The sequence below is a fragment of the Aquarana catesbeiana genome, linkage group LG01, assembly GCF_042186555.1.
Source record: "Aquarana catesbeiana isolate 2022-GZ linkage group LG01, ASM4218655v1, whole genome shotgun sequence".
Taxonomy (NCBI): Eukaryota; Metazoa; Chordata; class Amphibia; order Anura; family Ranidae; genus Aquarana; species Aquarana catesbeiana.
The window spans coordinates 261,941,323-262,013,411 of NC_133324.1; the positions used below are offsets into that span (position 1 = coordinate 261,941,323).

The following is a 72,089-nucleotide window of genomic DNA, read 5'->3' on the forward strand; positions in this document are numbered from 1 at the left end:
TAGGAAAGCAGTTTTAACATCTAGGTGTTTGCCTTGCATGCCCTTCCTAGCTGCAACGCTAAGAAGCGCTCTGATGGTGGAGTGTTTTACGATGGGAGCGAATATTTCATCGTAATCTTCACCAAATTTCTGAGCGTAACCCTTGGCAACTAATCTGGCTTTGTATTTGGGAATATTCCCTTCTGCATCTGACTTTACTTTGAAAATCCACTTACTTCCTATAGTTTTGCGGTTTGGAGGGAGCTCTATGAGTGTCCAGGTTTTATTTTCTTGAAGTGACTTTCATTCTTCTTCTGCTGCCTTACTCCATTTATTGGCTTCATGTTTTGGCAGTTTTCTATGTCTTCCCAGGTTGTTGGTTCAAGTATGCCATGTGTTTTGACAGTATATGACAGCTTGCGGGGTGGTATCCCCTTTGTAGTCTGAGTGAATCTTCTGATTTCAGGTAGTTCAGCAAGATCTGATGGGGAACTTGATTTAGGCATTGTGTGTTCCACCTCTTGTTCTAACTCCTGCATAGGTTCGCTTTGATCATGCTTTTCTTCTGGTTTGCTTGGTATATTCACTTCACAGCTTTCAGGGATCTGTGTTTCTGGTGATGGACTCTCATCAAAATAAACACTATGGCCTATTGTCACTTTGTCAGTCTTGTAGGATGGGTGTAGGATTCTGTAACCCTTAGTTTGCTCAGTGTAGCCTACTAGAATGCCCTCCATGGCCCTGTTCTCCAGCTTTGATCACTTTTCACTTGGAATCTAGGCATGTGCTTTACATCCAAATACTCTGATGTGCCCTATGCTAGGCTTTGATCCATGCCAGATTTCAAATGGAGTACTTTTAATGGATCTTGAGGGTAGTCTGTTCTGTAGGTAGATTGCAGTCATAACTACTTCTCCCCAGTACTTGTGAGGTAGGTTGGCATTCAACAACATGCATCTGGCCATTTCTATAAGAGTGTGATTTTTCCTTTCTGCTACACCGTTTTGTTCCAGAGTGTATGGTGCGGTTGTCTGGTGTACTATTCCTTGTCTCTTCAGATATGAAGCCACTTCTTTGCTTATGTATTCTCCTCCATTGTCTGTGTGTATTATTCCTGGTTTGCATTGGAATTTGTTGCTAGACATGGCAATGAACACTTGAAGTTTCTCTGATGTTTCATTCTTGTGGTTCATCAGATAGTAGTTGTGTACCTGGAATAATTATCAATGAAGGTCAGTAGAGATCTGTTCCTGCCTGATGAGGGAGTTTTCATTGGACCACATATGTCACTGTGTATGAGCTGCAGGGAGTGGGTGGTTTTTCCTTGAGATGCCTGTGGAAGGGAAGCACGTGTGGCTTTTGCTTCAGTTCAGCACTTGCATTCCATGAGCACTTTGTAAGGCGCTGTTGTTAAATCTTCAGATAAACCTCTTTTTATAATGTCCTGTATAGCTTCTGGACTTCTGTGTCCCAGTCGCCTGTGCCATAAGTGAATACATTTGCTGTGTAGGTCATTAGAAACTATATTGGCTTGCTGGTCTGTGGTGATGAGCCTGTATAGGTGACCATCCTGTTTTCCTTTTGTGAGGAATTACTTAACTGTGAGACTTTTCACTGATAGAAGGCTGTCTTCTAGTTCTGGAACATACAGAACTTTCTTTACAAGGATACTGTGGTGACTTCCTTGTGGTGTAATGCAGTTCAGGAAGCCCTGGCCTTTACATTCTGAAGTGATGCTTTTCCCGTTTGCTAGGAAAACTTTGTCTTTTGCACTGTAATCAATGTTTGTGAAGAAGGTCTCATCGCTATTCAAGTGGCTTGTCGCTCCTGAGTCTATGCACCAGCCCTGTGGCTTGCCGCTCTGTGTCACTTTAAAGGTACCACTCCATGAAGTGTCCACAGTTTCCTTTGTGGCTGCTTTGACTCTTTCTTGTGTGGATAGCTCTAGCTTTCACTTCTCGGCTTTCCAGCTAGAACAGCAGTGGCGACCGGTGGTAATTTTTTTTGGGGGGGTGGCAAACAGTACCCCCCGTCGGTCAGTGGGCGGGTCTGGTGCATTTACCCCATCTATGCAGTGCTTCACCGGCTGCTTACCTTGCTCGGCGGCAGCGACAGCTTTCCCTTCCTCTGCTCTCCACGGACATCGGCGGATTCCGTTTCCTCCTTCCCCTTGGAGGCCAATAGGGAGTCTTCTCTTTTACGCCAATCGAAAAACGGGTCTCAGACCTGCTTCTGATTGGCCAGATTGAGGATCAGTGTTACAACAGCGAATATTCATTCGCTGTTGTAACACCTGGGTGGGCTCATGCCGCAATGCTCTGCGCTCAGAGCCCACCCTATTTTGAAGCCTATTAGAGCCTATGACTCTAATCAGGTGCTTTAAAAAAACACCCCCGCTGCTGCAATTCAGGTGCCCGCCATTCTGAAAGGGGCCAGGCGCATGAATAGGGGGTGGCCGCGGATAGATTCATGCTATGCACGAATCTATCCATTATTCGTATAGGGGGTGGCGTGGATAGAGGGGGCGGCGCCCGGGTGCCCCTAATGGACGGGCCGCCACTGAAGAACAGTCTTTTTTTAAGTGACCAGTCTTTTTCCAGCGAAAACAGGCTCTGCTTTCTTTATTGTGCTTTTGTATATCTTAAGAGCTTTGTCATCATGGTGCGCATTTTCTTTCCTTCTGTCATATTCATAGATTAATTTGCCTTTGACATATTCCAGTGTCAGCTCCTACTTGGATCTGGTTTCCAAAGCGTTATTAAGAGCAGCATATGTCTCTGGAAGGCTGCAGAGGAGCAGGGCAACAATATGATTATCTTTGATGTCCTCTCCGATGGCACGCAGCTGCTCTATGATCTCTAGCATAGCATTCACGTGGTCACACATTTGCTGGCCTTCTTGTAGTCTCATCTTGTATAACTTTCTTAGCAAAAACAGTTTGCTGCATAGACTTGAACGCTCATGCAGTTTTTGTAATGAAGTCCACATACCTTTGGCTGTTTTCTCTGTTCTTATGTGGATAAGCTGGTCATCTTCCACTAGTAAGCGTATAATTGCTTTTTCCTGTCTATCCTTCCTGTCCCAATCCTCTGTCTCTCCGTTTGTTGGTCTGTCTGCATTCAGCACTTGCCACAAGTCATCCTTGGTGAGAAACATTTCCAGTTTAAACTTCCACGCTGGTAATTGGCATTGTTCAGCTTTGCAATTGCAAACTTCACATTTTAACCACTTGCCATTTTTCAGTAGCTTGTATACATTATTCACTGACTTTCTGTACTCACTGAATATTCTTTCCAGTGCCTCTGAGTGCTGCTGGGTGCCTGGGCCCATAACCTATTGTCAGAGTATTGAAATCATGCGCTAGAAGCTTCTTGGATACAGCAAACAGCTTTATTGGAGAATGTTAGATTATATCTTACAGCATGGAACAGGAACATACAAGTACATGGACTGAGATAGACAATACATCCTGTTATATCAGAGAATACATGAACTATACACTATAATACTACAGTGCCACCTGCTGCACAGATAGGTATAATGTATTAAGTATTGTCAGTTTATAAAAGCAACTTTACATTACATGTTGTTCTTCCAACAACGACTACAATAGGAGCACAAGGAAAAAACACATCTGCGTGCATTTTTGGTAGGGTTTGCTTAACAACCAGTCTCCTCCTATCCAAACAATGCATAAAGCATGAAAACGCATCAAAATGTGCTACAAAAAATGCATAATTATGCAGCAGCACCTAGGCTAAATCAATGTACGAAATGAAATCCTTATATGTCCTTAAAAATGTAAATATTACTTAGCTGGGCAAATTAGCCATATACTGATGCTGCTACATTTGCTACAAAAGGGTTAATTTAAGTCTCATGCCCTAGCCATTAATTTTTTTGCATTTACTACTGTAAATATTGTCCCACTTGCTTCAGAATCCCAAAGCAAGCAAAATAAAATGCACATTAGTAAAACACAGTGCTGTCCTTGAAATAATTGGAACTGTCATCTAGGATTGTGATAAAGAAATGCATATCAATTTACATGATGAAAAAGATAAACCCTCTGTCCATTGAGGCAGATAACCTTTGGGGGCTCATGCACACAATGCCAGGGGCGGTCTGACAACACTCAGGGCCCCCCGGACCAAATAAAGCAAGGGCCTCCTGTCAGGGCCCGCCCCTATATTTTGCACAAATGAATAAAAGCAAATACAATACAGTGTTAAGTAAAGTATATAAATGCACTCAAACACAGAGATACTCCCCTAAGGAGTTTTCATTTCCCTGGGATCCTCCCACAATCCCTTCACATTTAACAATAAACAAAATACAGGAAATGAAGCGAGCACCTCTAATAGGACCTGGAGGGGGGTCTCTCTCTAACAGAAGCCCTCTCAGTGGCCATTAGAGAGGCTGTTAGAAAGTTTCCTCTCTAGGCCCCAATAGAGACTACAACAGAGTCTAATGGGACCTGGAGGGGTGGTCTCTCTCTAACAGTGTATATTAGACAGTCTGTTAAAAAGCGTTCCCTCCAGGCTCCATTAGAGACTACAACAGAGCAAAATGGGATCTGGAGGGGGCTGGCAGGCTCCCTGGTGTAGTTGTGTGTCTGTGTGGGTAGCTGGCTGGCACCCTGGCCCTGCTGTGGATGGGTCACCATTGGTGACTGGCTTCTGTGGGTGGCTGGCTGGCACCCTGGCCCTGTCGTGGGTGGGTCACTGTGGGTGGCTGTCTCCTGTGGGTGGCTGGCTGGCACCCTGCTGTGGTTGGCTGGCTCCCTGGTGTGGGTGGGTCACCATGGGTGACTGGCGTCCTGCTGTGGCTGGCTGGCTCCCTGGTGTGGGTGGGTCACTGTGGGTGGCTGGCTGGCACCCAGGTCCTGGTGTGGGTGGGTCAACGTGGGTGGCTGGCTGGCACCCTGGCCCTGCTATAGGTGGGTTGCTGGATCCTGTGGGTGGCTGGCTGGCACCCTGCTGTGGCTGGATGGCTTCCCAGTGTGGGTGGGTCACCGTGGATGGGTGGCTGGCACCCTGGCCCTGCTGTGGATGGGTCACCATGGCTGGCTGGCACCCTGGTGGGTGGGTCACCGTGGATGGGTGGCTGGCACCCTGGCCCTACTGTGGGTGGATCACCATGGGTGGCTGGCAACCTGGCCCTGCTGTGGGTCACTGTGGGTGACCGGCTGGCACCCTGGCCCTGCTGTGGGTCACAGGTGGGTGGCCGGCTGACACTCTGGCCCTGCTGTGGGTGGCTGGCTGGCACCCTGGCCCTGCTTTGGGTAGCTAGCTGGCACCCTGGCCCTGCTGTGGGTCACTGAGGGTGATTGGCTGGCACCCTGCCCTGGTCCTGCTGTGGCTGGCTGGTGTTTCCTCTCCTCTTCCGCTGTTCCGGATGGGCACTGTTTGCCGAGGCCAGGGATGTGGGGGGGGGGCGGCGGCCTATCTGGGTACTAGGACGTTTGCAGCAGGTGAGCGGGCCCAGTGCACGGAGCAACGCATAAAGATGTTGCATGGGCATGCCATGCGCCTTCATGCATTGGGCCTGCTTACCTGCTGCAAAACTTTCTTGGCTGGCTTCTTCTACCCATTAAAAAAAGCTGCCTGCAAGCTCCATGGCCAGGCAATAGAGAGAGAGAGGATGGAGCCATGGCTGTGTCTTGGGGAGGAAGCGGGGCCAGCGCTGTGTTGTCCGGGGGAGGAGAAGAAGGGGAGGAGACTTAAATATTCTCACTGCACCTGGAGCCGCAAATCACTGTCCCATCACCCCCCACTGGAGTGCTCCGCGGAGCCGTACCCGCACACCCGGAGGAGGCATCCTGACTTCTGATAAGCAGTGGAGAGTAGGGTCCCGGGAAAGAGGCCTTGCCAGGGTTGGATGGAGCTGATAGCTCCCCTAGGGGTGTGGATGGGGAGGTAGGAGAGAAGAGGTATCCGGGCCACTCTTCCCCAGGGCTGTGAATCAGGGCGGGGGGGCTCCAGCTGCAGGGAGAGACACAGCTACTATGTCACAACCCCTTTCTGCAGCCAGCGACCACTTGCATGAGAGAGATCCAGGCCCCCCATCCCTGCTCCTCCAGCATCCAGCCTCCCACATCCACAGCGACTGGCCTTTTTATCCACCTCCTGTCCCATGCTCTTCACTCCCTTCCTCCTGATTATCTGTGCCACAAACAGTAATGACAGCTCAGTCCTCTGCCATTTTCCCCAACCTGGGACTGACAGCCCCTGACCCCTCCCCCCACCCTGCCCTCATCCCCGCATATGCAGGGCTCCACTGCAGGGCGGGTGAGTTTAGATTGGTCCCATCCCAGTCCAGCCATGGTGGGCCGGGTGCTCCACATCCTGCGCTGGCACTGCCTGCTGATCGGCTTCTCTGCTGCTGTCTCCTGCCAGCAGCTCTTCCCCTATGGGGCCATCCGGGGGGAGCTACTGTTGCCTGATGGGGGTGAAGAGACCTCTTAGGTGGTGATAAGGGGGTACCACCTGTCCATGGCTTGGGCCAGCAAGGTTAAAGCGGTTGTATACCCGCTGACATTTTTTTTTTTTTTTTTACCCCTGTAAGGCAAAAGGCATAATGAGCTAGTATGCACCGCATACTAGCTCATTATGAAATACTTACCGGCTTAGAACGAGGCGTCGGTATCTTACCTGGTCCACGCCGAGGGAGCTGTCATGTTGCCTCGGCGTGTTTTCCGGGTATCACGGCTCCAGCGCTGTGAGTGGCTGAAACCGCGATGTCGTCACTCTCACGCATGCGCGTGGGAGATTTCTTCCCTGGCAAGGTCCGGCAGCTGCCGGGCCTTCAGCCGAGAATCCCCTGTGCGCATGCACCGCTGCAGTCAGCGGCTCATAGCAAGGGGAATATCTCCTAAACCATACAGGTAAGCCTTATTATAGGCTTACCTGTAGGTAATAGTTAACAAATAGACTATACAACCACTTTAATTTTAGATGTGGTCAGGGAGGGTGACCAGCGCCGGGGGGGGGGGGTCAATTACTGGAACTAATCCCCTTAATGGTTCTCTCTGCAGCATTTGAAAGCCGGCTTCTTCTCCTCTCCCTCTAGCTTTTAGCTGCTGCAGAGACCACCATACAGGGGATTGGTTTCAGTAATTGCCCCCCCGCCGCAACAATCACGCTCCCTGTAAAAAAACATGTTTCCCCCTGCTGCCCAGACCACCATACAGGGGATTGGTTCCAGTAATTGCCCCCACCCCCCATGCCACAGCGATCACGCTCACTGTAAAAAAACATGTTTCTCCCTGCTGCCTAGGCCTCCCTACCCCGCAGTGCTGCAAGCATTTCTCCTTTCCTTTCCGCCGGCAGCTGCAAGCACACAATAGCATACCTCCCAACTTTCTGAAATGGGAATGAGGGACACCTATTAGCAAAAGTATGTAGGCATAGGACACGCCCCCTGCCACGCCGCCTTGAAGGAGAATTTTACAAAAAAATTGTCCTTTTTTTTCCCACTACTATTCCTTTATATTGGTTTTTGAGATTTACAAATGCAGCAATCTAGAAATTGGTTGAAGCACTGTGAAACACTTTTTGATACATACAGTGCATCCGGAAAGTATTCACAGCGCTTCACTTTTTCCACATTTTGTTATGTTACAGTCTTATTCCAAAATGGATTAAATTCATTATGTTCTTCAAAATTCTACAAACAATACCCAATAATGGCAACGTGAAAGAAGTTTGTTTGAAATCTTTTCAAATTTATTAAAAATAAAAAGATGAAAAAAATCCCATGTACAGAAGTATTCACAGCCTTTGCTCAATACTTTGTTGAAGCACCTTTGGCTCCAATTACAGCCTCAAGTCTTTTTGAGTATGATGCTACAAGCTTGGCACACCTTTTTTTGGGCAGTTTCTCCCATTCTTCTTAGCAAGACCTCTCAAGCTCCATCAGGTTGGATGAGGAGCGTCGGTGCACAGCCATTTTCAGATCTCTCCAGAGATGTTCAATCGGGTTTAAGTCTGGGATCTGGCTGGGTCACTCAGGGACATTCACACAGTTGTCTCATAGCCACTCCTTTGTTATCTTGGCTGTGTGCTTAGTGCCGGTTCACACAGGGGCGACTTGTCAGGCGACCTAGCCGCCTGACAAGTCGCCTCCCGTTCTGTACAATGGAACCGTTCTAATAGGAGCGACTCAAGTCACTCCGACTTAGAAAAAGGTTCCTGTACTACTTTGGGGGCGACTTGCATAGACTTCTATACAGAAGTCGTTTTGCAAGTCGCCTCGGTGAGGCGACCTGCAAGTTGTGCCGCCCCTGTGTGAACCGGGGCTTAGGGTCCTTGTCCTATTGGAAGATGAACCTTAGCCGCAGTCCGAGGCCCAGAGCGCTCTGGAGCAGGTTTTCATCAAGGATGTCCCTGTACATTGCTGCATTCATTTTTCCCTCAATCCTGACTAGTCTCCAAGTTCCTGCCACTGAAAAACATCCCTACAGCATGATGCTGCCACTACCATGCTTCACTGTAGGGATGGTATTGGCCAGGTGATCAGCGGTGCTTGCTTTCTTCCAGACATGACGCTTGCCATTCAGGCCAAAGAGTTCAACCTTTGTTTCATCTGACCAGAGAGTTTTGTTTCTCACAGTCTGATGCCCCGTACACACGGTCGGACTTTGTTCGGACATTCCGACAACAAAATCCTAGGATTTTTTCCGACTGATGTTGGCTCAAACTTGTCTTGTCTACACACGGTCGCACAAAGTTGTCAGAAAATCCTATCGTTCTAAACGCGGTGACGTAAAACACGTACGTCGGGACTATAAACGGGGCAGTGGCCAATAGCTTTCATCTCTTTATTTATTCTGAGCATGCGTGGCACTTTGTCCATCGGATTTGTGTACACACGATCGGAATTTCCGACAACGGATTTTGTTGTCGGAAAATTTTATCTCCTGCTCTCAAACTTTGTGTGTCAGAAAATCCGATGGAAAATGTCCGATGGAGCCCACACACGGTCGGAATTTCCGACAACACGCTCCGATCGGACATTTTCCATCGGAAAATCCGAGCGTGTGTACGGGGCATGAGAGTCCTTCAGGTGCATTTTGGCAAACTTCAGATGGGCTGTCATGTGCCTTTTACTGAGGTGTGACTTCTGTCTGGCCACTCTATTTGTGTCTGTTTGTACAGCCAGCGATCACCTGCAGTGATTTGTGTCTGTTCCCAGAGCCAGCAATTACCCGCAGCATTTTTTTTGTCTGCTTGCAGAGTCAGTGATTACCCACAGCGATTTGTGTCTCTTTGCACAGCCAATGATCACCCGCAGCGATTTGTGTGTTTGTACAGCCAGTGATCACCCGCAGCGATTTGCATGTTCGTACAGCCAGTGATCACCTGCAGCGATTTGCATGTTCGTACAGCCAGTGATCACCTGCAGCGATTTGCATGTTCGTACAGCAAGTGTTCACCCGCAGCGATTTACATGTTCGTACAGCCAGTGATCACCTGCAGCGATTTGCATGTTCGTACAGCCAGTGTTCACCCGCAGCGATTTGCATGTTCGTACAGCCAGTGATCACCTGCAGCTTTTTTCATGTTTCTACAGCCAGTGATCACCTGCAGCAATTTTCAAGTTTGTACAGTCAGCGATCACCCTCAGCGATTTCCATGTTTGTACAGCCAGTGATCACCCTCAGTGATTTGCATGTTCATACAGCCAGTGATCACCCGCAGTAATTTGCATGTTTGTACAGCCAGCGATCACCCGCAGCGATTTGCATGTTCGTACAGCCAGTGATCATCCGCAGCGATTTGCATGTTCGTACAGCCAGTGATCACTCGCAGCGATTTGCATGTTCGTACAGCCAGTGATCACCCGCAGCGATTTTCATGTTCGTACAGCCAGTGATCATCCGCAGCGATTTGCATGTTCATACAGCCAGTGATCACCCGCAGCGATTTGCATGTTCATACAGCCAGTGATCACCCGCAGCGATTTGCATGTTCGTACAGCCAGTGATCACCTGCAGCGATTTGCATGTTCGTACAGCCAGTGATCATCCGCAGCGATTTGCATGTTCGTACAGCCAGTGATCATCCGCAGCGATTTGCATGTTCGTACAGCCAGTGATCACCCGCAGCGATTTGCATGTTCGTACAGCCAGTGATCACCCGCAGCGATTTTCATGTTCGTACAGCCAGTGATCATCCGCAGCGATTTGCATGTTCGTACAGCCAGTGATCACCCGCAGCGATTTGCATGTTCGTACAGCCAGTGATCACTCGCAGCGATTTGCATGTTTGTACAGCCAGTGATCACCCGCAGCGATTTTCATGTTCGTACAGCCAGTGATCATCCGCAGCGATTTGCATGTTCATACAGCCAGTGATCATCCGCAGCGATTTGCATGTTCGTACAGCCAGTGATCACCCGCAGCGATTTGCATGTTCATACAGCCAGTGATCATCCGCAGCGATTTGCATGTTCGTACAGCCAGTGATCACCCGCAGCGATTTGCATGTTCGTACAGCCAGTGATCACCCGCAGCGATTTGCATGTTCGTACAGCCAGTGATCACCCGCAGCGATTTGCATGTTCATACAGCCAGTGATCACCTACAGCGATTTGCATGTTCGAACAACCAGCGATAACCTACAGCGATGACTGCTGGATGCACTTTTGCTGACCTGCCTTCCAAATGCAGGAAAACAACACACAGGGAGATCCTACAAGTTTGCAGATGAGAGGCTACAGTCCTCCTCTGCAGACTCGTGGCCAAGTGAACCCAGCAAGGCTCGGGAAGAGCCAGCCGCCATGTTCCTGCAGTGAGAAGCCCTGCATTCCACTGACACCCAGCCCGCTAGATTTTTCTTTCTCTTTCTACAACTTTAAAGCGTTTAAAGTAAGCCCCTTCCCGCCCAGCCCGCCGCAGTCTAGGCTGCAGTGACGTCTTCGCCCGCCCATGTGACGCTGGTCCCGCCCACAGCGCGCGCCCTAGTATTTGAATCCCGCTTCCGCCATTTTCTCTCGCTGCCTCATACAGAGACGCTTCTAGAAGGTGAGAATTGATCGGAGGGAGGCCGCGCTTTACAATCCGTCGTGTATCCCGGCCATCGTTCGCAGTACAGCGCTCCCTGTACCCGTGTGCTCAGCCCTTTAGTCGTGTAGCAGTTTGGCGTTGTTCTGGGCGGGAGATAGCCCCCTCGGGTGAGTAGAAGGGGAATCGGGCGGGCGGCGGCGCTGAGTCCCCTGACAGGGGGCGGGGGAGGCGGCTTGGCGCGCTTTTTCCATTGCCCGGCTCTGTGGGCCCGCGGCCACCGGTGAGGCCCCGTATAGAGTGTGTGTAGTCCGGTCATGGCTTATGTGGGAATTCTCTGTGCCGGACACCTCGTCCTCCTCTCCGGCCCGTGACTAGGCACTCCACCCGCCGCGGCCTGTACTCAGCGGAGAGGCCCTGCCAGGCGGGGGCGCCCTACTGAGTCTAACTACCGGAGAGGACCGGGGTGTGTGGGGGGGTAGAGGCAGGAAGCGGTGCTCCGCCATTAGGCCTTTCAGTTCCCCCATGTGGCTGCCTATGGCGGGAGAGGCGTGTGTACGAGGCCTGGGGCGGGCTGTGTATGGGGCCCATAGACTTCCTTTATACTCTGCGTGGTAGGCCTCTTCTCATGCCGAGATCATTGTACTGCTCATAGCTTTACAGCCGTGTGTCATCACGTGTTAGGTTTTTCGGCAGGCCTTCCTTTACGGTGACTAAACTTCTTGTCATCTGTGCTGGAATAAGATTCCCTCTCGAGTCTACCATCCCTATTGTCATTGGAGGGTAGCACGTGTCTGCAGCCCCCCCATTACTGCACCAATGCTCGGGGTTGTGACACCCCCCTCTCCCATCAATGCTTTGGTTTTGTGATTTCTCCCCCCCCACCCATATCACTGCTCAGTGTTTGGGGTTGTGATCTCCCTACCACCCCCCCATTACTGCTCCAATGATTGGGGTTGTGATCTCCCTACTACCCCCCCATTACTGCTCCAATGATTGGGGTTGTGATCTCCCTACTACCCCCCCATTACTGCTCCAATGATTGGGGTTGTGATCTCCCTACCACCCCCCCATTACTGCTCCAATGATTGGGGTTGTGATCACCCTACTACCACCCCCCCATTACTGCTCCAATGATTGGGGTTGTGATCACCCTACTACCACCCCCCCATTACTGCTCCAATGATTGGGGTTGTGATCACCCTACTACCACCCCCCCATTACTGCTCCAATGATTGGGGTTGTGATCACCCTACCACCACCCCCCATTACTGCTCCAATGATTGGGGTTGTGATCACCCTACCACCACCCCCCATTACTGCTCCAATGATTGGGGTTGTGATCACCCTACCACCACCCCCCATTACTGCTCCAATGATTGAGGTTGTGATCTCCCTACCACCACCCCCCATTACTGCTCCAATGATTGGGGTTGTGATCACCCTACCACCACCCCCCATTACTGCTCCAATGATTGGGGTTGTGATCACCCTACCACCACCCCCATTACTGCTCCAATGCTTGGGGTTGTGATCTCCCTACCACCCCCCAATTACGGCTCAAATCTTGGGCTTGTGACCCCCCCCCCCCCCCCAATCAATGCTTGGACTTGTCATCTACCCCACCTCTTTCCTATCAGTGCATGAGGTTGTGATCTCCCTACCACCCCTACCTCTCCCATCACTGTCCATTGCTTGGAGTTGTGATCTCCCGGCCCCTTTTTTTAAATTACAGAAAACTACCAAGATATTGAAAGCACTTTAAAAATTAATTTGTGGTGTATCAGATATTCTGATCTTTAATGTGGTTTAAAAAGCCATTATTTTTTCTTTTTATCCTTTAACTGATCTGTTAAATAGTACTGCACACAGCGGTCCCGGTCCTCTTCTAGAATCTTGTCTCCTTAAAAGTGCTCCCTCAGCAAGCCCTGTGTGCATCCATAGACGCACACAGCTTATCTGTTTCCTCTTCCTCATCAGACTTTGAGCTAGGCAGCATCACTAGAACCTAGGATGCTTCATCAGGGAGATCACCGGCAGGAGGAAGGACTTTCTGCTATATAGATTTTTAGTGAGATTTCATTTACAAGACTGTCCTGTTCCAGACACCTCACTTCTAGATATTGAGTAGAACAAGTTCAGTGATGTGTAACTAATGGTGAGTAGTTTGAGGGATAAAAGCTGCTTTCACATGGATTAATTTTTTTTCAAGCACTTTTGCTTTTAAAGCTTAAGAAATTGTCCCTTTAAATGTGTTCACACTGAGGCGGTGTGCTTCCGTTGTGATGAGATTTCCTGCTTGTGTTTTTGGAGCATGTTTGAGTTAAATGCACCAGAAAGCACCTTCTCATTGAAAGCAATAGAAAAGTGGCAAAAACACACCTGCAATGTGCAGTTTATCACATGTTCTTTAAAAACTGCTGCAAAAGCAAATAATCAGTGTAAAAGTAGCCTTAAAGTGGAGTTCCACCTAAAAATGGAACTTCCGCTTTAAGTATCGGTGACCACCTGACATTCCACATTTGGCATGTCCTTTTTTTTTTTTTTTTTGGGGGGGGGGGTGTTCCCTGTTTTTACAGGCACCCAGTTCCTCCCCTGGCAGCGCCCAAAGGAAGATCACCTCTCCCCCACGTCAAAGGTCCCAGAAGATTGCCCGGCCATTCACAGCGTGCAGCCCCACCCGGGCACCCACAGTTAGCATGCTGGTGAGAGGAGCAGGGACTGGTGAGTGTCTAAAAAAAAAAAAAAGTCAGCAGCCACACTTTGTAGCTGCTGACTTTTAAATGGGTGGAACTCCGCTTTAAACATATTCAGAGCGACTTCAGGAAAAAAAAGTTCTGGCCCCCATCCCCCAAAAATTAAGTCAGTAGCTTCAAACACTGTAGCTGCTGACTTTTACTATTAGGAAACTTGCCCGTCCAGGCATTCAGTGGTGTCCTCACCTGAGCTGTTTCTTGGATCGGCTCTCAGGTGCTGGCGCCTCAATCTTGATGCAATTTGTGCAAGACTTGTGCAAGTCTTCCTGTGACTTTGGATGCAAGTTGCATGACATTTCCCAATGAAACCATTTATATCTGTGCGACTTCAACAGTAAATCAAACATCCTTGGGATATACAGATCTACATTCAGATAAAAAATAGATCAAACTCCATGAACTTTTTTCTTTCCTTTCTACCATCACATTTCTATGGCTCCTGCTATGCTGTATCCTGTAAAAGCAGGGAGAAGAGATGTAGCCAGGCACAGCGCTGGATTGTAAGAGGAGGCAGGTAATGGGGAGGGGGGGGGGCGCGACAATAGGGAATGGTTTCTCACCTTAAAGTGGAAGGAAAGCATAACAACTTGACTAAACTTACTCAGCCAAATTCTAGGCCTAATCTATCTAGCCATGTAAAGAGAAAAATCGCTGTTTACCTATTCTGCAGCCAGGCTGAGCTCTCAAAGCTTCAGTGTGTAGGAGGCAGCCGACAACGGAAGCCCAATAGGAAGTCTATGGGTGACATCTCTTCCCAGGCATTTCCTGGGGGGGGGGGGGGCACTGGAGACGATAGCAGCTTCACAACAGGTAAGTGTAGGCCCCCCCCCCCCAAGGGCTAGATTAGTTCTAGAATGTGGCTGGTTAGGTTTTGCTTTACTTCCATTTTAACACAGGGAATGCACTAAGGCAGCCTTTCTCGATCTGTTCAACATAACTCTTAAAATAACTTTCTGGTCTCAGGGAACCCCTTCTAAAATTACTAGATCTACAATTCGTAATACATGAGTGTGATGGTCAGTGGGAAGAATGCTCCTTATAGGTTGCTAAAAAGATCAATGGTGTCAGTGGGAACTCAACAGAGGCAAAAATTGCTCAAGGAACCCCGTTTGACCCTGCATTAAGGTATGCAACATTTGTAATTTTAGAGATGCTTTAAAGTGGAGCTTTACATAAGTTTTATGTAAAGTCTTCATTTTAGGCTGCATTCGCACCTGAGTTTTGTAGCTTGAAGATGCCCAGCAAATCCCATTAGTTTCAGTGGCCTCTGTTCACATCTGAGAGTGAGCAGGGGCCATTGAAATGAATGGTATTTTGCTTGTTGAGTATCTTTGCGCTTTAAACTACAAAGTGCTCAGGTGTGAATGCAGCCGAGTAGGCCTATTTTTTTTTTTTTTTTTCTTTGTGCTGCTATTCTTGCTCCTAGGTGGTACTGAAGTGCCCAGTGCCTTCAGATGCCCTTTAAAGCGGAGCTCCACCTTAAACAAAAATATTAAAAGCCAGCAGCTACAAATACTGCAGCTGCTGACTTTTAATAAATGGACACTTGCCTGTCCCTGGGTCCAGCGATGTCGGCAACCGATCTCTCGGCTGCCCCTGCCGCCATCCTCGGTCAGGGAATCGGGAAGTAAGGCGTTGCGGCTTCACTGCCCAGTTCCCTACTGCGCATGCATGAGTCGCGCTGCACGTCTACACCGGTCCCCGTTGTGGTGTTGGAACTGTGTGTTTCCCACAACACAACGGGGGGTGGGGCAGACATTTGCGGCTAGGTGCGGCTAGCTATGCCCGGAAGTGGGTGCAGATACCTGTATTATACAGATATCTGCACCCCCCTGAAAGGTGCCAATTGAGGCACCGGAGGGGGGGAATTCGATGAGCAGAAGTTCCACTTTAGGGTGGAACTCCGCTTTAACATACCTCAGGAGGCTGTGGAAGCGCATTAGGACAGCTGGCGGCAGAGCTTAGTTGGGGCCTGGGCTGCTGGAATCTGAGAGGGGCAACTGGTGCAGGAAACAGGCTGACATCTGAACAGAAGATCTGCTGCAGTATGCTTTTGTCAAGCTAGTGTGATGTTTGAAGAGATTGCATAATAGATGGGAGGGGAAAAGGTGAAGATAATTAAAGTGGAACTAAAGGCAATATATAATTCTCCTCTACCAATCTGGCTTCCTCTCCGGCATCTCCACTTGACCAGCATAAGATGATGTAACTTGTGTGCAGGGCTCGGTCCTCCCAGCACATAGAACTGTGCTGGCCTTGTAATGTGCAGCTGAGTTTACATGTCAGGTAAGAGTGCAGACATGTAGGTGTATTTTATTGCAGAAGAAACAATGCATGTTCTTTTGTGATTGCTCAAGGTCTGTTCTAAAAAGCATTTAGTTAAAGGAACTTTAGTTCCTTTATAAAGGTGTAACTTGAGCCAAAATATTTTTAGTTTGGCAAGTATTAGAACCCTTGTTGGGTTTTATGTATTGCTGGCTGTGTCCTAGGTGGGTAGGTTCACTTTTAAACTCTGTAAAATGGTGGAGTTGCTACTACAACAGGAATGGAAGGAATGTCTTCCAGTGAGGATGTCCTATTCCAGAGATTACCTTAACCACTTAAGGACCAAGCCTCTTTCTGAGATTTGTTTACAAGTTAAAGTTTTTTTTTTTTTTTTTTTTTGCTAGAAAATTACTTAGAAAAAAAACTGCATGTTTGGGGTTTCTAACACCCTAGAGAATAAAATGGTGGTCGTTGCAGTACTTTGTCACACTGCATTTGCGCATATTGTGAAAGATAATGTTACACCGAGTAGATTGATACCCAACATGTCACGCTTCAAAACTGCACCTGGTCCAGAGGACGTCTAGGGCTATAATTGCTCTCGCCCTACCGATTGCGGCGATACCTCACGCGTGGTTTGAACAGTTTTCGTATGCATCCGTTTATGCACGCAAGCTTGTCGGGACGGGGCACGTTTAAATTTTTTTTACTTTTTTTTTTTTTTTTTACACTGTTTTTAAAAAAAACTTTTATTCCTATTACAAGGAATGTTAACATCCCTTGTAATAGAAAAAAGCATGACAGGACCTCTTAACTATGAGATCTGGGGGTCAAAAAGGCCTCAGATCTCCTATTTACACTAAAATACAATAAAAAGTCATTTAAAAAAATTGTCCCTTTTAAAAGCTATGGGCGGAAGTGACGTTTTGATGTTGCTTCCGCCCTACAGTGTCATGGAGACGGGTGGGGTCCATCTTCCCCCTCACTCGTCTCCATGTCAGCCCAGGGGACAGATGCGTTTGCCGACGGCTCCGGTAAGCTGCGGAGGCCACCGGATTGGGGGGGGGTGGGCCTCTCCTGCCACTGATAAAAGTGATCTTGTGGTGAATCCGCCGCAGAGACCACTTTTATCTTGTAGCAGACCACACCCTGAAGATGGGGATACTGGGGTTATGGCAGCTAGCTGCTGCCATAACGATATCCTCCAAACAGCTGCCGTATAACAACGGTGAGCGGTCCGTAAGTGGTTAAAGTGTAAGTCTACCCAAACACTAAAATCCCTGCAGCTAGATAGACATCCACAATCTAACACTAACCTATGTAGCTCTGTAGAGAAGAAATCGGTATGCTTTTTTTTTTTTTTTTTTTTTTGTTTCGATCCAGTTTCTAGCAGCGGAAGCTCTGCAGAGGACACTGCCGACAACGGCTGTGACATGAATGGGAAGTGATGTCACACATAGACTCACTATGGGGCTTACGTTGTTGGCTGTGTCCTCTGCACCTGCAAAGCCGTGGCTGAGAGCTCAGCGTTTTGTAAGATTGGCTTCAAAAAAGGTATGTATGGCGATTTCTTTACAGGGCTAGATGGGTTAGTGTTAGATAGTGGATGTCTTTAGATGCAGGGTTTTTAGTGTTGGTCGACTTCTACTTTAATGTGAGTTTAGTGTGTTTCCTGTTGTGTCCGCAGTGCAGGAAGTGACTGTAAATTTTAGGGCCTGTTCTCACCATGTCTGAGCTGTGTGTGGCACACCACTGCACATCTATTTTTTTTTTTTTTTTTTTCCCTGCGCTTAACATCCCTTAACCGCTTGCCGACAAATCGCTGTAGCTATATGTTGGCTCTTTAAGACGCTATAGCAGGCGCACACCCGCAGCATTTCCCCGGAGCTGATGTTTGTGCCCTGCGGGAGTGATGTCCCCCGGGCACTGTAATTGCTCGTTACAGACTGAGAACATGTACAAATCCCAATTCTCTCAGGGGACAGGTGACAGATCGTGTGTTCATACTAAGTATGATCACCGATCGGTCTCCTCCCCTAGTCGGTCCCATCCCCCTACAGTTAGAACACACCTAGGGAACATGTTTAACCTCTTGATTGCCCCCTAGTGTTAACCCCTTCCCTGCCAATGACATTTATACAGTAATCGGTGGCTATTTTTAGCTCTGACCACTGTATAAATGTCAATGGTCCCAAAATAGTGTGAAGTGTCCGCTCTGTCCACCGCAATCTCGCAGTCCTGATAAAAATTGCAGATTGCTGCCATCACTAGTAAAAAGATAAAAATGCCATAAATACATTCCCTATTCTGTAGATGCTATAACTTTTGTGCAAATCAATATACATTTATTGCAGAATTTTGTTTTTTGTTTACCAAAAACTTGTAGAATATAGAAATAGAAAGCACTCGGGCTTTCACGCTACGTTGTCATGGGAGGCAGTTTTATATTTAGCGCTAAAACACCTGAAAAATGCCTTCAGTGTGAAAGTAGCCATAGGGAGGAAAAACATAACTGGTTCAGGAGCCGCAGTGTTTTGGCAATCTTAGCACAATTTGGTATTGCCTGTATTCTGCCTGCAATTCCAAGTTGCTCAGGTGCGAATGGGGTCTGTTATATTCCCAACTGCCTTCCCATTGTAGCTAAATTACTGCAGATTGTGCAGTTTGCTTCTTCCCTGGTCATGGTAGCTGGGGAAAATGACACCAGAAACATAAAGTGATGTACATTTGTGGGGTTTTCATTCTCTTCTGTACAGCTAGGGGAGGTAACATATGATCTATGGACTGTCCTCCGTCCTCCGTCCTCCCCCCCCCCATTGCTGGTCAGTAAAAGTGATCAGGTGGCTGGCTGTACATGTTGCTTTGTAAACCCTCAGAATAATCGTCCTTGGCTTTTGTAGCATTTAAAGAGGTTGCAAACCCTCTATCAAAAAAAAAAAAAAAAACCTGGAAGACAAAGGCATAATGAGCTAATATGTATTGCATAATTACTCATTATAAAATGCCCTAGAACGGAGCCCTCCAGTGGCGCCCTCTGCGACGGCTGACATTTTCCCCAGTGTTTCTTCCGGGTTTGTGGGCTCCAGCGCTGAGTGGCCGGAACCGTGAAGACTTCACTCCTGTGTGCAGACAGCCATTCCTTCAGAGCTCATGTGCTGATGTAATTTTCAGTGTATACAGTAAATATCTCCTAAATGGTGCAAGTTTAGAGGATATTTACAGTTCCTAGGAGGTAACAACGTTGTCTAATTTTAATGATTTGTTGGTGGTATTGTCTAAATTTTGACTAGTGTTAAGTGAATTTGCATAATCAAACTACATATTTTTTGCTAAACTGCCTGTTCCTCTTTGAAGAATTGCTTTCTGGAATTGCTCTTTATGCACTTCTGTAGAACACTAATGGCCGATTCCTCATGCTGTGGTAGTATTGTCCTCTACTCCTGAGTGTAAGGTCCTCCTAACATACCAGCTAGCCATCTTCAATGTAGCTGATTGCTAGATGAGACCATCCTGGAAGCCTATGGCATCATTGGCAAAGGTGATGAATTGCCTCTTGCCTGCAGAAATGAGGGGCGCATTAATGATCACATGACTACAGGAAAGTGTTGAGAAATGGTGTTTTTAAAAGCGCATTTTTGAAAGCTAGTGAATGCATGAAGTAGTTGGTGTTTGAATATGTGACATTGTTCACATGTTGTTTAACCTGTCGCTTGCTACATTCAATGGTGTTAACCCCCTGCAGTGTATAGAGCTGCTGCTATGCACCAATTATAAAGCAGTTCTTTAATAGGACATCAGGAAGTGGGTGTATATTAGGAGGTGGTGTGGGGTGACTAACGCTCTGTTAATGGTCTGAATGAGGCCTGGAGCTGTCTGCCTTGGGGGATGAGTGGCCTATTATATAGTTTTCAATACCGCTACTCATGTTGCTGACACTATCAAAATCTAAATGTTGTACATTTTGTTTTCTCCTAGCCACACACATACCATGGCAGCCCAGGGAGAGCCTCAAGTTCAGTTCAAGGTAAAAATGTGAAATGTTTAAAATGGTTTAAATTGTTTAAAATGTTTGCTCTTTACATTAAAATGCCATATTTTTTTTGTTTCAGCTTGTTCTGGTTGGTGATGGTGGTACTGGTAAAACAACATTTGTAAAACGTCATTTGACTGGTGAATTCGAGAAAAAATACGTAGGTGTGTAAGCTTTAACCCTTTGCTTGCTTGGGCAATTTTTGCTATTTTGTGCTAGGTGCTGGTTTTTGTCATGGTAATGCACATGTTTATCAAACCTATAGTGCAAGTAAACCATATGGTTAATATTGGTGCACACAAACACAATATATTCCCCAATTTTTTTGGTAAAATAGTTGGTAGCAAGGTTGTGTTAAGTAAATGAATACCAAAACTTGAAATTATGGTACCCAAAATTTGTCCATAGGCTATGAGGTAAAAGCCTATAGCTTATCAGTTTAGAGTGAACTATGAATGATGGCCCTAGACTTGTTTGGTGTTCAGTAAAAGTTGACAGTTGTAAACAGTCTCAGCTACTAAGCAGCCCGGAGGCTTGGTTCACACTGCAGCAATGTGGGAACCCTGCAATTCCACTGCAGGTTCTCACATCACGTCTCCTGATGGCAGTTCACACTGCCCTATGCGAACTGCTGGGAGTGTCAAATGAAAGTTAATGGCACCCCCAAATCAGTTCGCTTATTGCAGTGCGAACTGCAAATTCAAACAGGATCGCATGGGTGTAAACACCATGCGATCCGATTCTTCTGCAGACCACGAGTCCTGTGAGTTTGGTCCAAATACTATGTGAAGTCATCCATACTATCTGGCTGAAATCGCATCTTAGTTTGCAATGTGATGTGCAGTGCAAATTGCATCCAATATCTGACTTGGTGCCCGCAGTGGGTTTAAAGTTCTGACCAATCGGGTACCTTGCACTATGTAGGATTTTGTGTCCACTGGCTGAGAAATGCTGTGGCGGACTGAACAATGGCTGCCTATTTCATGTCTGCTTAGAGTGCATTATGTCTTACTGTAAACATGCACTGTTTAATGCTTTTCTAATTTCAATGCCGTTGAAGGAGGCCAAATTGTATTTAAACAAATTGGACTAAGGTTTGGTTTTTATTAGGGCTGAAACAACTAATCGATTATGAAATTAATCGATTACTATTTTCATAATTGTTTAATCGGCAAGTAACATAATGGGGTTAAAAAAAACTAAAATGAGCCCTTTATAGTACAAAAAGAGCAACAAATTGCTACTGTAAATATTACTTTCAGTTATACAGTAAAAAATGAACCCCTTACAGTAGCGATCGGCTTTTTTTTTGTACTATAAAGGGCTAATTTTATTTAAACCCATTATGTTACTAAACGTCTTAGGCCCCTTTCACATGGACGGATAGAATGGTGCTTTTAGCTGCGGCTTTTCTAATTTTCTACCGCAGCTAAAAGCACACAATGCTTTCCTTTGGCCCCATACACACACTGCGTTTAGCTGCAATTTAGATACATGCGGTTCTGTGCAGATAGAAAAAATAGAATTGACTGCATCCAGGAGCGATTTAGCGCAGCTATCTGCACATAATCGCAAGTAATTGCAGTGCACTGTGTCAGCTGCGGATAACGGCGCTGAGCTGCTCATCGGGAAAGGGAACATTTTTCCTTTCCCGATGAGGGACAAGCACGGGGATCCGACCCGGATGCACTGTTTGGTATGAATCTTGAGGAGGAACTCCACGCCAAATTTTAAATAAAAAACCAGCGTGGGTTCCCCCTACACACTACAGTTTTTTGTTTTGTTTTTTTTTTTTTTGTTTTTTTTAAAGTAATTTGACAGCTCTGGGGTCTTCTGACTTCAGGGGTCTCGCCGGCGTCCTGATCTTCTGCCGACTCCTCCGCTATCTTCTGCCACTTTTGCTAGCGGTGGCCTGGACTTCTGCCGCCTTGTCTTTCCTCTTCAGATGTTGACACAACGCTCTCTCCAGCTGGAATGCTCTCAGAGCGCTCCGCTATGAATTATATAGGCGGTGACCCCGCCCCCTTAAGACGTCACAGTCCCTGGGCATGCTGGGGCTGTGTCATAAGGGGGCGTGGTCACCGCCTATATAAGTCAGAGGAGCGCTCAGAGCATTCCAGCTGGAGTGTGTCGTGTCAACATCTGAAGAGAAGGCTGAAGTCCGGGCCACGCTAGCAAAAGAGTGGCAGAAGATGCAGACGCTGGAGAGACGTCGGAAGAAGACCCCGGAGCTGTCTAATAAATTACTTTAAAAAAACGAGGTTTTTTTTTTTTTTTTTTTTTTGACACTTTTTTCCCTAGGTGAATGGGTAGGGGTACCATGTACCCCATACTCATTCACATAGGGTGGGGGGCTGGGAGCTCCCGGATTCCGATAAGCGCCCGCAGACCCCGACATCCAACGGCCAGGGTTGTCGGGAAGAGGCCCTTGTCGTCATCAACATGGGGGCAAGGTGATTTGGGGTGGGGGGCCCCCATGTTGAGGGCATGCAGCCTGGTACGGTTTGGGGGGGGGGGTGGGGGCTCGCCCGTCCCCACCCCTTTCCTGACCGACCGGGCTGCGTGCTCGGACAAGGGTCTGGTATGGATTTTGGAGAGGACCCCACACCGTTTTTTGGCGTAGGGGGTTCCTCTCAAAATCCATACCAATCCTAAGGGCCTGGTATGCATCGGGGGGGCCACCCACACCGTTTTTTTTTTTTTTTTTTTGTTTGTTTTTTGTTTTTTTTATTTAAAAGTTGGTGTGGAGTTCCCCCTCAAGATTCATACCAAACAGTGCGAGTCGTCGGGTTGCCATGGAAATGGCATACCGCAGCTAATCGCACTGTGCAAATGCAGCTGATCGCAATACCTGGAGTCTTGAATTTCACAGGAAAAAAACGTTTTTAACTGCAGAAACAGATCATGGCAAACTGCATAGATGTGTACTGAGCCTTATGCTGGCCACATGCATAAAATTTCAGACGAGAATATTCAGAAGAAAAATCTTTGTACATTCGCTGAATGAAAGAATGGTTGACATTTTCACTTGTTTTTAACATTCAGTTTTTAAAATGAATTTAATTTCTGAACGAAAACCACATACTGTCTGAAAATTCCTTTGACCGAGAAGTTTTCTATTTCCAAATTTTCCCATTGCTGTGGTTGAAAATGAACATCAATTTGACCCCACTAACGATTAGAAAATCGAACGAACATTCTTAAAATGCCTTTATGTTTGAAGGAAGACTATTTATTTTTTTTATTAAAAAAAAAAATGTTCTCAGTCTGATATTTACCAGATTCATTCTTTTTAATAGTATATACAGTATATCTCTTCTGTTATTCTCAGAGTGGATTAGATATTTTGCTCCCTAACCATATAGTTGGTTATTTATAGTTACCACTGCATAGAGATATTTAAGAATAAATTGCTTTTTAAAAAAAAGTGTGATGTATAATTTAGTTAAATATGTAAAGTTTAAAAAAACTTTACATATTTAAATTATACATCACCCTTTTTTTTTTTTTTTTTTTTGTTAACCGATTTAATCGAAACAATCGGCCAACTAATCGATTATGAAAATAATCTTTAGTTGCAGCCCTAGGTTTTTATACTCTGCACCAACAGTCTGTAAACATATATGGTACATCTTATAAACAAGTCACAAGCCATTTTTAATTGCCCAAGATGTTGAGATGTCTGTTTATTTATACTAAAATGACCTTTTGAATTGGTGTAGGGCTGGTCAGTGTGCAGTTTTGTCTGTCACGAAGCCAGGTATTCCCACCCACCTTTGTGTGGGAATACCTGGCTGCGTGACAGATTTCTTCCTTGCTCCTTTCGTTGTACTGCGTTTACACAGTGCAATTTGTCATGTGATTTGACAGGTCAGAATTGCATGACAATTGGCACCTAATTGCCGGTGTTCTGCCGAGAGTTCCGCTCGGCGGACAAGGACCCCCCTCTACTGCGCCTGCGCAGTAGGTTCCGGCAGAAACAGCCGAAGGTGACTAGCTGAAAATCAGCTGTACACGGCGCCTGTAAGAGGGCCCCTCGCGGGCTCGCTTCACTCGGCTCTTTTTGATTCCCCCTCTAGGTCCACTTGGATAGTGGGGAAGGAACCTGGACATAGGGCGCAGGCGCCGTGTACAGCTGATTGAAAAGTTTGAGCTTTGGCTATCTCTGGCGGCTGACAGTAGTTCATACTGCGCAGGCGCTGCGCCTGCGCAGTACAGGGGGGGAACTTTCTTGGCAAGACACCGGCAATGGGAACCGTTTAAATCCTTGCAAATCTAAGATTCCTACACTACTTTTTTGCAACTTGTGTAGACTTCTGTTTAACAAAGTTGCAAGCTGCAATTAAAACTGAGGTCTAATCGCTGATCTGCGGCTTTGAAATTGAGCTGAAGTAGCATGGTATACAAGCCGCACTATCGTGAACCAGGGCTCCTATGCAGTTTGGAACCTGGAATGTTTTCCAGCAGTTCAGGTGAGTGGGGAAAACGCTCTCCTGCTGGAATTTAAGTGTAGGTGCCAACACCTAATCTCTCAGCCTCTTTTTTAATCTGATCTTTCTTCTTAAAATGGCTGTTGAACGGGAACTGTAATATACACCCTTGCACTGTCCACACAACCTACTTTGGCTATAGATTGTTCAGCATCCAAACCTTCAGTGTCTATCTGCTCCACTGATGTACTCTGGTTCCCTCCTCTGGCCTCTGTCGCTACTTGTCTAGTTGTGACCTAGAGGTGAAGGGCAGGAGCTGCAGTATGCTGAGCAGGACCAGACCTCTAACCCTCCCACTCCATGCTGAAGGTTTTTCCACCAGTGGAGTTTGAAGGGAAAGTATGCCTTTGCTTTTCTATGCAGGTTATTGATAAGTTGCAAGTGTTTAATTTCCGTTTATTTGTAAATGACTTTATTTTTTTATTTTACAGCCACACTTGGTGTTGAAGTCCACCCTTTGGTTTTCCATACCAACAGAGGTCCTATTAAATTCAATGTATGGGATACTGCCGGTCAAGAGAAGTTTGGTGGTTTGCGAGATGGATATTACATCCAGGGTGAGGAATGCAGTGAACTTTTAACTTCATTTTAACTGTTAACCTACCCTGTCAGCATCTTAAAATGCAGGCATTTTTCCTCTCCATAAATTACTGTACTACTGTTGAGTATTCTAAAATGGGTGTCAATATTTACTAAAACTGCTCTCACCATCCTATGGCCAAAGCACTTTTAAGTTTGTTGCAAGTCAGCAGTATAATAAGCCTAATAGTAATGTAATAAAGCAGCTGCTCAGAACAGTTGTGCAGAGATCCCAATGCGTTTACCTGCTTAAATTTCGCTTCAGTCTAGTTTTTATCAAGATAGTGGCTTTTTTTGTAACTAAGTTCTACTTGTTCAAATGCTGTCTCCCCCTAAAATAGACCAATATTTTCATGTTTCATACAGTTTGTAACGTGTGATTTATCTACAAAACTGCTTACGGTATCGCCATCTTGACTGATGTTGGCAGCCCCAGATCTGTACCTTATTGGCGCTATAGTGTTCCCTTTCACTGCTTCCCTTAAAGCTGTTATATAAAGGTTATGTAGGGAACTAAGGGGGGGTTGCAGAAGACTAACTGGGCACTATAGAAGAAAGGACAGTTCCTTAAGAAGTCAGATGCTAGCATGTTTGGTATTCACCAGTGAATTGGAAAAATATGGATTTGTAGCATTGCCCATCTCCAAATTTATTTAGACTTGAACGGTGCATACCGATACTGCACATGCATTTCCCATTCAAGCCCAAGGGACATTAGTGCGTGGGTATTCTGATTCTAGATACTTGTAAAGTGTGCAGCTCATATAAGCGCTCAGGAGGAAATTCGGCAATCTGCAGGAGGGGATTGCTCAACTTTGGCAGTTTAGTCCTTCTCTTGTAGTGCGGTGGGACAGATTGATTTCAAATGAAACTGGGCATATTGAAGTTAACTGCTTTCCCTGATTTGAGTTCAGGTTATTGAGGTAAATTGCCATTTTTCCAGTTAACAAGACCTTAAAACAAACCTTTACTTTATTTAGGTGAAAGTTGGATTTCAGTTGGTTAAGGGTTGCCTACCCATTGACCACAGTGTTAAAAATGATTGTTTCTATTGATTACTAAAACTTCCACTTTTGATAGTGGACATGGAATTTATTCTGGTTTGTGTCTTCATTGGGGAGGTTTACTCTGTTCTGGTGACAAGTGGTCACCTTAAACTAGTAGTAAAGGCATTTAAAAAAACACCCTGCAAGGTAATTGCATAATGTGCCAGTATGCTGTGCATACTGGCACATTATAAAAGACTTGCCTTAGCATGAAGCCTTTCAGTGGTGTGCTGTCATTGCTGCAGAGGCTTCCATCTTCACCTGGTCTTCCTTCTGGGTTTGGGGACTCTGGCCTTGTGACTGGACAAGGCTTATCTGTAGGTCAAAATTAACACATTTACTACCACTTTAAATTACCTCTTGGTAAGCTGTGCAGACTTGATGGAGCCAAATACAGGGCAATCTTAGAAATATGAAGAAGAAAAAAACGTTCTCAAGGGCTATAAGACACATTAAATTGCAGCTGCAACAAAAAAAACACTAATCAGTGTAGTAGACTAAAAGGAATATACTAAGTTCGCTTGCAATCAAGTGAGCAAAAAAAGTGAGTAAAGTGTAACTGAATAGAATGTTGCATTAGTACAAGGTAAGAATATTGATTACCAAATATAAAACAAAGTACAAAAAGTGCTTATAAATGAATTATAAAATCAAATATGAATAAATATGCATTCAGTTATCACTAATTGACAGTGGTGGTGAAGGTAAATTCAGTCCATTCATAAAGGGTTTGGTGAAGATACACCAATCACATATCCACAGTTTGTTTAGACATAGCCTGTATAGGTGAAGAGGGAGGAAGGAAGTGTGAAGAAGAATCCCAGCAACTGGTGACTCCAGGGGACAATGAGGATGGACCCTTACCAGACACGGTGGACCTCCTTAATAGCAAGGTCTTATGCGCGTGCAGATACAGCCCTCTGCAGGGACAGATGGATGGTGGCATCTGAATCCTCGTTCCGGCAGGAAGCAGTTCCAGCGTGTCAGTCCAGAGGAAGGCACTCGCAAAAGTACTGGGACGTCTGCCCCTACATGCACACGAATCCCAATGGCACCCCAGTCCTAGTCCGCAGGGTTCAATATAGAGTTGGCCCACCCCCTGCAGCCACAACAGCTTCAACTCCTCCGGGAAGGCTGTCCGCAAGGTTTAGGAGTGTCCAATTGCTGGGTTGGATGTTACAGCCTGTGGTCCATGGCTGGATGCCAAAATTGTTGGCTCTCCCTGACATGATGCCGTCTGGTGCTGTATGGAGTCCTTTACCGGATTGGAACCATTTTGGCATCCTGCCATGGACCACAGGCTATAACATCCAACCCTGCAATTGGACACTCCTAAACCTTGTGGACAGCCTTCCCAGAGGAGTTGAAGCTGTTGTGGCTGCAGGGGGTGGGCCAACTCGATATTGAACCCTGCGGGCTATGATTGGGGTTCGTGTGCGTGTAGGGGCAAAAATCCCAGTACTTTTGCGACTGACACGCTGGAACTGCTTCCTGCCGGAACGAGGATTCAGACGCGGCCATCAATCTGTCCCTGCAGAGGGCTGTATCTGCACGTGCATAAGACCTTGCTATTAAGGCAGTCCACCGTGTCTGGTAAGGGTCCATCCTCATTGTTGTCCCCTGGAGTCTCCGGTTGCTGGGATTGTTCTTCACACTCCCTTCCTCCCTCTTCACCTATACAGGCTGTGTCTAAACGAACTGTGGATATGTGATTCCCCTCTGTGTGATTGGTGTATCTTCACTGAACTCTTTATGAATGGACTGAATTTACCTTCACCACCACTATCTGTCAATTAGTGATTTATGAACTTTTGAATTTTTTATTTACTAATTATGGATTTGATTATTTTTGCTTGGGATAACAATGCATATTTATTCATATTGTATAATTCATTTATAAGCACTTTTTATACTTGGTAATATTTATATTTGGTAATAAATATTCTTGCCTTATACTAATTCAACAATCTATTCAGTTACTCTTTACTCACTTTTTTTTTCTCACTTGATTGCAAGCGCGTTTAGTATATTCCTTTTAATCTTAGAAGAAAACCTGTTGGACTGCAGAAGATTTGAGACTGGGGCAGAGGTTTGCCTTCCAGCAGGAGAACAAACCTAAACGTACAGCCAGAGCTACAATGGAATGGTTTAGATTAGGGATATGCAATTAGCGGACCTCCAGCTGTTGCAGAACTACAAGTCCCATGAGGCATAGTAAGACTCTGGCAGCCACAAGTATGACACCCAGAGGCAGAGACATGATGGGACTTGTAGTTTTGCAACAGCTGGAGGTCCGCTAATTGCATATCCCTGGTTTAGATCAAGCATATTCATGTGTTAGACTGGTCCAGGCCTAAATCCAATTGGGTATCTGGCAATACTTAAATTGCTGTTCAGATGCTCTCTATCCAATCTGACAGAGCTTGAGCTACTTTGCAAAGAATGGGCAAAAATTTCACTTTCCTAGATGTGCAAAACTGGTAGAGACATGCCCAAAAAGACTTTCAGCTGTAAATGCAACGAAAGGTGGTTTTGCAAAGTATTGACTGGGGGGGCGGGGCTCAATACAGGTGCACACCACACTTTCACATTTATTTGTAAAAGAAAAGTTAGTGACAAATGGGGTATGAATACTTTTTCCAGTCACTGTAGTACCACTGACAATATTTTTCTAACTTTGCAGCTCAGTGTGCCATTATCATGTTTGATGTAACGTCAAGAGTCACATACAAGAATGTACCCAATTGGCATAGAGATCTTGTAAGAGTATGTGAAAATATCCCCATAGTCTTGTGTGGCAACAAAGTGGACATTAAGGACAGAAAAGTGAAAGCAAAATCAATCGTATTTCACAGGAAGAAGAATCTTCAGGTTGGTAGACTTTATTACAGTTACCACTTGTCACCTGGAAAGTGTATTTCCACTTTTGCAGCCAAATCTGGTAACTCTTGCTTTATTACAGGTTCACATTGTAACTAGATATTTAACACTTTGTCCTAGCAAAGGTTTGGAAGCTGTGCTTCTTTAATTATATGAAAATTAGCTGACTCCCTGTCCTTGGGACAGACTCGCACTGATATGGTTTAGAAAGCCAAGCAATTGGGTAAAATGTATATTTTTAAAAAATGTGGTTGTGATCTGTAGATTGAAAACAGTGGGGTTTCCTCATTGTGATCATGAAAGTGGAAAGAACACTTGAACTTAAGGTCTATATTGGCATTTTGTGTTTTCTAGGCACGCCATAGTGCTGAATGTAACTCTTAGGCACGGGAACGTAAAGCAGAGCTCCACCTTAAAGGAGAAGTTGCACCTTCTGCTGCCACAGACACTTTTTTTGTGGAGGGAGAGGGGTACCTGGTTTTGACAGCTACCCGTTCCCACTTCTGGGTCAGATTGTTTTTAGGGGAGCATGGTACTCGTTAAGATCATAAAGAATAGAACATGTGATCTTGTTTTTTGTTGGCTGCTGTTTGAGCAATGTTGTTTATCTAACGTTTGACACGTTTTTATTTTTCAGTACTATGATATCTCTGCAAAGAGTAACTACAACTTTGAAAAGCCCTTCCTTTGGCTTGCCAGAAAACTGATAGGGGATCCGAACCTTGAGTTTGTAGCCATGCCTGCTCTTGCACCACCTGAAGTGGTTATGGATCCTGCGTTGGCTGCACAATATGAGAATGATCTACAGGTAAGTCATTTTATTTCCCTTAATGTTTTAAAATCTTAATCATTTTGGGGTTTGCCTGATTTGTTGCTTCTAAACAAATTTTTCAGTTGTTGTTAATTACTTTTATTCTTTTAACTAGATTGCCCAGACCACAGCACTGCCAGATGAAGATGATGATCTGTGAGGTGAATGAAGCTCGAGCCCAGAGTCAGAAGTCTAGTTTTATAGGCAACTGTCCTGTGATGTCAGTGGTGCAGCGTGTTTGCCACTTTATTTAGCTGAGCAGAACATGTGCTTAACCTTTTGGGATGCTGAAGGAGATGAATGGGCTTTGGAGTGAATGTGGCAGTTGAAATAAATCCTTCATATTTTGGACCTGCATATCTAGCTGTTTGGGACTGCAAATAATATTCCCTTTAAAAGTTTCAAATATAAGTTAAGACTGCTTCAGTCACATCACAATGTTCTATGGTGATCCTGTTTGTTACTGTCATTCCCATACATTTTTCGTTTAGATCATAATAAAGTTGTATTTCAAATACCCCAGTTATTGATCATGGCAGATTGTTCTGTTCTGAACTAAACTCTTTTGAGCCAGCTGATGCTTTTTTTGCAGGTTGTAAATTTTATTGTGCTCTTCAAGACTAAAGCAGACTATTCTTTTTCTTAGAACAAGCTTCTTCTGTTTTGGAGTTTGCATATGAAATCATTTAGCATTTATAATGCTGCTAAATGCACTGAGTTGGGTTGCTGGTTTTTTTTTTTTTTTTTTTTTGGCTGAATTGCCTTTATTTAACCACTTCTTGCCCAACGATGTCATATGTCTACTTTGGGGATATCTGATTCCTGCAGCTACAGGCATCATTCAGATCTTTTAGAGCTGGTTATTCCCCGCACTGTAGGAACAATCATAGCGACTGTCCAGCTGCTTGATCATTCTTGCAGGCAGTGGGAGGGGACACCCCCTGCTGCTTCTCCCAGCTGGCTTGTACAATGCCACAGCTGGGAAGCCAGAATTTATTCCAACTCCCCCCCCCCCCCCCCCCCCCCCTTTCCATCTTTGAAAAATTACTGTGTGAGATAACATTGCAACGACCACTATTTTATTCCCTAGGGTCTAGGCTTAAAAAAAATGGGGGTCTGAGCCATTTTCTTGCAAAATGATTTTTACATGTAGAAGTGAAGTGTCAGAATTTGCCTGGGTAGCAAGTAGTTAAACATGGTTTACTTTTGGCTGGCTCGTGTATGTAATTTCATTTAGCAGTAAATACACTCAAGGCTGGGACTGCATTGGGCTTTTGTGAAAAATGTTGACAGGCTGCTTTCACACTGGGGCGGCAGGTCCGTTAGTGGTAAAGTGCCGCTATTTTAAGCGGCGCTTTATCGCTGTTTAAGCAGTGCTTTTCAGCCGCTAGCGGGGTGCTTTTAACAGGCTGAAGAGGTTTAAAACGTCAGGGTTTCTGCACTTCCGAAGAGCTTGGGCACAAACCTTGCACAATAAATGCAGTGTTATGAATGTACATCAACATAACTCATTGTGTAGGCTCACCTTTTTTACAGACTCTGTAAGGTGAATTTACACTTGACCCTGTGCCCATTCCTCCCCCCATACCACTAACCTGGAGTCTGGTAATTGTTCCTTCTGACACATCATATTGATGCTTTACCAGTCTGAGTTGAAATCCCAGTGGCTTTCTCTCCTCTTCTCTTGAGGTGAGACGGCTACGCAGGTTCTGATTGGTCAGCGCTGACCAATTAGAATACTCTTAAACGTACCTCCCTGATGAGGTATGTGTGGTGGTTTTTTTTTTTTTTTTCTTATGAAGCCGAGGGGATTTCTAAGCCCTGGACTGGTGAGCCGGCGACCCGGTGTGTCAGTGTCTGCAATCGCTGCGCTCCAGGTCAGCAGGTATAGGGTCCTGTGTAAGTTCACCTTACAGATGTTGCTGTAAAGGTGAACTTAACCTTTAAAGTCAGTGTGTGTTTAAAATATTTGATTACAGCCTAAACTTCATGTATCATGAAGTCTGTTTTTTCATCTGCCTTTGTATGTATAAATGCAGACTACGCTATCTGGATGTTGTGACAGTAGAAGGAAATTGCTTGCGCTCTAGCACCGGTGGCATAGAAATGGATAGCCATTGAAAGCACCCCTGCCAGCATTTACTCAAATTCCAGTCACTGGACTGCTTGGTCTGCATGGCAATGTGAAAATCTAAAGCCATGTGAAAGGGGCTGTCGTGTGATTAAAATTTAGCTACCAAAATATTGTCAGACTATGTGCTGTTCTGCTTTTTTTTTTTTTTAAATATTTTAAAAGGAGTATTCCATAGTAAACGCCTAGTGATTATGCCAGTTTGACTATTGACTGGCAACACTGACCATTCTGCAGTCTTTAGTTTTGCCACTCTTGTGTGTTTCATTTTGAGTAGGCAATGCACTTTCAGTTGCCTGACCCATGTCTCTTGTCTTGTAGGAATTGGCTCCAGCAGTGTGACACTGCTTCCCTTTCCTCCCCATGTAACACCCCTTTAAATTGGTGTTCCGGATGAAATTATACTTTTTAAATAAAGGATGGCAAGTCTGTTGTGGCCTTTACAATTTTGTCTTGCTACCCTTTATGCTTTAATTGTAATGGCATACTGGCCTGCCCTCACTGCTAACTAGCAATAGTTGAGTTTAGGGGCTGTCTGGTAGACTTGTGGTGCCAAAATACAGGAGGTGGAGAAGCCCCTGCACGCACTCTAGTCCCAGGTGTGTGCAAGGCATACTGATGTTGCAAGTGGGTCAGTGCACTGCTTGTTTTGGATCCATGTGCATCTAAATGCAGCCTTTATGGAACAACAAAACCCTCACGACTACAGGTCGCTTAACTTTTCTACTCTGCCATTGAACATGTTCACAGCTGACCCTTAAAGTAGAACACCCCCTGGTGTTTAGTAATGGGGATCTTTTCTGCTTTCCTATTACTTTTCTGGGGACAATACAAAAATGGTGGGATTTTCTTTTACTTTCAATGATAGAGGTAAATGGAACAAATGGGGTGAACCTCCTTAACGGGCACAGGCAGCAACACAAAATTTAAAGGTGTTCAAATCCCCCTCCACGTGATCCAAAACTAATAAAAGGCTTTGCTATTTGTTCTAATTCACGCCAGCCATAGACTGTTATGTTTTGAATCTCAGCTGGTTGAGCAGGAACCAGCTGTGAATGGAACCAGGTAGGGGCAGGCTCAGGTAATTATTGCCAGTGGCTATAGCCTCTAGCAATAATCACGGTCTCAGCAGGGATGGGAGAGGGTTTAGCACCTGAATATTGGAGCCGCTGAGGTCAACACCGTTTAGTTAGATTGCAGGCTGCTGCATTGGATGGGTAGAGTTATAGATGGATATCTATTTATATCTCTCACGCTAAACTCAGAATGTGGTACCACACCCCCCAAAAGTGGTGGTAAACAAAATCTTAATTTTGGAAGGGATTTCCAATGCACCCAAAAGAATATAAATCATAAACATTAAATACTTTTGTTTTATTAGTACAATACAACATAAAAAAAGTTGTCATGGCAAGAGTCCCAACTAGCCACAGATACCGTGGTGTATAGCAAAATGTAATAAATACTGCACTTCTTTTTTTTTTTTTTTTTTTTTTTGAAGTGTGGAATACATATGCCTACTTGACTTTCTGAAGTTCTCCCAGCGTGTTGCTACAGGAGGGTACTGACATGGTTGGAGGAGCTAGTGTGTGGTTGAAGCAGGATTTATGCAAGTTAAAGATTTTGCTGGAGCTTGTGCTGCTTGGTTACAGTGGCGTTAAAACGCCCTGCTGAAAAGTATTCATTGTTTTCTCAAAGTCCTAATGATTCGACAAGTATATAGAATAAAAAGACTTTTTCCAGTCAGTGGAGCTGGTAATGGTAGCTCCTGTGTTCTGTTTGTAAATGTATTTGTATAAACGGATGTATTTTTGTATTGTCTGTCACACAATTCCAAAGTACGAACATGCATGCTCGGAATCAATGCTCACCAAACATGACAGCAGAAAGTGACCAAAGGGTGGGGCTCAAGAGCTGAAATTCCTCATAGTACCTCACTGTTTGTTGGCTGACAATTGTGTTCTGTTAGTATGCAAGACAAGATCATGCCCTTAACCACTTACTGACCGGCCACTGTATATATACGTCATTACTTTAAAGATGGATATCTCTGTAATGGCAGCAGCTGCTGCCACAACCAAGGTATCCATCTTTGGGGCCGGCGGTTCTGTACACGATAATGGTGGTCTCTGCGGCGGGTTTGCAGCGAGATCACCGTTATCAGCGGCGGGCGAGGTGCTGCCCAACGCCGCTTACCGGAGCCATCGCTAGTGGCAGAGGCGATCAGGTCCTTTCTCTTCCTCAGTATGGAGGCGAGTGAGGCTAAGATGGCGCCCAACCGTCTCCATACCATAGGACGGCCGGAGCGACGTCTTTACGTCAGCTCCGCCCACTTCTACTTTTTTTTTTTGCTTTAAAGTCTAAATATGAGATCTGAGGACTTTTTGACCCCAGATCTCATATTTAAGAGGACCTGTCATGCTTTTTTCTATTACAAGGGATGTTTACATTCCTTGTAATAGGAATAAAAGTGATCTAAATTTTTTTTTTAAAACGGTGAAAACATTTTTTAAAGCGCCCTGTCCCGACGAGCTCGCCCGCATATGTGAGTAGCGCCCGCATATGAAAACGGTGGTCAAACCACAAATGTGAGGTGTCGGCGCGACCGGTAGAGCGAGAGCAATAATTCTAGCCCTAGACCTCCTTTAACGCAAAACATGCAACCTGTAGCATTTTTTTTTTTTTAAACGTCGCCTATGGAGATTTTTAAGGGTAAAAGTTTGACGCCATTCCACGAGCGGGTGCAATTTTGAAGCATGACATGTTGGGTATTAATTTACTTGGCGTAACATATTTCACAATATAAAAAAAAAAATTGGGCTAACTTTACTGTTCACTTTTTTAAATAAAAAAAAAAAAATAAAAAATGCACTTATAAGACCGCTGCGCAAATATGGTGCAAAAAAAGTATTGCCATGACTGCCATATTATTATCTAGGGTGTTAGAACCCCCAAACATTATATAGTTTTTTTTGTAAGTAATTTTTCTAGCAAAAAAACCTGTTTTAAACATGTAAACACCTAAAAATCCAAAACGAGGCTTGTCTTTAAGTGGTTAAAGTCTGATGTTCTGTTGGCCAACCATCTGTACTTACCAGGCTTTACTCTTGCACTTTTGAAGGCCATGGAGCACCAGGACAATGGAAATGCCCCAGAAATTACCCCATTTTGGAAAGAAAACACCCCAACGTATAATCTGAGGTATAACAGGTCTTTTGACTATCTTTTTTTTTTTTTTTTTTTTTTTCAGGTGCACTTGTAGTGCAAAGTGGATTTGCCTTTTGTAAATAACCCCCAAAGTGTGTTTTTCCCATGATTTTATCGCAAATTAATAGAATTGCTCTGAATCTGCCTGCTAAATGTGAATGGGGCCTTAGTATACAAACATCTAGTACTAATAATTCTATTTCAACAAGTGCTGGCTGTAAGCTTGGACCCCAAAGAGGTATTCGACACAAAAATAACAATGGTGTATGTTGCAACTAAAGGCAATTTTTTTTTTTTTGAACAGAGCAAGGGAGGGCTGTAACCCCTGTCAGATTTTGTTTTTGCCACCTGTGTCCGATTGGGGAGATTTCCCTTCACTTGTCCCATTGCTAAACAGGAAGATAAAGGAACTCCTTGGGAAACCTCAGGTCATCAGAATTATTGGTCCCCACTGGAAGGTTTCCTCTTATTTTTCTGGGGACAAATCAAAATTTGGGATTTTCTTTTACTTTCAATGATAATGGTAAACAGGACAAATAGAGGGTGAAACTCCTTAACGAGGACACAGACATCAGTTTTTATTGCTAAGTGTTCTAATCCCTCTCTACTCTATCCTAAAAAAAAAAAAAGTTTTGCCTTTAGTTATACTTTAATTGTGATGGCTGTTAGATTTCTTTTTTAGGCATTTTTTTTCCTGTTTAGACCAGAAACACCCTTCCTATCTTGAGGTGTTTCCACTTTGGATGGAGGAGCAATGAACTTAAGCGACTAACACACTTAAGCCACTAACACACTTAAGCCACTAACACACTTAAGCCAAACTCCATCTAAGGCTGGGTTCACACCTATGCAAATTGTAAAAGGGGAAAAGTTGCATGACACAAGATTATGACAGGTATCTCCATGACGGCTGCGGAAGGAAGGCTGTGCGTCTTTGGCTCTGCTTCAGAGCAGAATTCAGGCAAAAATTTGTCCCTGAAACGGAGAACAGGGATGCACATGATCCATGCTGTGAGCCACATCCATCAGAGGTGTGAACCCAGCCTAACACTGGCTGCATGTACATTGAGTGTTTGCCCAGTTCTTCTGAACACCTTTTTCTCCTGGCAGGAAGTGAGCCGTTGCTAGGCATGTCAAGCCTTTGAACATTCATTCTGTTGCCCTGAATATTAATTTATTTTGGCCATTGAAAAGCCAAAACACTCCTGAATGTGCAAGTACGTTTTTTTTTAAATTATCTGCCTAAAAACCCCGAGGTATAAAGCTGGATACACACTATGCAACTTTTGTTTGATTTCCTTTAGATTTACCTTCAACTATGTAGTGCAAGGGGCCTGCCTGATTGCATACATATTCAAAGTTTTTAGGTTTGACCTCATATTATATGGTTTTGCTAAATTTAAAAGAAAAAAAAAAAAAAAAAAAAATCTAAAGAAGATTGTATAGTAAGGTGACCAGATTTTTAAAATGAAATCTGGGGACATATTTTTTTTTTTTAATATACTAGTAATGGCAGCAATTGACGACTCTTTGCCCGTCTCAGCCGCCCGCCTCACAGCCTGTCCAGTCTAAAGCCCCATACACACTACAAGATTTTCTGCTGATTTTTTCCTTCACATTTACCAAAACCATATAATATGAGGTCAAACCTTAGAAGTTTCAATTAGTATGCAATCAGGCAGGCCCTTGCACTACATGGAAAGACAAAAATCAGCAGAAAATCTGATAGTGTGTATGGGGCTTTACTCTTCGGGCCCCGGCTACTACTGGGTGAGGAGCAGAGGAAGATCACTCCACCAGGGAAGGCAAGGAGATAAGCAGGCACGCGGCTGGCCGGGACTTGAGCCAAGGCAGAAGAACATGCAAGTGGAGCTGAATGGGCATGCGCCTGAAACTGAAGAAATAGTCCCTCCGCTCTGACCAGCACATGATCATCAGAAAGGGGTACAGATAATGGAAAAAAAAAATAAACCCCCATAAGCTAGTAGGGGGGGGTGCAATTCAGATTTTTTCTTTTTATTCTGCACGGGCTGTCTTTGGAATTGCCCCAGCCCCTGTTCAAATCCAATCCAGGGACAAAACTGGGGACAGACTTGGTCCGGGGACAGTGTCCTCAATTCGGGGACTGTCCCCAGAAACCGGGGATGTCTGGTCACCCTATTGTATAGTGTGTATCCAGCTTTAGTCTAACACCTTTAAAAGCTGCATTGTTGACGCCCAGTGTGCATGAGGCCTTTTGAAGCAGTTACACTAACAAATTCAGGATGGAGGCCCAGGGCTGGTGTTAGAAATCATGGGGCCCTGTACAGCCTTTCTGTATAGTATTTGATCCCCTATCAATCAGCAAGATTTCTGGCTCCCAGGTGTCTTCTGTACAGGAAATGAGCTGAGATTAGGCGCACTCTTTTAAAGGGAGTGCGCCTAATCTCAGCTTGTTAATTGTATAAAAGACACCTGTCCACAGGAGCAATCAATCAGATTCCAATCGCTCCACCATGGCCAAGACCAAAGAGCTGTCCAAGGATGTCAGGGAAAAGATTGTAGTCCTACACAAGGCTGGAATGGGCTATAAGACCCATCGCCAAGCAGCTTGGTGAGAGGGGTGACAACAGTTGGTGTGATTATTCACAAATGGAAGAAAAACAAAATAACTCAATCTCCCTCAGTCTGGGACTACATGCAGGATCTCACCTCGTGGAGTTTCAATGATCATGAGAACGGTGAGGAATCAGGCCAGAACTACACAGGAAAAATCTTGTCAATGATCTCAAGGCAGCTGGGACCATAGTCGCCAAGAAAACAATTGGTAACACAATATGCCGTGAAGGACTGAAATCCTGCAGCGCCCGCAAGGTCCCCCTACTTTAAGAAGGCACATGTACCGGCCTGTCTGAAGTTTGCTAATGAACATCTGAATGATTCAAAGGAGAACTGGGTGGAAGTGTGGTCAGATGAGATCAAAATCCTGCAGCACCCGCAAGGTCCCCCTGCTCAAGAAAGCACACGTACAGTTTTTTTTTTCTAGCAGCCATTGTTTTAGTTGGAAATCTGGTTACCAAGCATCCTGTAGGAAGTCCCCAGGTCCTAAGGCCTTTAATCCCGGTTGACCCGGCCCTTGCATGTTGCCCCAGCACTGCCACTGATTCCCATCTCTCCCCAGCACTGCCACTGATCCCCATCTGTTCCCTTCCTGCCACTGATCCCCATCCCTCCCTAGCACTGCCTCTGATCCCCATCCCTCCCCAGCACTGTCACTGATTCCCAGCACTGCCACTAATCCCCATCCCTCCCCAGCACTGCCATTGATCCCCATCCCTCCCCAGCACTACCATTGATCCCCATTCCTCCCCAGCACTGCCACTGATCCCCATTCCTCCCTACCACTGCCACTAATCCCTATCCCTTCCTAGCACTGCCACTGATCCCCATCCCTCCCTACCACTACCACTGATCCCCATCCCTCCCTGCCACTGATCCCCATCCCTCCCCAGCACTGCCACTGATCCCCCATCCCTCCCCAGCACTGCCACTGATCCCCCATCCCTCCCCAGCACTGCCACTGATCCCCCATCCCTCCCCAGCACTGCCACTGATCCCCCATCCCTCCCCAGCACTGCCACTGATCCCCCATCCCTCCCCAGCACTGCCACCGATCCCCATGAATCCCCAGCACTGCCACTGATCCCCAATCCTCCCCAGCACAGCCACTGATCCCCGTCCCTTCCTAGCACTGCCACAGATCCCTGTCCCTTCCTACCACTGCCACTGATCCCCTTCCCAGCACTGCCATGGATCCCCATCCCTCCTTACCACTGCCCCTGATTCCCGGCACTGCCACTGATCCCCATCCCTCCCCAGCACTGCCACTGATCCCCATCCCTCCCCAGCACTGCCACTGATCCCCATCCCTCCCCAGCACTGCCACTGATCCCCATCCCTCCCCAGCACTGCCACTGATCCCCAATCCTCCCCATCACTGCCACTGATCCCCATCCCTCTCCAGCACTGCCACTGATCCCCATCCCTCCCTACCACTCACTGCCCCTGATCCCCATCCCTTCCTAGCACTGCCACTGATCCCTATCTCTCACTGCCACTGATCCCCTTCCCAGCACTGCCAAGGATCCGCATCCCGCCTTACCACTGCCCCTGATTCCCGGCACTGCCAATGATCCCCATCCCTCCCCAGCACTGCCACTGATCCCCAGCACTGCCACTGATCCCCATGCCTCCCCAGCACTGCCACTGATCCACATCCCTCTCCAGCACTGCCACTGATCCTCATCCTTTCCTGCCACTGATCCCTATCCCTCCCAAGCACTGCCACTGATTCCCATCGCTCCCTGCCACTGATCTCCATCCCTCCCTACCACTGATCCCCATCCCTCCCTACCACTGCCACTGATCTCCATTCCTCCCTACCTACCACTGCCACTGATCCCCATCCCTCCCTACCACTGATCCCCATCCCTTCCCAGCACTGCCACTGATCCCCATTATTCCCCACCACTGCCACTGATCCCCATCCCCCTTACCACTCCCACTGATCCCCATCCCTCCCTACCACTGCCAATGATCCCCAACCCTCCCCAGCACTGCCAATGATCCCCATCCCTCCTAACCACTGCCAGTGATCCCCATCCCTCCCTAGCACTGCCACTGATCCCCATCCCTCCCTACCAGTGCCACTGATACTATTGTCATATACTACCCCAGCTCTCCCTTGGAATTGAACATAATAGTATGTCATAATTTTGCATATAGACAAAATGCTGTTTCCTGTAAATCTGACTTCCTAATAAATTTAATTTTAGTTGTAATGGTCATGGTTCAAAATAATGGATGTGGAGGTATTTTGGTGATCATGATTTTTTTTTTGGGTGGGGGCAGCATGTCATTCTTGGAACCAGGCAGCACAATGTCTTGGGCCAGCCCTGACCAAAACTATAAAATAGGTGGACACACCTATCTATCCATTCACTCTGTATACAATCAGGCAGGTCCTTGCACTACATAGTTGATGATATATCTAAAATAGATTGTACAATAAAATTGTATAGTGTATGGTGAACTTTTCAGACTTCCAGGGACACACTTCTCCTGTTTTCAGTACTACAGCTCTGCTCCACATACCTGTAATGAGCTTAGCTCCTGCGCACTCTGCCAAATGAACGATCTAAGATGAAGGTACAAAACTATTGATGGCTTTTTATCTAGTGAGAACAGAGCTGACTGATAATGATTGCATTGGAAAAGCATGTAACTGCAGAGAGGGGAGGGAGGAATCTCCTGGAGGGGGAGGGCAGGTGCAGGGTGTGTGTTAATGAGGTCAGCTGGTGAACTTTCTCGTGGTAATGGTTTTTCCGGCCCAAATACCAAACAGAGGGGTTTTCTACAAGTGTTTGGAAACTAAGGTAAGGTTTGTCCTAAAAGACAGAAAGCTTTTTGTTTTATGCATTAATTGTACTTAGAATTTAGAAAAAATAAAAAGAGAGAACTTAGCCGTCTTTTTTTAACTGTGGAAAAATGTGGAAAGGGGAAATGCGAAGCTTAAGTTTCAATGCAAAATCCCTACAGAATTATGAACTCTGGTAGAAATCCCCAAACAAAACTTCTGCCTCCTGTACAGTATTTTAAGAAAATCTCTTAAGCAAGGAACCAGACACAACTATAAAAAATAACTGACTTCAACTGAGACTTTCAGCCAAACAGTCTTGGCTGGAGTTACGCTTTAAAAGAAACATATATTCCAGTGTTTTCTATATGAGGTAATTACAAGCATTTGTGTGTTTGCTCTGCTCAACTACTGTTTACAAGCTATGGTTAAACAATCTCCATGTTGTTAGGACCTAACTATGCCATATGCTATAGTTTAGTCTTTGCTGCCATCTTGTGGTTTTCCAAGGTACCATCTCTGAGGAAAACTAAACCGAGGATTACAAAATTGAGAGCCATCTTTTGGAGCTGAATGTACCTGGGTTCAGTATGAGACATGTTCATCAAACTTTACTTTTTTAAATAGATTATGTCTGCAAGTTTTAGAGTATAATACAAAACAAGGAAATGATACAGTTCACAATCACACAGTTCCTTAAAGTGTCACTAAACCCACATCACTGTCAATTAATGGTGTATTACATGCTGTTCGTACTCACTCAGTCACTATGAGATTCATTTTCTGTATAAAAAACCTGGTTGATCCTGCTGTTCTCTATCTCCACTTTCTGTCCATGTCCCCAATTCAGCTAGGCATTTTGCAGCTGTGGTGGCAACTCTGCACATGCTCAGTTTCAGTGAGTTTCTATGCTGAGCATTCTCTCCCTATGAAAAATAAAAAAAACCTAAATTAAAAAGCAATAAAGCTACTCCCCAAATACTGTAGACAAGCTACTAGACAATGTGAAAGTGTTAATAAAAAATATATATTTTCACTTTCAACATTTGATATTTCACTATATTCCATGAAACGTGGTCAGATTTTATTTTTTTTAGCATACTCATTATAGTGTCACATATGTAGCGTCACTATTAACACCTTCAGCATTTCCTCCCTATCACATCTGAGCAGATCATGTGACTGTAGAGTCACACATGTGGGTGTATACTCAGTGGTAAATGGTAGTCCACCCCCTCCCTGCTCCTCCATGTCCACTAACCAGCTAAAACACAAAACACTATTACATGTAGATTAATGGAGTCTTCACCTCCCTCTTATTCTAAGACACAGGCTGGAGGGGCATAACACAGCCTGTGACTTCAGATATCCACTCACACCATGTTATTACCAATAAATAATAACAATTTGATTGGATTTCAAATATATATTTGTATGGCAATTTCAAACAGTTCATTGATAATAATAATTTATTTTTGCTCTGTATTCCAAAGCCTTTTTTTAACATGTGACCAGCAACAGAAGACTAGAAGCTCCTCCTGCTTATGTTTCCCTAGAGACAGGCTGGGAAAGAGCTGGGTCATGTGACAGCTGTATATCAATTAGGAAAAAGGTACCTTTTTTAAAAAAAAAATTAAATAATTACAGTGCCATCATCCACATACAGAAGTAAATGGGACAATATAAATTAAACAGTGTGGGTTTAGTATCACTTTAACCACTTACGGACCGCCCACCGCAGTTTTACGTCGGCTGTTTGAAGGAGGATATCGTTGTTATGGCAGCAGCTAGCTGCCATAACCCCGGTATCCCCTTCTTCAGTGGGCAGTCCACTACAAGATAAAAGTGGTCTCTGAGGCAGATTCACCCCCCTCCTGCCTCGATCCAGTGCCCTCTGCCGCTTACCAGAGCCGTCCGCAGCAGCGGAGGCGATTGCGTCCTGTCACTAGCTGGGTATGGAGACAAGTGAGGGGAAGATGGCCCCCACCCGTCTCCATACAATTGCTAGGCGGAAGCGACGTCAAAATGCCACTTCCGCCCACAGGTCTTAAAGGGCCATTTTAAAAAAAAAAAATTTTAAATGAATTTTTTTTTTTTTTTTTTATTGCACTTTTGTCTAAATATGAGTTCTGAGGTCTTTTTGACCCCAGATCTCATATTTAAGAGGTCCTGTCATGCTTTTTTCTATTACAAGGGATATTTACATTCCTTGTAATAGGAATAAAAGTGACAATTTAAAAAAAAAAAAAAAAAACAGTGTAAAAAATAAAAGGTAAAATGAATAAGAAAAAACAAAAATTTTAACGCGCCCCGTCCCAACGAGCTCAGTGCAGAAGCGAACACATATGTGAGTAGCGCCCGCATATGAAAACGGTGTTCAAACCTCACAGGTGAGGTATTGCCGCGATCGGTAGAGCGAGTGCAATAATTCTAGCCCTAGACCTCCTCTGTAACTTAAAACATGCAACCTGTAGAATTTTTTAAACGTCGCCTATGGAGATTTTTAAGGGTAAAAGTTTGTCACCATTCCATGAGCGGGTGCAGTTTTGAAGCATGACATGTTGGGTATCAATTTACTCAGCGTAACATTATCCTTCACAATATAAAAAAAAATTGGGCTAACTTTACTGTTGTCTTATTTTTTAATTAAAAAAAAATGTATTTTTTCCCAAAAAAGTGCGCTTGTGATGCCCCGTACACACGGTCGGATTTTCCGATGGAAAATGTCCGATCGGAGCGTGTTGCCGGAAATTCCGACCGTGTGGGCTCCATCGGACATTTTCCATCGGATTTTCCGACACACAAAGTTTGAGAGCAGGATATAAAATTTTCCGACTACAAAATCCGTTGTCGGAAATTCCGATCGTGTGTACACAAATCCGACGGACAAAGTGCCACGCATGCTCAGAATAAATAAAGAGATGAAAGCTATTGGCCACTGCCCCATTTATAGTCCCGACGTACGTGTTTTACGTCACCGCGTTCAGAACGATCGGATTTTCCGACAACTTTGTGTGACCGTGTGTATGCAAGACAAGTTTGAGCCAACATCTGTCGGAAAAAATCCTAGGATTTTGTTGTCGGAATGTCCGAACAAAGTCCGACCATGTGTACGGGGCATAAGACTGCTACGCAACTATGGTGTGACAGAAAGTATTGCAACGACTGCCATTTTATTCTCTAGGGTGTTAGAAAAAAATGTATAATGTTTGGGGTTCTAAGTAATTTTCTAGCAAAAAAACCTGTTTTTAACTTGTAACCAACAAATCTCAGAAAAAGGCTCAGTCCTTAAGTGGTTAAATACAGTTAAGTCAGGTTATTGTCATTGATAGAGGTAATATAATGATAATTTTAATAGCTAAGGTCAGAAGAGATTACAAATAAAAAGCTCATGACACCCCTCAGAAAATACAAACTGAGCTGAAAGCATTCATGCTCCAACACAACAGCAGAGGATGAATCTCAAGCATATTATGTTTAAATCTAAACTTGGATTGACTGTTCAACAGGCTGTGGGAATAGCTATAATATTAATAAGTGGTGTAAACCGACAACCAACAGAGAATCTCAAAAACACCAAACTCAGGGCAGTATCATTGTGTCAGAATTCTCCAGCCACGGAGACCAAATTTGTCAAATTTAGTGGTACATCCTTTGCTGTTTCAGGTGACTCTATACAAGGGAAGAGCAGATGTATACATTTTTGCATCTATCAAGAGTCCTTGGGCAAGAGATTTAAAAAAAAAAGTGCAATTGCCTTTCTAGCATAACAGAGCAATAGCCCAAGTAACATGCTAGTCACAATTCTGGGAGCCTGGGGTTCCACAAGACCCAGCAAACAAACACTGAGCACCTGTGGTACTTAAACATTAGTTATTGCAGTAATCGATTCCAAAACCTGGGACCAATATGTGCTTATTTCTATACATGTTCAGAAATCGGCATTTAAGGAGGAGCACCTCCAACATGCAAAGGATTGGTCAGCTGAGAACTTTCCCATCTGTACCAGTGTGATGTAGTAGTGATGAACAATTTTAAATTACACAAGCCTATATCTAGCTGAGATCAGTTGTTGAAACAGGTAACCCCAGTTATCATCCCAATCATCATTGTTCAGACTTGGGAGCTCCAATGTCTGCTTTTTCCTTGCACTTATGGAACACTGTGACATGGGCTGTTGTAGGGCCCTATATAACGTTGAGTGAACCTTGGGCAAAGACTCAGCACACAGAAGGGACTCCATGCTTGTATTGGATAACCTGATTTAAGCTAAATCGAACTGAGAAGTTCAGGCTTAATGAAGTTGAATATAGCAAAACAGATACCAATTGGGGGGAAAGGGTGGAAGGTTACTATCAATAAATCACCCAGAACATTAACACCTCTCCATGCCCTGATGACTGGCTCTGGGATCTGAAAAAGATGGTGTTGATTAAGATTGTTCCATAAAGGAGTACACTGGGTCATTCATTAGGGGGTGACTGTATATAAAACCTGAGTCTTATAGGACACGACAATGCCTATAAAGAAGTGACTGCAGCACCTTTTAGGAGCCTAAGACCTGCGGCCTTCAATAGAACTGAAGCATTATCTTTACTAAGTGTGAGGCAGTTATGGGTAGGAGTTGCCCGGTCAAAAAATATTGGAAGAGGTTTGGGAACGCTAGCCCCCCAAAGTCTAAAAAAAAAGATTTTTTGGTGGCAAGCAGCCAATTTTAATAATGCTTAAAGTAACATAGCAGGTTAATCAAGGGATTTTTTGAGCAATCTGTTTGCCTCATGTATACAGCTATGATCATTATCTGCATAGGAGAGATAAATATGTATATGCATATTTATAGAGAAAACTCTATATGAAGTCTTGGGTCCAAGCTAAAAGAATCCAGCCTCACTGGAACAAGCATGTGTTGTCTGTGTCGGATTTGTGATGAAGGTATAAAGCCATACCCTATACAGAATGTAAGCAAATAGAAAAGAAAGGTATGCTGCAGGAGCACATCAATCACTCACAACCTACATCTCTGTATGTAACAAAATCCTTGTGTCTTGAATTATTAAAAAATGTGGTAAGCAGTCCATTAAAATGAGGGGGTTGTCTTACCGCAACGCACAGTAACGTGTGAAAAATGCACGTAAACTCATGCCGCATTACACAAATGTGAACCTAGACTTTGGGGTTGATTTACTAAAGGCAAATCCACTTTGCACTGCAAATGCACGGAAATTGCACTTGGAAGTGCACTTGTAAGTGCAGTCGCTGTAGATCGCTGTAGATTTGAGGGGAAGTTCTGAAATGAGGTGAAGCTCTGCTGATTTTATCATCCAATCATATGCAAGCAAAAATATATTTTTTTAATTTTCCTTGCATGTCCCCCTCAGATCTACAACAACTGCACTTCCAAGTGCACTTGTAGTGCAAAGTGGATTTACCTTTAGTAAATAACCCCCTTTGAGTTGTAATATGAACTTGCTGCAACACTAAACAGCAAATACTGCAGTGTAAGCATAAGACATTACATTAAATGTCCTAAATCTCTGTAGCAAGATAAACTATTGCACCATCTACATAGGATGTCATGAAGCAGCATAACACTGTGGTAAAGATTAGATACCACCAAAGGCCCATAAGTACAACAAATGTCATGCAAATGTTTTAGCATTGTAACATGGTTAGATGGTTATTTCTGTGGTATAGGATAAAACCTACTACAATTAGTGGAAAGGCACAACGCATGCCATGTACAAAAGTTCAGGGGTCTCTGTATAAAACCCTATTTTTTTGTTTGTTTTTTTAAATAACAAACATATCATACTTACCTCCACTGTGCAGTTCGTTTTGCACAGAGTGGCCCCGATCATTGTCTTCTGGGGTCCCCCAGCAGCGCTCGTGGCTCCTCCCCGCATCGGTAAACCCTCTAGGAGAAGCGCTTTCCCTGGGGGTTACCGCGTAGGCACGCTCCCAAGTTCAGCATTTGCGTCCATAGACACAGAATGCCGAACTTGGCCCCGCCCCCGGCGCCCGCGTCAATGGATTTGATTGACAGCAGTCAAGAACCCTACCACTGCCACTGATCCCCATCCCTCCCTACCTACCACTGCCACTGATCCCCATCCCTCCCTACCACTGATCCCCATCCCTCCCTGCCACTGATCCCCATCACTCCCCACCACTGCCACTGATCACCATCACTACCCACCACTGCCACTGATCACCATCACTACCCACCACTGCCACTGATCCCCATCCCTCCTACCACTGACACTGATCCCCACCCTTTCCCTACCACTGCCAATGATCCCCATCCCTCCACTCAACACAGCAACAATTGTTATGCTCACATTAAAATGTGCCCTGGCCGGCATCAGCTAGATGAGCCTGCACACTGCCCCTATCAATCTGAGTCTAGCTCACTGGACTCATTCGCCCTGCTCTCTACACCATAATCAAACTACATTTCCCTTGAATCTTTGGGAATTGGAGAGAATGTAGGAGAGTACACTAGGCCTGTGCATGTTAACAGGGCTGGTGCAAGGATTTTTGACACCCTAGACGAAACCTCATTTTGCACCCCCCCCCCCAGCTCCACCCTTGCTTTCACCCCCTTTGCCCTGCCCATGTATACCCCACCTTTTTAATGACTGGTACTATCTTGTATGCAACACTTCGCTAGACCCATCAAATGCAGCCTCGCCATTGCCCATCAAATGCAGCCTCGCCATTGCCCATCAAATGCAGCCTCGCCATTGCCTATCAATGCAGCCTCACCAGTGCCCATCAAATGCAGCTTATCAGTGACCATCAATGCAGCCCAATAATGCAGCCTCACCAGTGGGCATCAATGCAGCCTCATCCGTGCCCATGAATGCAGCCTCATCAGTGCCCATCAAATGTAGCCTTGTCAGTGCCCATCAAATGCAGCCTTACCAGTGCCCATCAATGCAGCCTCACCAGTGCCCATCAATGCAGCCTAACCAGTGCCCATCAAATGCAGCCTACCGGGGAGGTGGGGAGGGACCCTTACATCCAGGCCATATGCTCAGTACACAGACAGATCAGTCTATATACACTATATACCAGGGGTCTTCAAACTGCGGCCCTCCAGGTGTTCAGGAACTACAATTCCCATCATGCCTAGTCATGTCTGTGAATGTCAGAGTTTTACAATGCCTCATGGGATGTGTAGTTCTGCAACAGCTGGAGGGCCGTAGTTTTAGGATCCCTGCTATATACGGTAATACAGTGTCAGTGACAGTGTTTCACTCACCGGGTCTGGTGCTCTGATCTGCATGCGACAACGCAGCCCAGCCAGTGCGAGGAACAGTTTCAAACCCTGCCTCTAAAGGGCAGTGGATGGTGTCAATAGTTTTTTATTTTTATGTGTTTATTTTTTTACAATTTGATTTTTGTTCATTTGGAAAGTGGAAAGTGTCAGTAGGGCTTTGTGGGAGGTGTCAGTAATTTTTTATCTTATATTATTTTTTTACAATTTAATTTTTTATAATTTTTTTACAATTTTATTTTTTTAATATTTATTATGTTTGTTTTTTTTATCAGCCCTGTTGGGGGCTTTGGTGAGATAACAGGGGTCTAAACAGACCCCTGACATCTCCCCTTTGAGACAGAGATAGGAACTGAGGACAGAGATTCCCCAGTCTCTTTCTCAGCATTGAAGATGAATGAACAGGAGACAGAGGCTCCTGTCCATTCATAAACTGAAGCAGAGTAATCACAGGTTACTCTGCTTAGTTATCAAAGGACACAGGAGTAATCTGTTGTGATCACTCACTATGTCCAATTCAGGAAAGGAAGGGTCTTGTAAATTACATATTTACCTATCCCTTCCTCCGCTCTCCATCCTCACACATCCCCGCAGCCGGTGGGAGAGGAGAGGAGGAAGGGGGTGGAGGAGGAGCACATGGAGGGGGGCCAGAGAAGGAGGACATGGGGGCTGGAGGAGGACACGGAGGGGGGCCAGAGAAGGAGAACACAGGGGCCGGAGATGGAGGACTGTCGGGGATGATTGGTGCAGCAGGAGGGATAGCTGCAAGCACCGATCTCCCTTTATGGCATTTTAGCTGACACCTCCTCTCCCTCCTGGGGCTGTCAGCTGAAATGCCATACAGGGAGATCAGTGCTTGCAGCTGTCCCTACCGCTGCACTGATCGTCCCTGACTGTCAACCAGGAGATCATCCATGTGTGCAGTGTGGGTAACAGTGCCCCCCCCCCCATGCACACACGGATACACCACTGACTCAGAGACTGGTGAGACAAACAGCAGGTAACTGATCATAGAGGCACGCAGGAGATGTTCTTTGCTTCCACTCTAGAGTTGGGACACAGTCCTCTGCCGTCGCTGTGCCTCCGTCACTACAGGAAAGATGGCATTGCCTCCTGGAGGACAGTCGGTTACATGCTGCAGACCCAGAAGGTCAGAATACCAGCGGCCGGGCATCATAGGCGGCAGTGCGCCCTAGGCGGGTGCCTAGTTTGCCTAGTGGTAGCACCGGCCCTGCATGTTAAATGTGAACAAGCCCACTTCAACATAAATCACGCCCCTCATTCTTCAGCCAGCCACCCATACTACTCTGCAACACACAGCAGGATAGATAGGTTACAGCCTTATAAATGCAAAGCATGTTATTTTTGCTCTCCCCCTCCAGCCACAACAGCAGATAAACATATTGCTCTTACATGCTTTATGTAATCATTACCGAACTGTAGACACATGCCCATAATTATATATTATACACACTGTACTCTGCTGTAATTCAGTATTAGAAATATTCCTCCTCCTGCTGCAGCTTTGAGATCTTTTTAACAGCAATCAGTGCTTGTATGGTGTATATGAGCACTTTCCTATCTGCAACACAGAAAAAGAGAGCCGGGTGTTGTGGAAATTTTTATTAATGTATGTTGTCAGATGTCCCCCAGTATCAGTTTTGCTGCAATAAGCTCATGCGAGCGTATTCGCACATACAGACATCAGTGGAGGACCGTTGGTTGCGGAAACCTTCCTGTGGACACGGGAGACCTATTTGCCCTTTAAGGGATGTTCGCTTATGCCTCACCAAGAGACTGGCCACCTCATAGCGACTGCATCAAGGCTCCTAGCAAACAGATCTGCGTACATGGGAACCATAACATAACCGCACAAAATTATGGCTCGCTGAGCCATGGTAAAGTATGGATCACACCAATGATAGCGGTGGGAATGTGCACACGGTTGTGATCAGAGCCATGTTTGTAGTGTACACAATGTGAGGCACATTGTGTCTCAGCAGGAAACTACTCACATGGCTCTGCACACGACCGTTTGCACACGTCACTACTGGATATCTATTTTAATATATACATGTGTCTGATTGGTTCGTTTGAAGGTATACAAGTGTCTAATTGGCTGATTGTGAAGCCACCACCCTCTTTTGTTATCACTGTGTTATACGATAAATAAACAAGACTTGCCAATGTAAGTCAGGATTTGACTAAGCTCAACGTGATACCAGCGTCTGTCTGTGTTACTTGGACATATAAAAGCGCACTTTCCCGGCATTATACAAGAGAGCTATAATTGTGCTTTTCAGCGCAACTAAATTATTTGCTTATAGGAGAAGCTTATAAAATCCACAACACTGGACATGCTGCTTTACATCAGCTTGTGGGACAAGTTAATGTTGGCATGAGAAAAAAACAAAAAAGTGCAGCCCTAACTTACTAATCAAGAACACAATAATGGTGGAACCCTCTAATGTATGTTAACCTCAATAAGCTTCAATATCACCACAATACCGTTCTTTATGATATGTAATGTCACATATAATACACATCAAACTGAAAATAAGACATAAAAATGGCTCCAAATTTTGCAGGGATGGTGGAAACCCCTCATACAGATTTGGCAGTGGACGGTGTCAGTAAAGCAGAGGATGTGTCCACTGCTTATCAGTTCAGCCTCATCAATGCCCATAAGTTCAGCCTCTTCAGTGCCCATCCGTGCCGCATATCAGTGCAGTCTTATCAGTGCCCATAAGTGCGGCCTCAGTGCAGCATATCAGTGCAGTCTCATCATTGCCCATAAGTTTAGCCTCATCAGTGTAGCATATCAGTACCCATAAGTGTCGCCTGCCTGTGCCCACCAGTGCGGTCTCATCTGTGCTCACCAGAGCAGCCTGTGCCCATCTGCGCCCACCAGTGCAGCTTATCAGTGCCCACCAGTGCGATCTATCTGTGCCTATCTGTGCCCATCAGTCTTGCCTCATCAGTGCCCATAAGTGCAGCCTCATCAGTGCTGCCGCAGTGCCCATCAGTACAGCCTCAGCAGTGCCACCTTAGTGCAGCATCATCGGTGCAGCTTATCAGTGTTAATCAGTGCTGCCTTATCAGTGTAGCCTCATCAGTGCCGCCCTAGTGCAGCCTTTTTCAGTGCCCCCTCAATGCAGCTCATCAGTGTCCATAAGTGCTGCCTAATTGTGCTCATCAGTGCGGTCTCATAAGTGCCCATCAGTGCTGCCTATCTGTGCCCACCAGTGCGGCTTCATCTGTGCCCACCAGTGCCCATCAGTACGGTCCCATCGGTGGCTACAAGTGCGCCCTCATCTGTGCCCACCAGTGCGCCCTCATCTGTGCCCACCAGTGCAGCCTATCTGTGCCCACCAGTGTCCATAAGTGCGGTCTCATCAGTGCCGCCTCATCTGTGCCCATCAGTGCTGTTTCATCTGTGCCCATCAGTACGGCCTATCTGTGCGGTCTCATTTGTGACCACCAGTGCGGTCTTATCTGTGCCCACCGGTGAGGTCTCATCTGTGCCTGCCAGTACGGTCTCATCTGTGCCCACCAATACGGTCTCATCTGTGCCAATCTGTGCCCACCAGTGCGGTCCCATCTGTGCCCACCAGTGCGGTCCCATCTGTGCCCACCAGTGCGGTCTCATCTGTGCCCATGTGTGCCCACCAGTGCGGTCTCATCTGTGCCCACCAGTGCGGTCTCATCTGTGCCCACCAGTGCAGTCTCATCTGTGCCAATCTGTGTCCGCCAGTGCGGTCTCATCTGTGCACATCTGTGCCCAACAGTGCGGTCTCATCTGTGCTGGTGGGCGGATTGGTTGTGGTGCCGGTGTCTTGCCGAATAAGTTCCTTCGGCGGATAGGTTCCCCCCCTGTACTGCGCAGGCGCAGCGCCTGCGCAGTACGTACTACTGTCGGCCGCCGGAGATAGCCGAAGCTCAAAAGCTTCAATCAGCTGTACACGGCGCCTGCGCTCTGGGTCCAGGTTCCTTCCCCTCTATCCAAGTGGACCTAGAGGGGGAATCTAAAAGTGCCGAGCGCAGCGAGGCCGTGCCCGAAGCGTGGCGAGCGAAGCGAGCCCGCGAGGGGCCCTCTTCCAGGCGCCGTGTACAGCTGATTTTCAGCTGTTCCGCTTCGGCTATTTCCGCCGCCTTCTACTGCGCATGCGCAATAGAGGGGGGAACTAATCCGCCGAGCGGAACTTTCTCGGCAGAACACCGGCAGGGAGAAGAGGAGGAGAGGAGGAAACCACCTCCATGGGCGGCACAGACCGGGAGCTATGAGATCTCCTCCGCCCACTATAGCAAGCAGGGGCGGAAGTACAAGTCCCTGCTTGCTTTCGGAGAACTACTGTTGGGAAGTGCCAAGGCCACTGGCTGAGAGTACAGGAGGAACAGCAGGCAGCGGTCTTACAAACAGGAAATCACTGGAAATTAACAGCTTTTCTGCTAAATCATCAGGCTGCTACAGAGGAACTATGGAGCTCAGAAGAAAATGAATGGCATAGTTGGTAAAGGTAGGAGATCAGCAACAAGAGCATGGCAAAAAGGTTTTTTTCCCGGAGTCCTGCTTTAAGGATTTCGAGAAGATCTGTAAAAGAGAGTGGACCAAAATCCCTCCTGAGATGTGTGCAAACCTGGTCACCAATTACAAAAAACATCTTACCTCTGTGCTTGCCAACAAGGGTTTCTCCACCAAGTACTAAGTCATGTTTTGCTTGGGGATCAAATACTTATTTTTCTCACTGAACTGCAAATTAATTTATAGCATTTGTTTTATGTGTTTTTTCTGGATTTTTGGTTGATATTATGTTGCTATCATTTAAAATACACCTATGATAACAAATTATAGACCCTTCATTTCTTTGTAAGTGGCCAAACTTACAGAATCTACAGGGGATCAAATAATTACAGGTAGCCAGGTACCATGTGATTGCTGTGGGCCAATGACAGCTTGTTTACATTGTTATCATATGATCGCTATGACCAATCATAGCGATCACATGATACCCAGTACCTAGTTACCGGTAATTGTGATCTGCTGTGTCTGGTGGACACAGCGGTCATAGGAAGTGCGTGCCCCTAACACCGGAACAGGCTGAATCATGGACATGTATGTGATCCAGCCCATATGTGCCGCCCGCCCGCAGTAAATGTACTGTGGGTAATCGGCAAGTGGTTAGTGTTAACAATTGATAAAAAAACATCTTCATTGACTAAAATATATTTCTTTCTCATCCATTGGAAAACACAGGAAGTCCAACACTGTTGGGGTTTATTGCTTCCTACAGGAAGATTGGACACTGGAAATTAAAAAAAACTGTAGGTCAGTCCAGGATAGCCCCTACTATTCCTAGTATGCCTCTGCTTTTTTGCTAGTGTCCTGGATAGTGGACACCTTCTCTTCAGCTTTGCTTGGAAAGTTTAACGATTTTTCTAGCATTTTTATCTCTTCGATTGTTTCTTCAGATTTTATGCTAGATTGCTGCTTGAGCTGGTCTTCAATGGCAGCTATCCAGATTGGCCCTTTCTCAGCTTAGGTTTGGGGTACTGTACCTGCTGGATGGGACATTGTAGAGCTAGCCTGGAAGTGATCTTGATCACTGGGATGTGCGTTAGGTGAAGAAGCATCCTGTGAGTAGGTAGATTGGGCTTAGCACTGGAGCTACCGTGTTGTTTGCACTGATGGGCACCTTTAAATTCCCCATTCTTCATCTGACTCAACACTGTCGCCCCTGCATACCTATGGTGTTCCAAGGGTTGGCTCCAGTGCCTGCAGTCATTCCATCTCATGGCACCCCCATTGTGGGATGCTCAGGCAACTTTCTGTAAAGAAAACAATCACCATAGGCTCTAGTGGACAACACCCATTTGATGGGTTTAGTGTCTCCAAGATTTAGTCATATCTTGTTTCATCACAAAACAGTGCAAGAGAGTTGGGTGTTCTCCTTCAAGGTGACCTCTTATCTCAAATCTCCTTTTGGACTACCTTAGCCCTTTCCTCTGTTGTTGTGGTTCTAACTCCTAAGCAGACTAATGCCCCGTACACACGGTCGGACTTTGTTCAGACATTCCGACAACAAAATCCTAGGATTTTTTCCGACGGATGTTGGCTCAAACTTGTCTTGCATACACACGGTCACACAAAGTTGTCGGAAAATCTGATCGTTCTAAACGCGGTGACGTAAAACACGTACGTCGGGACTATAAATGGGGCAGTGGCCAATAGCTTTCATCTCTTTATTTATTCTGAGCATGCGTGGCACTTTGTCCGTCGGATTTGTGTACACACGATCGGAATTTTATATCCTGCTCTCAAACTTTGTGTGTCGGAAAATCCAATGGAAAATGTGTGATGGAGCCTACACACGTTCGGAATTTCCGACAACAAGGTCCTATCACACATTTTCCTTCGGAAAATCCAACCGTGTGTACGGGGCATAACTCAACCATTTACAAAGATCATGTAGTTCCTTGGGTCTAGTCCTGTCCACACTGCTGCTTTTAAGTGCAATTTTCTGGAGTCAAATTTTCCTAACTGGTGGCTTCTGGATACAGGGGACCAGTCTAGATACCAAGGTACGTTCCAAGTACCAAGGTACATTCAAGACCCTGAGCTACAGGTAAAGGATGTTGGAGGAGGGCTCCATGAAATGCTTGTCTGTCTGCCTGGTGAACAGACTAATTTCCTGCTGCAGGTATCCTCTGTCAATTATGGGGAATGTCTTCACTCAGTGAGATCCATGCAGTTTCTGGCCCTTCCCTTGGCTGTTTTACAGGTTCATGAAGAAGGCCCCTCTGTCATTCTTCTCTGCTTTGGGTTTTGCCAGGCAAATATTCTTCATTGTCCAAATAGTGCTTTTGTCACTAGCTCCATGACTTCTATTTCTTCATTGGACCTGCAGTTTCAGGAATGTCTCTAGTCCTGCAGCTCTATGAGTTTTGAGGGTAGCCAGGTTATTTTCAGACATTTTTTTCCCCCAGGGGCATCTTCTTTCTTTATTTTATTACAGGTTCCTTTAAAGTGCCGTCAGTTTACACAGTGCTATACATATATATTTTACATTCACATCAGTCCCTTCCATCAAGGAGCTTCATACAGATCTGGTTTTCTTCTTGCTTATTCAGGGAGAAAATGTTCCTGCTATTCCCTGCCTACTCCTTGTATAGAAAGCCCCATGTACCTGCTCTTTTGGACTTGCTGACTGTATGGGAATGAACCTTGTTTCTCTAAGGGGGTGCAGCAACCACCGTTCTATGCCTTGGTGTTAATTCTGAATATGGTTTTTCTTCTGGTTATATCAAGTAGACCAGTTCCATGTTATGGTCTTTAATTCTTCCCCCTGTGTTGTATCTCCTTACCAGTAGGAGTATTCTCTGCTTACCAGGCAGGGGATTCTGCTTCATCCAATGCCAGTTTCAAGCATTGATCCTTTAGACGAACCTTCAGCTCCATGAAGTCCCTAGTCTTGTTTCCCTTATGTAGCAAGGTCTTTTACCTCTTTTGGTCTAATGAGAACCTCCAAGGCCAAAGATAGCTGACATCCTTCAATATGTGGTGGGTTGTGAGGCATAGTGAGTGCAAGGATGGTGAAAGTCATTGGGCGCCAGACACTTCTTGGATGTAAAAGAGGTTTTATTTCTTTTGACAGTCCTTTTTATATATTTTGAGGTAAAGAGGGTTAGGAACACGACACCCTTAGATAGTTGCAAAATCAATTGGCAGACTCCGAGACTTCAATAGGAGAACAGCCATGCAGGGAAAGGCCCCAGCAGGGCACCTCTGCACATGCAGGATTGCTGTCTCCTATGGTAACAGTCCTTTAACAGTTCCTAACTCAAACGTATCAGTTCATTCAGCTCCACTACAACTGCTCCTTGTAGTTCATCAATACTGAGCTCCTGGTCTCTCACTAAACCCACTGATTCACTGCCTATGAATCCATTGAACTTTGGCTCAAGGCTGTTCTGCAAGCGTCTCCTCCTCTGGTTGAGTCCCTGACTTGATCACTGCCTGAAGTTTCCCGATTCTCCACCATGCCCTTCGGTGAGAATATGGTTCCGGTACTTGCTTCAGTTACTCACTATTGTCCCTGGTAAAGGCGATTGGTTCCTTTGTGGCAACAGCTTCCCTTCTACCTCTGACCACTGACAGGTTCTCCGGCCAGCAGAACCATCACTTCTGGTTGGATTGCAAGCCACAGTCTCAACCCTGCACTGCCCTCTTACTTCTGGATAGGCCCTCACACAGCCTGGCAGCCAGATGCCCCAGGGTTAGGCCCAATCTCCGGCCTAGCAGCCCGGGGCAGATGACGCATATCCACCCAGACGGCAGTCCGGGTGGCACAGAACACAAATCACCTGACCTCACCCGAAAATATAGGCTCTCCCAGCAGGCCAAAGGATTAAAGAAAACCCCTGCCCATTGGCTGGGACACTCACATACCCATAACCTGACCTTGGGTTGCCCTTCTCGTATTTAGTACCACCAAGTACCCGGCCACCTAGTGGTAGAAGAGAAAAGTGCAACAAGGCCATGCTTAGGGAGAAAACAATAGATCCCTATCAATCGACCAAGATAACTACTCAAGGCAAGTAAATTAGTGAGGAGCTCGCTGGCTAAACTTCAGGGTGCTACACTTAAGTCTGTTAGCAGTTATTTTTGCTGTTGCCCACCCCTCAATTGGATTGCTTTGGGATGCCCCTTCAGTGTATGACTTCTTGTGTCCCTCAATGAACGAGAAAGAAAATACTCACCATAAAATCCTTCTCTTGAAGTCCATTGAGGGACACAGGTTCCATCCCCCTATGTTTTTGATAATTCTGCTTAGAGGCATGCTGTGAATAGTAGGGATTATCTTGGGCTAGCCTGCAGACTTTTTGCTTGCCAATGTCTAATCCTTCTGTAGGTGGTAGTATGACCCAACAGTGTATGACTTCCTGTGCTCCTTAATGGACTCCAAGAAAAAGATTTTGTGGTGAGATAGCGCAGGATTCTGCTTTTGGGTCAGTTATCTGGGGATTCCTTGTGAAGTTATGAAACCCAGAGCTGTGGCAGTGCTGCTGTCCCCCTCTCTGAAGACCCACTGTTGAGAATATCTAACAGGTTTTAGACTGTGTTGAGGTTTTTCCTTTGTTTATTGATGAAGCTGGGTGAATAGAATTTTCTACAAAAGCATTTGTAGCTGACTGGCCACTATTTAAAGGCAGCTTATCTACACTCTCCGCAGACACCACCACCTATAAGGCTGGGCTCACATGTGAGCATGCAGCGGCTCACAGCAGGAGTCCGGTACGGCTCAGTTTCAGGTCCGAATTCAGCCCGAATTTTTGACTGAATTCGGACCTGAAATGGACCAAAATACGCAGAGGGCTCCTGTGCAAATCGCACCGGAGCCGCTGCGGAGATATGTGAACCGGCTCCATAGAGAGCAGGTCACAATCTCCTGCTGTGCCAATTGGATGCGGGAAAACCCGCATCCAATTTGAACTAGTGTGAACCCAGCCTGAAAGGGAGATCCATATCCTTTCTTACCTAACAGTAAAGAATCCCTTACACAGGTTAAGATTGAACCGTTTCTCATCCAAATTCATTGTGTGACTGTGTGCCTTTTTTAGAGACCTTAGATTAAAAAGTCCCCCCCCCCCATGCTAGAGTTACTCAAGGATTTGTATATTGCTAGCATATCCCTTCTTAAGCCTCTCCAGAGAGAATACGTGTACGTTTAATAACTGGTGTTAATTCTTGCATTATTACCATTCTCTTAACACTCTCTAAGCCGATTTTTACACCTGCTCTGAGGCTGTTTAATAAACCGTGTTGTGTTGACTCCAGGTCTGTGATAAGCGGTGTTAGCGAGCAGTGTGTTAGCACTGTGTTAGAGAGTGAAAGGAATGTGGGGAAGGTATAACTAGCTGCACAGCCATCCTGTGTGGGGAAACCTATGATCCACAGTAAAGGATCATGATTATTTCTCAGAACTGTTTAAAAATAAAAAATAAACACATGTAAAAGCACATACACAGCCTGACTAATATTATAAAGTATATATTTACATACCTCCCAACTTTTTGAGATGGGAATGAGGGACACCTATCAGCAAAAGTATGCAGGGATAGGAACCACCCCTGGCCACACTCCCTTAAAGGAGAATTATACAAAAAAACAAGATTGGTTAAACCCACAAGTGCTTTTTTTTACCACTACCATTCCTTTATATTGGCTTTTGGAATTTACAAATGCAGCAATTTAGAAATCAGATGAAAGGTTTAGAGCTGAAAAACACTTTTTGATAGATAAAAAGTGTATTTTATATACTTCTCAAGTTTCCCGCGAGGTGTGGGATTCTCCCGCATTTCTGCGGTGGCTCCCGCACACCTGCAAACCCCCGTAAACTCCTGGGATTGATCAGTGTGGCGGGGAACAGCTGTGAACACCGATCTCCTTTGTATCGATTTTTAGCTGACATCCGCTTCTCCTTCTCTTCCTCCTGTGGCTGTCAGTTAAAAAGCTTTACAGGGAGATCGGTGTTCACAGCTGTCCCTCCTACTGCACCGATCATTTCTGGCTGTTCTGTGTGCTCCTCCCCTCGCCCCCTCTGTATCCTTCTCCGCCCCCCCCTGTTCTCCTCCGCCCCCGCTGTTCTCCTCCAGCCCCCGTGTTCTCCTCCGGCCCTGTGTTCTCTTCTGCCCCTCCTATCCTCCTCCTTCGCCCCCCTTGTCCCCCGCAGCCGGCTCCCCTCCTCTCCTCTCCCACTGGTTGTGGGGGGAACTGTCAGGAATAGGACACAGTGAGCTAGATCGCTCCTGTGACCTGTGATGCCTCTGTCTCCTGTCCGTTCATCTTTACTGCTGAGAAAGGGACTGGGGATTCTGTGTCCTCAGTCCCTTTGTCTGTCTCAAAGGGGAGATGTCAGGGGTCTGTTTAGACCCCTGACATCTCACCAAAGCCCCCCACAAAATATAAAAAAAATATTGTAAAAAAATTCTAAAAAATTAAAAAGTGTAAAAAAATTAAATAAACTACTGACACCACTCTCCCCTGCTCTACCAACACTGTCCACTGACCCAACCCCCTCCCCCTGAATAGCATTGTGAAAAACAAATAAAAACAAATTAAATTGTAAAAAAATCAATTATTACAAATAAAAAAACTGCTGACACCATCCACTGCCACATACCACCCACCCCCCACCCCCTTCCCCAGAAGCACTGTGAAAAAATATTGAAAAAGTGATTTAAAAAATATTTTGCTATTTTGCCGCGGGGGGGGGGGGGGGGGGGGGGGTGTCGAAACGCCACCTCCCTGAAATGAGTTTTTGCAGGTTGGGATGTCTGAGAGCAGCCAGATTCTCTTAGAAAACAATAACTAGTCTTTTAAAATTGTTTAAGAACCCAAATCTTTAAAACTGCATATCCTTTCTATTTTAACCATTTATCACCATGTAACCCATTCCAATTACATACAGTACAGCCTCTGCTATCTTCTTTACCTATTGTGTCTAACATTTGCCAATTTTAGTAAGTTATTGCAAACAGGGCCCTGTTCTCCTGTATCATATTCCTGTACTTGTTCGTATCTGGAATCTGTCATTTACAACCTTTTTATTATTTCATGTACAACCAGGGGTGGGTTTCTTCATAACCAATACACCATGGCCCAGGCCAGCAAGATTACTAGGGGCAGTGAATGGCTGCCCACGCTGCTGACTGTAAGTACAGAGTACCATGTCTAATAACATGTTCCAGACTGCCAGTCAGTATGCTAATGTGCAGTTCAGTTGGGTCATGTGTCCTGCTGTCACAGCACAGTTTATACAATGCTGTTGGTAAAATAATGTTCTGTGTATTTACAATTTACCGCTCTAGCTCCATACACCTACAACTGAACTGCCAGCAGTGTAGAACAGTCAGGCCAATACAAAGTCAGCAAATTGTCTCTTTCAGCACAACCATCCCCAGACTCAGCAAGCCTTGTATGGTTACAACGATCCATCTCGTTCTTGTGATACTAAGACTAGCCAGTTTACATGCTATGGTGCAGAAAGATGCAGAAAATACTGCTTCCAAGGAAGGCAGAAAATATACAGTGCCTTAATACTAAATAATAATAATAAATCTCAGTTTCTGATGACATCAAAGGGTAAGGTAGCTCAATAGTATCAGGGAAGTCGAAATCCGGCCCTGGCACCGATATTTATTTTTCTATTAGAATAAAAACGTTAGATATCCAAACTGTACATTAATTTTTTTCGTATGCAAGATGGAATAAATAAGTTAAAAATAAACTATCTTCTTATATAACTGTTGCTTTGGGTTTTATTTGCTACACTTTCTGAACCTATTTTCTAACACATGAGGGCACTGTGTGTCTACATATTCATGTTGTATACGTTTCTTCAGTGAGAGTTTGCCTTGTATACATAACATTACATAACCATTAATTGTCTAGTAAGCTAATACAATATAGCATGCTATAGTGTAACTCTTTGGTAATATTTTACTGATATGAATAAGTACTCACTTTACTCATTTAACTGGATTAAGAATTGACTTGACTTGGACTGAGTGAGATGAATCTGATGTGCAGATGTAGGTACATGCACTACCATTCCTGTCATCTCATTGCAGATGGAAGTATATCTGTATATCACCTATGTATGTAAAATTATGTATTTATTTATATATATATATATATATATATAATATATATATATACATAATATATAAATAAATATATATATATATATATACACACATACACAGTATGTGTATGTAAATTTGAGTCTCTAAGCATTCCCACATTTATACTGTGCTCACAGAGGAAGGCATCTAAGTTTTTTTTTTTTTAACAGCACTTTTTGTCCAATCTTGAATTATGGTAGCGTGCCCTCTTCATGGACCTTCAAATTTACAATTTTACAAATTTTTACAATTACCTTTGATATATTTGTACATTGTAATCATATCTCCTCCTAAGCTTCTCTTCTCCAGAGTCACTAAGTGTAAGCTTTGTAATCATTCCTCATAACTGAGGCCATCCAACCCCCTTATTAATTTCATAGCCATTCAATTAACTCTTTCTAATTCTTCCTGTGGAACCCTTCCTGTGGATTGGTGACCAAACTTAACTTTATATTAACGTGAGGATGAACCAGTGTTTTTAAAGTGGAAATAATTATCTCCTAAATATGTGTCCTTTTAATTATCTGAGAATACTTCTAGCTTTGTTAGCTGCAGCTTGGAATTTTATTTAATTAAAGTCTGTGACCTACAAGGACTCTGAAACCTTTTTCTATCACCAATTTTACCAGCATATTTCTGGCACCCAATTGCATACCTTTACATTTTTATGTTGAACCTCATCTGTCATGAAGCTGCACATCCCCATATTTTTTCAAGTAACGATGCTATATCCTGTGCTGAATTTATTTCCTTGCATAGTTTGGTATCATCAGCAAACACTGAAATTGAGCTCTTAATTCCAACATCAATATCATTAATAAACAAGTTAAACAGCATTGGTCTGAAAACAGACCCCTGGGGCATACCATTCACAGTCTTAGTCCATTTAGATAATGAGTCATTTATCACTACTTTCTAGATCTGTTCATATAACCAGTTTTCTCTCCATGTTCATACAATTTCTTCAACACCAATAGATCTTATTTTGTAAATGAAACATTTATGAGGTACACTTTTCAATGTTTTGGCAAAAGCCACATGTATTACTGTAGCAGTTTCCCCCAAGCAGATATCCCCCCACTGATGTATGAGTCCCCCGAATCCAGATGACAATGATCCTTCTAGCTGTGCCATATCCTCTGACACACCAAGGCTGGAAAAGGATGATTCATTTGGGCTACACACCCAACAAAGCAGCAATAAGAAAAAGGCAACAGCAATAAACAATTACGGAATAAACAAATATGTACAATGCAACAAAGAATGAGAGGACCATTTGGTTTGGGGGGTTCTAAATGTAGTACTGGAAACTAAAAGGTCCTTGAGTCTCTTCAAAACCCCTCCTACTGGCCAGTGTCGTATTAAAGGTCTGGGCCCAGAGTCCAGCATTGGAATGCTCAGATCTATTTGTATCCCACAGTAAAGAGCGTTAGTGCCCAAACTATGTCCTAAATTAGGGTGGTGCTATTCTTTTAAGAGAAGATTAGGAAAGTTAGAACAGCTGCCTCTCACCACTATGCAGTCTGTTAAGAAGCCTCCTCCTGCTTTCTGATGAGTGGAACCTCTAGCGTTGCGTTGGCAGCAACTCTAGACTCTGTAGCAGGGATCTCTCATGAAACTAGTGACGACCTTTTCCTGCAACTTGTCAGATCTCTCTGACATCTGTGGCGTCTGTAAAAATGCAGCAGCGCAGTCTCACTTTTACACCATGGCGAGCTCTGGCAACAGCAGCCTCTCTAACTCAAGGACATTCTCCAACAGTCACCTCTCACTCCCCAAGTATGACTGCCCAGAGTCCTGGCTTCTCCTTCCTTTTTCTCCTTTCTGCAGCACACCATCCTCTTGGGACATGTAGTCCTGTACAGTTCCCAGCTGCATAGAGGCTGTCGCCTGGGGACTACATTCCCTACAGTTCCAGGAGGCTCCCAGAAGTCTTTCAAATTTCCCAGGCTTCACTGCAGCCAGTCACAGTTTCGTCTTTATACTGGGAAGTGGGTGAGGCTCTCCTTCAGTGGCTGTATCACAGTGTCTGTGTCCCCTGGATGGCTCTGTCTTGTTTGTCTCCTGTCACCTTCACTTACTGTATAAACAGTCTCTTCCCTGTCAAGGATATCCTTGTACTAGGCTAAAGTCTAGCTCTCCTCTGTGCCCTCTTCCTGAATGGCCACTCCTCCCCTCACTTGCATCCAGAGAGTGGTGTCAGCTGCTAAGTGAAGTGTCACAGCCAATTCCGGAGTGCTACGGCTGGACAATGCCACGGAACAGGGCTACACTATGTTCATTGACCCTCCACTATTTAAATTTCCACTCACTTCCCCATAGATCGTTAACAAGCTGGTCTGACTAGAATGGTCTTTTATAAATCCATACAGGTTATTGCTTATGATACTTTTACCACAGACACGTTTTTTAATAGAGTCGCTTACTATAACCTTAAATACTTTACAAACTATTGTTGTTAGAATGTTAGTTCCCTGGTATACATCTCATCCATTTTTTTAATATTCATACCAAAATTTCTCTACTTAAATCAGTTGGTACCATTCCAGTAAGTAAGGTGTCTTTAAAAATAAAAGCCTGGCTTTAACAGAGTTATGCTCTCTGGGAACCCATGGGTGTAATCTGGACATAGTAATTTGTTCACATGAAGTTTTTTAGTCTGTTTTGAACCCAGTTTTCTGTCAGCCACAGAGGTATATTCAGTACATTTTTATTAGCTTTACTATTAACACTTATTATGACTATCAAATCCATTGTGTTTGTTTTTATGAACCGAATAGAGAACAATTTGACATGTCTGCCCTCTCCCTGTAATTTGTGTTCAACTTCCTGTGTTTATCTTGTTTTGGGCTTAGGCATTTCATCCTTTTAGCTATTTACTATTTATATATTTGAATGTAGCGCCCTCAAGTGTGCTAGAAGTGGTAGTGGTTAGGTTTTTGTTAGTTTACGTAAATTTACAGGCTTGGCTGGCAGCCAAGTCTGTCTATTTGTTTTAATTTGGTTTGGGAGTGACTCAGGTAGAGCTGGGTGACTCATAGGCAGCATCACTGAGACCTCCCACTTCTATCCAGAACATTCTGGAATCTTCTGGAAGGGAAGGAGGAGAGGAGAGGTGGTGCTGCCTGGAATATTCTGAGGAGCCCTTACCAATCCCCAACCTGAATTGGCATGGGGCAAGCCTGATTAAATACTCAGGGTCAGCCCAGTTGGGGAGGAGCTGTTCAGGAGGAAGCTGGAGATGGAATGCTAGACTGTTGTGGCAATGGAGGGAGCTCACACAGTCAGGAGGACTAGAGAGGCATGCCTGAAAGGACTGGGAGAGTGCAGTCTGGGATGGGTGCAGAGCCAGTGGAGTGGACTGTGGTGGCACAGGCAATGGAGAGTAGGGATGAGCTTCGTGTTCGAGTCGAACCCATGTTCGACTCGAACATCGGCTGTTCGATCGTTCGCCGAATTGCGAACGTTATGGGCCGTTCGCGCTAAATTCGTGTGGCGCGTCACGGCCCATAATTCACTGCTGCATCGCAGTGCATTGCTGGCTGATGATTGGCCAAGCATGCACTATGACCCGCATGCTTGGCCAATCACAGCGCCGTCAGTAGAGAGAGCTGTAATTGGCCAAAGCCAGGGTGGCTTTGGCCAATTATGGCTCAGGGGATTTAGTACACACCCCACACTATATAAGGCCGCCTGCACGGCGGCCCTGTGTAGTGTGTGTTCCGGTGTGCTGAGAGATAGAGAGAGAGAGAGACAGTGTCATTTGATTTGAGTTAGATAGATTAGGCAGAACAGTCAGTCAGTTAGCTGCACTTACAGTGTATTGTGTATATATATGCATCCCAGGTGTTGCATATATATATATATACACTGTATTCAGTTTAGCTAGATCCGTTCCTGTTATCTTCTATCTAGACTATTTACATTTAGTGCAGTGCATCCTGCTCACAGTGTTCAGCTAGATCCGTTCCTGCTATTTACATTTAGTGCAGTGCGTCCTGCTCACAGTGTTCAGCTAGATCCGTTCCTGCTATTTACATTTAGTGCAGTGCGTCCTGCTCACAGTGTTCAGCTAGATCCGTTCCTGTTATTTACATTTAGTGCAGTGCGTCCTGCTCACAGTGTTCAGCTAGATCCGTTCCTGCTATTTACATTTGGTGCAGTGCGTCCTGCTCACAGTGTTCAGCTAGATCCGTTCCTGCTATTTACATTTAGTGCAGTGCGTCCTGCTCACAGTGTTCAGCTAGATCCGTTCCTGCTATTTACATTTAGTGCAGTGCGTCCTGCTCACAGTGTTCAGCTAGATCCGTTCCTGTTATCTTCTAGACTATTTACATTTAGTGCAGTGCGTCCTGCTCACAGTGTTCAGCTAGATCCGTTCCTGCAATTTACATTTAGTGCAGTGCGTCCTGCTCACAGTGTTCAGCTAGATCTGTTCCTGCTATTTACATTTAGTGCAGTGCGTCCTGCTCACAGTGTTCAGCTAGATCCGTTCCTGCTATTTACATTTAGTGCAGTGCGTCCTGCTCACAGTGTTCAGCTAGATCCGTTCCTGTTATTTACATTTAGTGCAGTGCGTCCTGCTCCAAGTGTTCAGCTAGATCCGTTCCTGCTATTTACATTTAGTGCAGTGCGTCCTGCTCACAGTGTTCAGCTAGATCCGTTCCTGCTATTTACATTTAGTGCAGTGCGTCCTGCTCACAGTGTTCAGCTAGATCCGTTCCTGCTATTTACATTTAGTGCAGTGCGTCCTGCTCACAGTGTTCAGCTAGATCCGTTCCTGTTATCTTCCTACTGACAGGCAGGCTTGTCTGGTTACAGTATATAAAGCTACCTGAAGAAAATTACAGGTGTTCTATTTGATCCTATTAGTACCACGGTCAGGCAGCTAGACTATTTACATTTAGTACAGTGCGTCCTGCTCACAGTGTTCAGCTAGATCCGTTCCTGTTATCTTCCTACTGACAGGCAGGCTTGTCTGGTTACAGTATATAAAGCTACCTGAAGAAAATTACAGGTGTTCTATTTGATCCTATTAGTACCACGGTCAGGCAGCTAGACTATTTACATTTAGTACAGTGCGTCCTGCTCACAGTGTACAGCTAGATCCGTTCCTGTTATCTTCCTACTGACAGGCAGGCTTGTCTGGTTACAGTATATAAAGCTACCTGAAGAAAATTACAGGTGTTCTATTTGATCCTATTAGTACCACGGTCAGGCAGCTAGACTATTTACATTTAGTACAGTGCGTCCTGCTCACAGTGTTCAGCTAGATCCGTTCCTGTTATCTTCCTACTGACAGGCAGGCTTGTCTGGTTACAGTATATAAAGCTACTTGAAGAAAATTACAGGTGTTCTATCCCAGCTTAGTGCAGCTACAGGCCATTAGTATGTCTGGAAGGCCAAGAAGGAGAGGCAGACAGTCACAAGCCAATAAGAGAGGGCAAGCAGGCTCTGTGTCTAGTGCTGGTCGTGGAGACGGTGCATCCTCATCAGCACGTGGCCATGGGACACGCTTGGCCTTTTTTTCGGCAGCTGGCCGTGTTGAGCCGCAACATGCGGAAGACTTGGTCGAGTGGATGACCAAGCCGTCCTCATCCTCCTCATCCTCTCTCACCCATGCCCAGGGTGCTTTGTCTGGCAAAGCAGCGGCCTCTTCCCTCAGCTCAATGTCATCAGTGACTCCTTCCCTAGCTCCACCATGTCCTCATGAGGATTCCCTCGAACTGTTTGACCACAGTGTTGGGTACATGCTCCAGGAGGATGCCCAGCGTTTGGAAGGCTCTGATGACGATACTGAGCTCGATGAAGGCAGTAACATGAGCACGGACAGAGGGGGTGCCCAAGAAGGACAGCAATCTGGCAGTCATGCTCCCCCTGCTGCAGCATACTGCCAGGTTTGCTCCAGTGATGAGGAGGGAGGGGATGATGAGGTCACTGACTCAACGTGGGTGCCTGATAGGAGAGAGGAGGAGGAGGAGGAGGAGGAGGCGGCGGCACATCACCAACGAGGCAGGATGCCCTCCAGGGGCCAGCCTAAGGGCAGCACATTGACTGCATCACACCCCAAAGCTCCACATGTGCAGGGCGCTGCAGTCTCTGCGCGTTATTCAAAAAGTTCTTTGGTGTGGGCCTTTTTTGAGACGAGTGCATCAGATCGCACCGCTGCTATTTGCAACATATGTCTCAAGCGTATCTCGCGTGGCCAAAACATCTCCCGCTTGGGTACCACATGCTTGACCAGACATATGTTGACCTGCCATGCAGTTCGTTGGCAAGCGTATCTAAAAGACCCACACCAAAGAACAAAGAGGATCTCTCCTTGCTCCTCATCAGCTGAGATTTCCAACCCCACTAGACCTTCAGTCCTCTCTGAGACCTGCAGTGAGAGGAATGAAGGTGTAGAATTAGGTGTGTCACAGCCAAGTACTTGTGGGCAATCTGCTTTTGGTACACCGACGTCAGATTGTACCAGGCAAATTTCCCTGCCCCAGCTGCTGCACCGCCGAAAGAAGTTTGCTCCCAGCCATCCACATGCCCAGCGGTTGAATGCTAGCTTGGCAAAATTGCTAGCACTTCAACTGCTGCCTTTTCAGTTGGTAGACTCTGCCCCCTTCCGTGAGTTTGTGGAATGTGCGGTTCCTCAGTGGCAGGTACCCAAACGCCACTTTTTCTCACGGAAGGCGATTCCGGCTCTCTACCGGCATGTGGAAGGCAATGTCCATGCCTCGCTGGACAGGGCGGTCAGCGGTAAGGTGCATATTACCGCTGACTCATGGTCCAGCAGGCATGGACAGGGACGTTACCTAAGTTTCACGGCGCATTGGGTGACTCTGCTGGCAGCTGGGAAGGATGCAGGACAAGGTGCAGTAGTGTTGGAGGTTGTTCCGCCACCACGCCTCCAAAATGCTGATTGTGACACACCTCTCTCCTCCACCCCCTCCTCTTCTTCTTCCTCCATGGCCTCTTCCTCGGAACCAGCGGTGCTCCGTAGGCGTTCAAGGGGCTACGCAAGTACGCAGGCCAAAAGATGCCATGCGGTGCTTGAGCTGGTGTGCTTGGGGGACAGGAGCCACACTGGGGCAGAGGTTTTGTCAGCTCTGCAGGGGCAGGTTCAGAGGTGGTTGACGCCACGCCAACTTAAGGCAGGAATGGTGGTTTGCGACAATGGCACCAACCTCCTCTCTGCCCTCCGACAGGGACAAATGACCCATGTGCCCTGTTTGGCTCACGTCCTTAACTTGGTGGTGCAGCGGTTCTTGGGCAGGTACCCGGGCTTACAGGATGTCCTGAGGCAGGCCAGGAAAGTCTGTGTGCATTTCCGCCGGTCATATAATGCCAGTGCTCGGCTGACGGACCTCCAAAAGGAGTTTAACCTGCCCAAGAACCGCCTAATCTGTGACATGCCCACCAGGTGGAACTCAACGTTGGCCATGCTGCAGCGGCTGCACACGCAGCAGAGGGCCATCAATGAGTACCTGTGCGACTATGGCACCAGGACAGGGTCAGGGGAGCTTGGTTTTATTTCCCCACGCCAGTGGGCCATGATCAGGGATGCATGCACTGTCCTGTCACCATTCGAGGAGGCCACGAGGATGGTGAGCAGTGACAGTGCATGCATCAGTGACACTGTCCCCCTTGTCCACCTGTTGGAGCACACGCTGCGTGGAATAATGGACAGGGCACTTGAGGCAGAACAGAGGCAGGAAGAGGAGGACTTCCTTAGCTCTCAAGGCCCCCTTTATCCAGATAGTGTTCCTGCGTGCCCGCCGATCACACAGGAAGAGGAAGAGGAGGAGGAGGAAGATTGTGTCAGTATGGAGGTGGAGCCTGGCACTCAGCATCAGCAGCAGTCTTTAAGGGATCAGTCCTAAGAAACACATGGACTTGTACGTGGCTGGGAGGAGGTGGCTGCGGACCATGTCGTTCTTAGTGACCCAGAGGACTCCGGACCGAATGCCTCAGCAAACCTACGCTGCATGGCCTCCCTGATCCTGCAAAGCCTGCGTAAGGATCCTCGTATTCGTGGTATCAAGGAGAAGGACCAATACTGGCTGGCAACCCTCCTTGATCCACGTTACAAGGGTAAGGTTGCGGACCTTATCTTGCCATCGCAGAGGGAGCAGAGGATGAAACATCTTCGGGAGGCCTTGCAGAAAGGTCTGTGCAACGCGTTCCCAGAGACTGGGAGGTTACAAACTCCTGTTTCTGGACAACGTGTTGCTGAGGCTTCGGTCAGTCAAAGAAGGAGCGGTGGAGAAGGTGGCCGTCTGACCGATGCGTTCAGACAATTTTTTGGTCCGCAGCCCCAAGGTATGATCGGTTCCAGCAACCATCGCCAGCGTCTGTTTTACATGGTGCAGGAATACCTAGGGGCAAGATCAGACTTGGACACCTTTCCCACCGAAAATCCTCTGGGTTACTGGGTCTTGAGGATGGATCACTGGCCAGAGCTTGCACAGTATGCAATTGAGCTACTGGCCTGTCCTGCATCCAGCGTTCTTTCGGAACGCACATTCAGTGCTGCTGGAAGCGTGGTAACCGATCACAGGGTGCGTCTGTCCACCGACTCAGGCGATCGGCTGACCTTCATAAAAATGAATGAGTCTTGGATCACCACCAGCTACCAAGCACCTGATGCTGATGTAACCGAATAATTTTTTTTGAAATCTCAGATCCCTTCAAAGACTGCCTATGCTGATGCTGAGTGACTATCCCTGAGTAATTATCCTCTTCCTCCTCAATCATCACGCTGATAGCTTGTAAGAACATTTTTGGTTCTGGGTGCCACCACCAGTGCCTAAGGCACAATTTTTCAGCCCCTGTTTAACAGGGGCGTGTAATTACAATTTTTGATGTAATACTTTGCAGCAGGGCTTGTTCCTGCATTCCAACTAGAGTGTCTGTGAGGGGTTGCAGTGTTGTGGCACCAGCACCAGTGCCTAAGGCCCAATTTTTCTGCCCCTGTCTAACAGGGGCGTGTAATTACAATTTTTGATGCAATACTTTGCAGCAGGGCTCGTTCCTGCGTTCCAACTAGAGTGTCTGTGAGGGGTTGCAGTGTTGTGGCACCAGCAACAGTGCCTAAGGCCCAATTTTTCTGCCCCTGTCTAACAGGGGCGTGTAATTACAATTTTTGATGCAATACTTTGCAGCAGGGCTCGTTCCTGCGTTCCAACTAGAGTGTCTGTGAGGGGTTGCAGTGTTGTGGCACCAGCACCAGTGCCTAAGGCCCAATTTTTCTGCCCCTGTCTAACGGGGGCGTGTAATTACAATTTTTGATGCAATACTTTGCAGCAGGGCTCGTTCCTGCGTTCCAACTAGAGTGTCTGTGAGGGGTTGCAGTGTTGTGGCACCAGCACCAGTGCCTAAGGCCCAATTTTTCTGCCCCTGTCTAACAGGGGCGTGTAATTACAATTTTTGAAGCAATACTTTGCAGCAGGGCTCGTTCCTGCGTTCCAACTAGAGTGTCTGTGAGGGGTTGCAGTGTTGTGGCACCAGCACCAGTGCCTAAGGCCCAATTTTTCTGCCCCTGTCTAACAGGGGCGTGTAATTACAATTTTTGAAGCAATACTTTGCAGCAGGGCTCGTTCCTGCGTTCCAACTAGAGTGTCTGTGAGGGGTTGCAGTGTTGTGGCACCAGCACCAGTGCCTAAGGCCTAATTTTTCAGCTCCTGTTCAACAGGGGCATGTAATTACAATTCTTGATCTAATATTTCACAGCAGGGCCCTGTGAGGGCTTACAGTGTTGTGGCCACAGCAATACCTAAGGCCCAAATTTCTGCTGAGTATATAGGGCAGGACCCTACTTTCAAACATCTAACTTACAAATGACTCCTACTTGCAAACGGAAGGAGACAACAGGAAGTGAGATGAAATCTACCCCTAGGAAGGGAAATTCTCTCCTGTAAGAGTTAATATGGGAAAACAATTTCTCCTTTCCACTGATGCTTTCCAATCCTTGTTCCACAAAAAAACCCAAATTTTCAAAAAACATTTTTCATTGGGACAAAAAAGTGAGGTGAAATCTTCTGAAGAGGAGGAAAGACAGCAAAACAAATGTCACAGGGGTGATAACCCTTCCCTATGTTTTCTAAAAAGCTTAGAAAAGATTTTTTGGCTGGAGCTAAACACGTTAAAAATGTTCAAAATTACAAACAGATTCTACTTAACAACAAACCTACAGTCCCTGTCTTGTTTGCACTGCTGTTCAGAGTATATAGGGCCTGGTGGCCCCACACCTTTCCTTATTTTAATTTGGGTGCGGGGTTCCCCTTAATATCCATACAAGACCCAAAGGGCCTGGTAATGGACTGGGGGGTACCCATGCCGTTTGTCTCACTGATTTTCATCCATATTGCCATGACCCGACATGACATTAAACCCGCAAGCAGTTTTAAATGAGATTTTTTCCTTTAAAAATGACATTTGGTGCAGGGACTGTTCTAAACATGGGAAACACGCGTCACTTTACAGGCATACTATAGACACCCCCCAGGTACGATATTTAAAGGAATATTTCACTTTTTTTTTTTACTTTAAGCATCATTAAAATCACTGCTCCCGAAAAAACGGCCGTTTTTAAAAGTTTTTTTTGCATTGATACATGTCCCCTGGGGTAGGACCCGGCTCCCCAAACCCTTTTTAGGACAATACCATGCAAATTAGCCTTTAAAATGAGCACTTTTGATTTCGAACGTTCGAGTCCCATAGACGTCAATGGGGTTCTAACGTTCGTGCGAACTTTCGGTCCGTTCGCGGGTTCTGGTGCGAACCGAACCGGGGGGTGTTCGGCTCATCCCTAATGGAGAGAGGCAGCTGCAGCCCAGAGGGCTGGCAGGGCCTGAAGATGTGGTACTGGGCTCAGTAGTCATGTGGACAGTTAGCACTAGGACTACCTATTTTTGCTACACCATAGGGCCAACGGTCCCTGCCTGTAAGGGGCATTTGTTTTGGACCTGGCTGAGCCAGTGTCAGACCTGCTATCAGTGTTAGCTGGTCCTGAGAGTGAGATCAAGAAGAGTGCTGGAGAGTGAGATCAAGAGTCAAGTTTGTGCTGGAGGAAGTTCTGTATACTGGAGATGTATATAATTCTCAGTCCCTACATTTTCTGCAATCATCTGGGCATCTCATAATCATCCCATCTCCATCCAAGTTGAATTTTCCCAATAAAAAAAAAAAAAACACAAACAACAAAGTGCTTGGACTGTTTATTATCGTCTGAATGCTTGAGGACTTTGTGCCTGGCTGGGCAGGGTGACAGACGGACTACAACAACCAGCAGCCCCTAGGGGTGTACGGCTACATGAAGAATTTTTGGAGGTTTGTTTTACTGTAGCGATATGCTTTTCGTATTCAACTTTAGCTGCCCTGATTGTTTTCTTGTATCTCTTGTTGCATGCCTTGTCACTATGAATTGCTAAGGATGTCCCTTCCAATTTGTATGTTCTAAAGGCCAATTTTTCAAATGTATTTGCTTTGTTACACTAGCATTTAGTCACATAGTTTTTAATTTAGTTTTTTTATATGTGTTACCTGTTGGAATACACTGG

General features: G+C 45.6%; 1 protein-coding gene across 2 annotated transcripts; it reads left to right on the plus strand.

The window, feature by feature from the left end:
• Window positions 1–10,905: 10,905 nt before the first annotated feature.
• On the plus strand, window positions 10,906–30,358 carry RAN (RAN, member RAS oncogene family). 2 transcript variants are annotated; one of them, XM_073628294.1, is made up of 7 exons: window positions 10,906–11,005; window positions 19,981–20,029; window positions 20,115–20,199; window positions 24,957–25,082; window positions 28,834–29,021; window positions 29,668–29,838; window positions 29,957–30,358. In XM_073628294.1, exons 2-7 carry the CDS (start codon window positions 19,994–19,996, stop codon window positions 29,999–30,001), a joined length of 651 nt encoding a protein of 216 aa, XP_073484395.1. In that variant the 5' UTR covers window positions 10,906–11,005; window positions 19,981–19,993; the 3' UTR covers window positions 30,002–30,358. The 2 variants fall into 2 exon arrangements, with proteins under 2 accessions (XP_073484395.1, XP_073484405.1); XM_073628304.1 differs by lacking the exon at window positions 10,906–11,005 and adding an exon at window positions 11,056–11,154.
• The last annotated feature ends 41,731 nt before the right edge of the window (window positions 30,359–72,089 follow it).

Bases quoted from the DNA above. Each gene is read 5' to 3' on its own strand.
- RAN (XM_073628294.1), top strand. From the start codon at position 19,994: ATGGCAGCCCAGGGAGAGCCTCAAGTTCAGTTCAAG. The intron at 25,083-28,833 runs GTGAGGAATGCA...CTAACTTTGCAG, and splicing joins AGATGGATATTACATCCAGG to CTCAGTGTGCCATTATCATG. The intron at 29,022-29,667 runs GTTGGTAGACTT...TTTATTTTTCAG, and splicing joins ACAGGAAGAAGAATCTTCAG to TACTATGATATCTCTGCAAA.